General features: G+C 32.9%; 4 protein-coding genes and 1 non-coding gene across 5 annotated transcripts; 3 read left to right on the top strand and 2 right to left on the bottom strand.

Moving 5' to 3' along the window:
- Positions 1-16,205: 16,205 nt before the first annotated feature.
- Positions 16,206-17,139, top strand: LOC107936247 (repetitive proline-rich cell wall protein). Its single transcript, XM_016868939.2, has one exon. The coding sequence runs from the start codon at positions 16,238-16,240 to the stop codon at positions 16,913-16,915; it is 678 nt and encodes a 225-aa protein (XP_016724428.2). The 5' UTR covers positions 16,206-16,237; the 3' UTR covers positions 16,916-17,139.
- Positions 17,140-28,157: 11,018 nt separating this feature from the next.
- On the top strand, positions 28,158-29,084 carry LOC107936248 (repetitive proline-rich cell wall protein 1-like). Its single transcript, XM_016868940.2, has one exon. It carries the CDS (start codon positions 28,172-28,174, stop codon positions 28,862-28,864), a length of 693 nt encoding a protein of 230 aa, XP_016724429.1. The 5' UTR covers positions 28,158-28,171; the 3' UTR covers positions 28,865-29,084.
- Positions 29,085-37,466: 8,382 nt separating this feature from the next.
- On the top strand, positions 37,467-38,597 carry LOC121203085 (repetitive proline-rich cell wall protein 1-like). The gene has a single exon (XM_041088158.1). The coding sequence runs from the start codon at positions 37,561-37,563 to the stop codon at positions 38,368-38,370; it is 810 nt and encodes a 269-aa protein (XP_040944092.1). The 5' UTR covers positions 37,467-37,560; the 3' UTR covers positions 38,371-38,597.
- A 16,886-nt stretch (positions 38,598-55,483) lies between these two features.
- LOC107936230 (ethylene-response factor C3) lies at positions 55,484-56,524 on the bottom strand. Its single transcript, XM_016868921.2, has one exon. The coding sequence runs from the start codon at positions 56,410-56,412 to the stop codon at positions 55,753-55,755; it is 660 nt and encodes a 219-aa protein (XP_016724410.1). The 5' UTR covers positions 56,413-56,524; the 3' UTR covers positions 55,484-55,752.
- A 7,413-nt stretch (positions 56,525-63,937) lies between these two features.
- On the bottom strand, positions 63,938-64,044 carry LOC121215220 (small nucleolar RNA R71). Its single transcript, XR_005910949.1, has one exon. It is a non-coding gene; the product is annotated as a small nucleolar RNA R71 (small nucleolar RNA).
- Between the last annotated feature and the right edge of the window lie 7,891 nt (positions 64,045-71,935).

Raw genomic sequence — 71,935 nt, 5'->3', positions numbered from 1 at the left:
GTGCTGTCATTGTGTCAGGCGGCACTCGTATGTATTTAGCAAAATACTTGTGAAAATATGGGTATATAGGGTGGGAAAAGAACAAAAAAAAATCATGGTGCTGCCGGTCTATCAGGCGACATTGGTGATTTTTGTAAAAAAAATATTGTCAAGAAAAAAAGCTGAGACGATTTTTTTAATTGGTGCCACCAGTGTGTTAGGTGACACCCGTGGTATTTCTAAAAAAAAGTACAGTCAGAGAAAAAAGCTGAAAGGGAAATTTCTTTTTGGTGCCGCCAACATGTTAGGCGGCACCGAATTCAAAATCCGATCCCGTAACGTTGACAACTTTTTTTTTCTCTTTCAGTCCAATTTTTTTTAAATCCACCGATGCCACCTGACACATTTACGACACCAATAATTTTTGAAAAATAAAGGTTACATAATAATTAACTGAAAAAGAAAATGATGTCGTCGATATATCAAGCAGCACCAATGAATAGCAAATAGCTCATTCCCATAAATAATATCTACCCAACTCGTTTTTGTAATTAATTAATTAATTAATTTTTTATATTATTTTTATTAAAGAAAAGACTGAAACCATCATTTCACTTTGACTTTCCTGCACTGTGTTTTGTTCCTTTCCATTTTCAATACCTAAAGCAATTTTACCTGCTCAAGATCCATGTTTTAAGCCCACGTTTTCTAGTGTATTCCATCGTTTTAGTAGGTTGTTGAAATCCATTTGTTAAGTTAATTAGGTGGATTAGATTAGAAATTTACCGAATATTGAATCGATTTTTAAACAAAACGTTGTAATTGATAAAAATCCAAAAATAGCAACAAAAATTAACAATTTAATCCATTTATGAGTTATAATTTCAATATTTTATAAATGTGATGCTAATGATTTTTTATGTCTATTTTATTATACATGTTCAAGATTCATAACTGCTCTATTCAATAATGTCTTAAAATTTTGAAAATATGATGTGTTTTACCATTGCATCTAATAAACTGTTGGTAAAAATTAATAAAAATAAATTATATTAATATTTATGTTATTACTTTGAAATTTTAGTTAATTATTAAATAATATATAGATGTAACTATCAATTTCGATGGTGACTTCCCGACGTACTATTTACACAAACAAAATATTAAATTCGAAATTCATAAATTAGTTTATATTTATATTTTTGGCACCGACAGGCATCCATGTCTTGCTTTGAAAAGTTAATTCAGAAGTGACAAAGAATTCTACTTTTGATCTTTTTCAAAGTTTTAACTGTAATGAGAAAAGATGAATTTGGTGAGATTAAAAGCATAGAAATTTAAAGCTTTTTAACAACTTTATCTTTACGTTGTTCTCAAGTGGGGGTGCCTTTCACCATATGTTGCTAATCTTAATTTAACGCTGCTTTTGGATTGAAGTGTTAGGCACTCACTCCTATGATTCGTTTTTTTTCAAAATTCCATTGATAGATCGGATATATTTCGTTGAATTAATTATTTATTTGTGTTAAATTATGAAATAAAAATTTGAAGATTAAATTATATTAAATCTTTATATATTTCGTGCAATTGAAATTTAATCTTTTATTTTTGTTTTCATAAATTTGATCGCTCTATTTTTAGTAAAAATTTAGATTCAATTATAACCATTGCTAAGTTTTTGTTATTAAATTTATTGGTGTGACATTTTGAAATTTAAAAAAAATCTTTGTGGTTATGTAACAATAAAAACAACATTGAAAATATTGGTGGACTTTTTTTTATTAAAAACATTTGTTTGAACTTATCATGATAAAATATATTTTTTGTTGTTGGAATAGTATTTCTTAAGAAAAATTGATGTCGGCATTTTAATTGAAATAGTTAACAATATTATGTAGTTTGAAAAACTAATGACATTATAAAAGTAAAATGAACAAATTATGTAACGCCCCGAATTTTGGGCCTAGAAGAAATAGGTTTTGAACAAGGGGACAGTTAGAAAACTGCACATAAATATTTAGTTGTGCAAGAAAGTGACATAAATGAATGTTTGCTTCAGTGGTTAAGTGATTTAGGAGTATTTGGAAGTGTCTAAGAAGTTAGGGGTTCAAGTTTTGGCTTCTGTAAAATTTTTGGTTTTGCTCTTAATTGAATCTGGACAGTGGCGTTTAGGCCTTATAAATATTAGTGTCTATTTTATAACATAAAAAAAACTTGTGGTTTAGTGGTAAGGTGGCATGTTATGTAATTGTAAGATTTGAGGTTTAAGTCTTGGGTTGTGCAATGGGGTGTTTATTTTGTTGCTTAAGCCGTGTAAGTGGCAGAGTTAAAGTGAAATACTGTCGAAGGAAGTTTGAACTGGTCATAGAGGGAGTAGGGGTGTGCATTCAGTTAACCGGTCTCCGAAATAGCTATAACTGAATTAACAGACCTTCCAAAATTTATAACCTTTTTCAGCTAATTAGGTCGGTTAACCGAATTAACTGAAAATTGTATGGTTTTTATTTTTGGTTAAAAATTAACCAAATTAACCAAATTAACCAAATTACTCGAATTACCCGAATTGAATCACTACATAATTAAAATTATTACATAAGTCTTTGAATCACTACATAATTAAAAGCATTACATAATTCTTGAAATTAACACATAGTTGAAATGTAAGTCTTTAATATTCTCCATTTATATCCATTTCTTCTCTCCAAAAAATCTCCATTTGCATTAAACCTAAAAAAAAAACATGTGTAATTGGGTAGATACTTAAGAGTTAGACTTTAGTTTTATTTTTATTATGTTGGTAATTGGGTAGACTTTAGTGGCTAATTTACCAAAAAAAGCCAATTTTTTATAAAATTACCGAAATGGGCCGGTTTTTTAATTATTTACCGGAATGGGCCATTTTTCCCGAAATCGCGTCCACGTCAGCGCGATGTCAGGGGACGCGACAGGAGGTCGCGTCCAGGATGCGATTTCCTTCCATGTCAGCAAGTCGCGCTGACGTGGACGCGACCTCCTGTCACGTAGCGCGGTACGGGGGACGCGATTTTGATGCTGATTTTACGTTTACGTTTTATGGCTTTTAGGGTTTAGGGTGCATGCTTTTTAAGAGTTAGGGGTCTCGGAAAATTTTTTTTCGAGTTGACGTATCTGGTTAAATAGTGGGAAATTGCTTCTACCAGGATGCTATTTAAGAAGAAATTGTGAAATAGTGGCCTCGTGGACGCGATTTCGCTACAGTGGTCATGTAAGAAATAGTTTTTTTTGACGTTTCCTGAGCAAATAGTATAAAATCGCTGATACCAGGATGCTATATGAGAAGAAATTGTGAAATCGCGCCCTCGTGGACGCGATTTCGCTACAATTGGTCATGTAGGAAATAATTTTTTTTGACGTTTCTGAGTAAATAGTGTCAAATCGTGCCCTCGTGGACGCGATTTTTCTACAGTAGCAAGTTTGGGCTGAGGCTATAAATTAGGCAGAAAATGTTCTTAGAATGCATAACTCACAGCAGAAACATTTTAGAGAGGCTAAGAAAGTTAGAGTTTCAAAATGAGTGAACGTATTAGTGCTGTTATTTACTACGATGGTGAGGTTTGCCACACCGAGAATGGTGTTGTTTTTTTGTCAGAGAATACGGTGCGACTGTCATTTAGCCAAAACATAGATTTGACAGAACTCCATAAAAGAATTAGGCGTAAAATCTTCGGAACCACGCCAATGAAAGTTCTGTCAACGACGTATTGATTTTGTTCTTCTGTTGATCCCGTGACATATGACTCGTTCGACATAAAATGTGCTTGTAGCTTGGAGGCAATGGTGCAGAGTCATCTTGCTAGCGGAGCAACTTATATTGAGTTATATGTACAATTTACGTCGCCAACTGATGTACTTCCGTTTGGTGTTCGAGATGTATACACGACCCCTGGCTGACACTCGGTTAGCGTGTTACAAAATACAGAACAGCCCATGTTCGGTAGCGGTGTCGAATGCACATCCCCCAAGACACTCTGTCGGTGGATGGGACATGTACGTCGGTGGCTCGACGTTTGACGCTGGAAATACGAGCTGGGGAACTGCATCAAGTTCTACTGGATGGCAATCTACATCCAATTGGGGACGTTATCAAATGCCCAGAAGAAGGGATGACGTACTACCTACGACATCAACCGGTGAGGGGACGTCGTACGCTGTAGATGATTTTGGGTTAGAAGGTGACTCCGATGTGGATCCATCTCGAGAGCCTGAGCTGGATGGTGCAGAGGTGTGATTATTTTCTGAATCGGAGCCTATTCCAATAGAAGGTGAAGATGGTGATATGAGTGCAGATGATGAAGAAAATTTACGATTCAGAGCATATTCACCTCCAGCCCACATGCATAATGTCGATCTGTCAGCAGATGATGCGTTAGAGTTTCCAGATCTACCACACCGGGTGCGCGATCGTACAAGTTCGGGGGTAGATCTTGGTGAACTTGAAGTTGGTAATCAGTTTACCAATAAGGATAGTTTTATTGGTGCTTTGAAACAGCATAGCATCAAAAACGACGTTAATTACCACGTCGTTAAATCAAAATCTAATAAGTTTGAGGCGAAGTGTGCGGTGCAAGACGGCACATGTTCATGGAAAATCGTCGCCTCGTTAAGGAAGAGGACAGGGTTGTGGGAGATCAAAAAGTACAAAGGTCCACATACATGTGCTGCAGGTACAGTATTGAATGTGTTTTTAATTATATTTTTATTTTCCAATGTTGTATTACTTAATGTACTCCCTCCCTATGTATGTGTTTCAGAAGATCATCCGAAAATGGATTCAGCTATGTTGGTTAGCTTGATACTACCCACGATAAAAGCAGATCCTCGGACTTCAGTGCCGGTGATAATTGCCAATATCCGTAGCCAAATGGGGCACACGCCCTCTTACCGCAAGACTTGGATAGCTAAGCAAAAGGCATTGGAGAAGATGCATAGTGGGTGGGACGCCTCATATAATGAAATATGGCAATTGTGTCAGGTGCTAGAGAGATACGTCCCAGGTGCCATCACAGACCTTGAAACGGAACATGCGTACTACAACGACCAATTGCTACGTGGATGCCAAGTGTTCAAATGCCTATTTTGGACCTTTAAGCAATGCCAAGACGCATTTCCGTACTGCAAGCCGTTGGTACAAATTGACGGTACCTTCATGTTCGATAGGTACACTCATCGGCTATTGGTTGCAGTGGCACAGGACGACGGTGGGAGAATTCTTCCAATTGCATATGCAATAACACCGGGGGAGTTGTCTGATGACTGGGATTTCTTTCTCTCTAGGTTAAGGAGGCATGTGTGCCCCCAACCTGATATCTGTGTTATTTCAGATCGGGGCGCCGGTATACTAGCTGCATTTGATCGAGAGGGAAGCTTGTGGCAGCGTACACACCATAGATATTGCCTGAGACACGTTACTTTGGGTTAGGGTTTTTAATTAAGTAGGGTTAGGGTTTTTAATTAAGTTATGTTAGGGTTTTTAATTTAATTAAGTTAGGTTAGGTTTTTTTATTAAGTTATGTTAGGGTTTTTAATTAAATTAGGTTAGGGTTTTTAATTAAATTAGGTTAGGGTTAAGGTTTTTAATTAAGTAGGGTTATGGTTTTAATTAAATAGGTTAGGGGTAGGGTTTTTAATCAAATAATGTCAAAATAACTTGAAAAAAATTCTATGTGTATTACATCGTCATAAACTTCTATTTCATTACATCAAATGATAAATTTTAATACGGTAATCAATGTCTATGACCGGGGGATTCGGTTCCACATGGCAGGGGTCGACGGTTACGCGCTGGATTCTTCCTTCCTCTAGCTTTCAGCGGCGGTTGTTCTTCCTCGGGTGGTGATTGTTGTTCTTCCGGTTCGGCATCTGCTTGTCGGACTTGGGACGATGATCCACCTTCAAAGAATAGTGTATGTGGAGGTGTTTGCATCATGAACGGCGACGGAGTTTGAAAGCCATGCGTTGCTGGCGATTGGTAAAAAGGAGAGCTCCCCGACGGCCCCCCTTGCGACCCCTCCTGCGCCGATGGCCTAGTTATCGGTGGTCTGCTCGGCATTACAGGAAATGGAGCTGATCCGGGCATTTGGCTCCAACCTGCCATAGGATTCGAAAAAGGATACATGTACGGGTTAGGGTACATATAAGGGCTAGGAAACATACCTGGCATCATAGGGAAAGGTGAATGCGTGGGTATCATCTGTTGAATTGCTGCGCCAGGTGACTGTGTCGGTGCTCTCGTTTGGGACGGTGATTGCATGGTCGCTGATGATGAACCGGGTAAATGTCTGGGCCTCGTTGAGGGGCTGCCCTCGTAGTCTTGTCCCCTTGGATTTTGAGGCCCGCGCCTTTCCCTTCCGACACGTATTTGCCGCCGCCTCTCCTCCGGCGTAAGTAAATACGGCTTCTCATGGGCCCTAAACCATGGCATGTATTCTGGAACGCATGCTAACTCTGGAACAATGATTGGTTCCCGAGTAGGTAGATATTCATTCCGATTTTCCCACATTCCTATGTACACTGACCAGTATAACGGCCAATCCGTACCTAATAGCCGAAGGTCGATTTTATGGTGCTCGTCAAACTCCTCAGGGTCCGCAGGGATCGGTTGTCTACATCCAAACTGTCGTAGGACTCTGTTTGTCTGGTGGGGCTCCACAGTTGCATAGTTGATCAACACCACTTTCACGTGCCAAGCGTTCGGATTTTGTAAAAACTCTTCCGGGATTACTGCCCGAACTGTCGGATCCTCGTATGGTGTTCATTGAAACTACATGAACATGATAGAAATATTACATATATACATAATACTAAATACTAAATATCAATCCACTAGGGAATGTATGAAAATATCTATTTGCAATAATACTTACTTCTCCTTCCGACCGTTGCTCCAATAGAAGCCGTATATCTTCAAGTTCAGTTGGTAATCCACGATAACTTGCCGGATGGTTCCACCTAATTAAATAAATTTTTAGGATTCTTTTATTCTTACAAAATCTACATAACAATTTCAAAATGTAATATAAAATTTACCTCGTTACGAGTGGAAATGTATATGGGTGGTTCACTCGAGGACGTAGAAATGGAAAGTGAAACCGTGCCCATGATTGCAGTAGTGATAGGCAACCTCCGATTTTTGCTCTCCTCGGTTTGGTCGCCCCGCACATCTCCCGATATAATGTTGCCAAGACTGCAGACCCCCAACTAAATTCACCGGCTGCTCTAAAATCAACGAGTTTTAGCAGCCACCTTAGATGTACACGGCTCCATGATGTGTCGGCCATGAGATAGCCTCCAATTATTTGAAGAATGTATGATCGAGCATATCGGATTCTTTCAATCTCGGTTGAATTTTTATTCAGACCGGGGAAGGTGGCACGTAACCAGCCCATCTCCACCTTACCTCCATCCATTTTATCTGGAATGGCGTCCAAAAGCTCGTAGCACACCGCCTCCCAATTGCTAGATTGGGCAGACCCGGTCACTGGGTGCCCATCCACCGGCAATCCCAAATGCAGATGGACATCTTCTAGAGTGATAGTGCACTCTCCACATGGAAGATGAAATGTGTGCGTCTCAGGTCTCCACCTCTCGATCAACGCAGTGATCAGTTTCGACTCCAACTTGCATCCCCGGCCTACCGTCGCCATGTACCAAAATCCTGCTTCCCACAGGTAGTTCTCTACTAACGGTGATGGAGGAGCATGCATATTCCGAATATTGATTCCAATACCCGATCTTCAGCCTTTTATAACAAAAAATAAATTAATAAATATCTAAAAATACATAAATAAAAATATCTTAAATAAGATTTAAAATTTAAATTTAATACTTACCATGTTCATTTGCTCCACCGATATGTGATTCCTATCAAGACGAATCAATGATCCGGCCATTGTTGAAAATATTAAAAATTTTAAAATTATTTAAAAAAATAAAAATTTTAAAATTTTCTTAAAAAAAATGAAATTTAATGGAAAAAGAAATTTAATATGGATTTGGAGATTTTTTGAAGGAAATTGAGAGGATTTTGGAAGGAATTTGAGAGTTTGAGAGAATTTTGGAAGGAAATTGAGAGAAATTTTAAAGGGAATTGAGAGAATATTTGAAAGGAATTGAGAGAATTTTTGAAAGAAATTGATATTGAATTTGTTTGTGAAAATAAAAGGGGTGGGGGGTTTATATAGTAAAAAACAATTTGATTGTTGGGGGGCAACGCTCAATTTTTTGACCGTTGGGCACCTCCTGTCACGTCCCCTGACATCGCGCTGACGTGGACGCTATTTCGGGGAAAATGGCCCATTCTGGTAAATAATTAAAAAACCAACCCATTTCGGTTATTTTATAAAAAATTGGCTTTTTTTTGGTAAATTAGCCGACTTTAGTTTTAGTTTTATTGGGTTGGGTAATTAAGTTGGGTTGGGTTGGTAATTGGGTTGGGTAATTGGGTTGAGTTGGATAATTTTATTTATTAATTTTTTTGGTTAACCGAAAAAATTTGGTTAACTGACCGGTTTCGAATCAAATTAACCGTTAACCAAAAAATCATAAAAAAATTAACCGACCCCCGACCAAAAAATTCGTTTCACCGACCGATTAACTAAATTCGATCGGTTAATCGAATTTTTTCGGTTTTACCCAAATCATGCACACCCCTAAGAGGGAGTTGAGGAGAAATCGATGGAGTGATAAGGGGAGAGATTTGAGAAGAGAATATTGAGATTTGAGGAGGTTGTTGTTGTGGAGAGTTATATATATCCAGCTCATTTGTTTCTTATTATGGGAGATCGGCAAAGTTTTCAAGGTTTTCGTCTTTTTCTCCAACCTGCATTGCTTCCATTCCTAACTGGTGGTGGTCGAGGTTGACTGGCACTTTGCCTGGGAACCAAGGGTGCGATGATCATTGATTTTTGGAATAAGAGTGTTCAGAACGAAGGGAATCTGTAAATCGCATCAGGTGTGTAATCACATTGTCTTTTCTGTGAATCGACAAAAGCCAAAAAGGCGAAAATACGGTGATTAAGGCCACATGGCCGTGTGAATGTTCATGTGGTGAATCGAGCCCACGAATATGAGAGCTAGACTGTTGAGGCCACCACGAGCGTTCTCATGCTCTTGGGCCGTTATAGGCTTCGTTGGGCTGAAATGGGTCGTGTTGGCCCAATGGGCTCGTGGCCTCTACACGGATAAAATCCACGTTAAGTGGAAAATACTGGACTGGGTTATGTAGTTTGCATAGCTGTGATTGGATTTGAGCTAAATGGGTCACACGTGCGTGTGGGCCCACGTGGGTCGAATATGGGCCTTGGGCCCATTTACACTGTTATGACCATTTAGGTTATCTGTGTCATTTGAGGTGACTGTAGACCTTCGGAAATATTGTTAAATGACTGAAATACCCCCATAGGGTAGAATGACGGAAATACCCCATAGGGTAAAATGACCGAAATACCCCAATAGGATAAAATGACCAAAATACCCCCATAGGGTAAAATGACCGTAATACCTCCATAGGGTTAAATGACCGAAATACCCCTGTAAGGTAAAATGACCATAATGCCCCTGGAGGGTAAATGATTATTTTGCCCCTCGAGTGTAAATGATTGATTTGTATGTGATGTAAATGACTGATGTGCCTGTGATTTAAATGATTGATTTGTCTGTGAATGGTATGACTGATTTGTCTTTGATTTGTATGACTGATTCTGAGTATGACATTCTACATACACGACATACTGCATGGGGTTGGGATGCAGTTATGGAAGAAGTACTGTATTGGTGGCTCTGCCACAATCACTGTTACTGGTAGCTTGGCCACATATACTATTACTGGCAGCTTTGCTGCGATACTATTGCTGGCAGCTTTGTTGCAATGCTATTGATGGCTTTGTACCGATTATATGACTGTTACTGATGGCTTTGTGACGATTATATTATCGTTACTGATAGTTGTGTGCCGGTCATATCACTGCTACTGATGGCTTTGTGTCAATCATATTACTGTACTTATGGCTTGTAGCCATTCTGTTTATAGCTTATAGCTATCCTGTTTACGGCTCTTAGCCATTCTGGTGTGTTGGCTGGGTGGGTCGATTTTATCCCCACATGGTGTGTTGGTTGGTACGGGTAGTGTGTTGGCTGGATTGGGATGGGTTGCATGATTGCATTGTTGTATTTCTATTATTGATTCTGTCATTGTATTGGGCTTAGGCCCACATGTATTCTATTTCTAATTCTGATACTGTAATGGGCTAAGGCCCACACTACACTTTTACTATTTTGGGGTAAAGCCACATTGTTTTGTTACTAAAAAGGGCTTAGGCCTAGACTATTACTGCTTATATTACTGATTGAATGATAGGGGATTACACACTGAGTTTTTGTAAACTCACCCTATTTTTAACCTTTTAGGTAGGGGTGAGCATTCGATCGAATCGAATAAAAAATTTTCGAGTTAATCGAGTTTTCGAATCTCATTTTATCATCCTAACTTTATTTGAAGTTTTCTCGAATCGAGTCGAGTGAGATAGAATTCGAATCGAATCGAATCGAATATATTTGTTCGAGTTAAATTTTAAAAAATAATTTTGGGTCTTTGTAACCATTGTCACCCATCGTAATAAAATTTGTCCACCTTAATCAAAATTTTTATTAACTTTCATCACTTCATAATTTATTTATTAATTTTTTATATATTGATTAGCTTCTTTTCTTGCTTAGTTGTTTCAATTATCTTCAGATTCTTGTCACTATGTATTTTAGAATTAAAAAATATATTAAATGTAAAAAATATGATTTTTAATAAAAGTTATTTTAAAAATAAAATGTGAAATTGATACCAATATAAAATTTTAACACGAATATTTTATGACATAATTAATAATTCAATTTTAATATAAATATTCAACATGACTAAACAATTTAATAATGTAAATAATATAAAATGTGAAATTTAATTTAATAATATAAATATTAGATATAAATAAAATTATTACTATTTATGTTTAGTGATTTTTTTGGATAATTTTGATTTTTTATTTGAGAGTAAAGGGTGAGAAGTAAAAGTTTAGGGGAAAAATAAAAAGTTTTGGAGAATAAAAGTTTGAGGGAAAGTAAATAGTTTGGAGGGAAAATATTAAAAAAAATTGGAGGGGGAGGGTTTGGGATAGATGGGAGGTGGGATGGGAAGGGAATAAAAGTTTTAGGGGAAAAGTGGGAGGAAGTAAAAATTTTTGGGGGAAAATAAAATGTTTTGAGGGTTTTTGGGAGTAAAATTTTGAGAAAAAATAAATGGGAGAGTAAAATTTTGGTGGGAAATGGATTTTGGGTAGATTGGGGGGTTGGGAGGGGAGGGGAATAAAAGTTTTGGGGGGAAAGTAGGAAGGAGTAAAAGTTTTGAGGGAAAAGTAAAAAGGTTTGGGAGTTTGGGGAAAAAATGTAAAATATTATAGTTTGATATTCGAATTATTCGAGTTATTCGAATTCGAAAACTCAACTCGATTCGAACTCAAAATTCGAAAAAAAAATCGAGTTGATTCGAATAACTCGATTAACTCGAATAACTCGATTCGTTTAACTCGAAATTTAAATTTTTTTTCAATTTTTTCGAGTCGAATCAAGTTTTGCTCACCCCTACTTTCAGGTAATCCTCAGCATTAGACGGTTCGGAGCTGCGAGGGACTCGGAGAGGGCCACACAACTGCACAAGTTTTATTCTGTTTTGCTCATTTACTAAAGCACTTTGATTTTGATTCGGGTTGTAACAAGGCCTTTAAAATTCTGGATTTTAAATTCGAGATTTTATTGATTGTGATTCTTATCTGCTAGAAGGAGAGCCCGATTTTCCGAAACAATAACTATTTTCAAACGCTACGTTTCCGCAACTCAAATTTTAAATAACACGTTTTCGCAAATCATTTGTTTTAAATTAAGCTTCCGCAACAATAAGGTTTTGAAGGTAACAACGTTTCTTTAATAAATCTCGATTGAAAATAAGCAAACGCAAACTAAGGTTTTGTACAAGTTTGAAATGGCAAGAAGTTTGAAATTTCAAGAAGGGTTTTCAATGAAAACATGGTTTTCGAAAAACACTTCAATGTGACACACCAGATACAGCCATAACTCCTAGGCCGGGTGTACAGGCCAATTTTGGGCTACCCCCAAAACCCAATAACTAACCTACCCTAATCCAAAAACCCCTAACCCAATAAGCCCATTAAACAAAACAAGCCCAAACCAATACCAAATCCCTAGCCCAAGACTAGAATCGGGAAACCCTAGCCCCACTTGGCCTCTGACTCAGCAGCTGCCACTGATCAAGTCTCCCACTTGCCCACTAACCTTCTGACACCAGCTCTCCATGCTACCATGTCGGCCACCTGCTCCTCTGTACCATCATGCCTCTGCCACCGCCGTTTGCCCATTCCCTGCAAGACCAGAAAGAAGATGGACAACAATATTAAATAAATTTTATAAAGGCTATAAAAGCCCGAAGAAAAACAGATGTAAGGGGGGGGATTTTTTTTTTCAAAGTAAAAAACGAGACATTCAACGATATTGAGCAATAGATCTCAGTTATCAAAAACACCAAAAGTATTGACTATCAGAATACAAGAATCAGAATCGAAAATAGAAGGTGACGCTCCATATTTTGAGTTCTAGGTTTTTTATTTTTCTTTTTTCTCTCATTTTCTTATACGTACGAATATATATATACGCATATACATATAAACATAAAAAAATAGAAAAAAATAAAAAAAAATATTTTTTACGCGGTGGCCGGCGCCGGCGAGCCTCCGGTGGCCGTCCGGTGACCAGCCCCTGGTCGGATTCCCCTCTCTTCTCTCTTCCCTCTCTCTTCTTTTTTTTCTTTCCCTCTCCCCAAATGATTTTTTTGGTTATTTTAGGCCTTATATAGCCCTCCAAAACGACGTCGTTTTGGGGGCTACACTTAAGCCCCAAAACGACGTCGTTTTGGCCATGCCCGACCCATCCGACCCGACCCGTTAGAGGATCCGCGTGTTGTCGTTTGAATGGGATATTTATGCGCGCAGTCCTTCCGCTTTTCTGATGCTTCACAATTAAGTTTTTTTATGGTTTTCAATTCGGCCCCATGATTTTTTGAGGTTATCAAATTAGTCCTGTTAATGCGCTGCGTTTAGAGGGAGTGGAAATATTGCTGTTTCGATCCTCCCAACGTTTCACGCGCGTACAATTAAGTCCCTTTTTTGTTTTCATTTCAAATTGGCCCCACAACTTTGTTTTTAATTCAATTTTAGTCCTTTTTTTTCGTTGATTTTTATATCTTTATTAAATATCCTTGTTATTTTTATATTATTAGTATTATTAGTATTACCATTATTATTATTATGTATTAGTATATATTTTTATTATGTACGTGTATACATATATATATTTTCATATTTAATATTTTTATTTCACTTTATTTTAATATTTTATTAATGTTATGTTTGTTTCTTTTATATTCCAATGTTATCATTATTATTATTATTATTATTATTTTTATTAGTTTATGCTTTGTTATATATTTATATATTTATAATACGTATATATACTTGATATATTTGTATATACCTCGGTAATATTATTACTAGTTTTTAATATACGCATATATTACCTAAATATTTTAGTATTATGTATATTCTTCATGTATTATATATATGTGTTCTTAATACTATACTTTATTTGTGTCATGTTTTTTATGTTGTATTATTATATTTTAATATTATATTATATAATTATATATACATATATCTTTTATATATATTGTCATTGTATATATTTTAATATTATTAGTTATATTTTTCTTTTACACTATTATACACATATTTCTAATATTATATTGTATATACTATTGTTTATATATATATATGTGTATGTATTTATGTAGTGTACAAAATAGTTTTATTATTATTCTTATCATTTCTAAGGTATGCATATACTGTATATGTTCTATGCGTGTTGTATGGATTTTTAATATTGCTATATATACATATATCATCGTACGCACGCATTCTTAATATTATTATTACGTGTATACATTCATTATTTTCATTTCGTGTTCAATTCCATTATTACATTATACCTTCATCTTTTCTAATATTATTGTCACCTCAATTATCTGTTTCAATATATTCCTAGCTCTTTCATTTATTGATTTTTATTTCATATTATTTTACTTTGCATTATTTCGAAAATATTCTTATTCATGATTTAAATCAATTTCAATAATCAAGGCAATATACCGATTTAACATTAAGTCATCGAGTTTATCGCTATGTTGGGTGAACGTCAATTGACTCATGTTAAAGCGATATACCCTTCTAAAAAAAACGAAATAAACCAAAATTTCTCGTTCTTTTAATCGGATTATGATTAAATTTTACATTGAACTCGTATTTTGTGAAAATCAAGACAACACATGTTTATGAGATACCAATTTTGGGCGTCGCGAGGGTGCTAATACCTTCCTCGCGCGTAACCGACTCCCGAACCCTAATTTTTCTCTGGCTTTTAACGTAGACCTAAATTCAGCCTTCCTTTTGTTTTAAAGAATGAATCTAATAGGTGTCCGATCACACCTAGGAAAAAGGATCGGTGGCGACTCCCTCTTTATTTTAAAATTGAACTTCAGTTTCCAAACTTTTTCACTAGATCACCACAATTAGCGACCCCGGAACCAATTTTTACGTCGCGACACCGGGTTTGGGGCGTTACAAATTATGTCATTAATTAATATATATACATATTGAATCTCAAGTTTCAACACCGTATATGATTAATTAATATCATTAATGCCAAAAAAAAAGCAAGACAAACTCGAAAAAAAAATGGAAAGCCACATATTCATCTCTAAGCCACATTTTAATTGAAAAGTTAACGATATTAACTATTTGTACTAATTAATATCATTATAAAAAAGATAAAGATAAATTTATATTAGAAATTAAAGTATAGAGGCTAAATCCTAATTTAGACATAATAGAGAGGTCAAAATTAAAATTTAACATCTTTTAAAATGCAAAAAAAAAAGAAAAAAAAAAAAAAGGAAAGCACCATGGTGGTGCATGTGTAAACAAAGGACTTACTTTTATATAGACTTATATGGATTAAATAGAATTAAATCCAAATTTAAGTATGGAGTGTGAATTCATTCGTATTGAAATGATAAGAAGTAATAAGAAAAGAATATAATTGATGTAAATCCTTGATAATATGGTTCTTCATATAAATTTCAAAACCTCCAAGTTTTTGTTGTATCTAAAGGACATATAAAGTATTTTAATTTTCTTTTTTATTTATTTGTAATCTATGATGATTGAAGGTCAATAAATAAAATATATGAATTAACAAGTGGTTGGGTGCAATGGTAAGGTAAATTGTTTTTCTAAGGGAAGGACTCAAGTTCGAATCTTGGAAACAACATTATTGGAAGGGGCAATCACAAACCTTGAACTTGGACCATAAAACGAACATGAAGAATATTAATAAATAAATAAAAGATGCGAAGATACCTATAAAAAGGTTGAGGGACTAAAATGACAAGGGATGAAGTTAGAAGATTTTATATTGAATTAGCCCAAGGATCAATTAGCCAATCACCCTATGCTATTTTGAAGAGTAAGTTCACGTCCCTTCACTCCAATCTTTCCGTCGTTCATATTTTTCAAGAGAAAAACCTTATCTTCACATCTAAAAATTCAAAACTCTGACTCTTTTTAAAGAGATTTTTTTTATTCCAAATTGATACTTAGATTATTATTTTCGCTTCAATTTATCTTAAGATAAAATATTGATAATAAAAATGTAACATATTGCTAAAATAGATAAAAATATGCCTAAATACTAAATTGAAAAAATATAATTCCAAAATAAAATAATTAATTAAGTATTTTATGATAACTAGATTGATTTTATGCATTTGATATTTTGTTATTTCACTACGATCTGTACGGCAACACTCGTATAATTTTATTCAATCATGACAGAGACTTGTGTATCCATAGTCCAAAATTTCAACTAAGTGGGGACCTAAGTGGACCCTATTTCATTTATGAACCATTTAAAAGATTAATCACCATCTAGCTGACTATTCCAAAGGTATGAAAACAATAAAATTGTTTGTCAATTAGGCTAACAGTAAGGCTCCTTTGCCACTATAAAAAGGGCTCATCTTATAGCACCATGGAAAGCAAACACTTCAATAATGTCTACCACACACTTGCTAATATTGCTACTTGGAGTGGTGGCTCTCGCCACTCCCTCTTTTGGTACCTATGAGTCTCCCAACTATGGGAAGCCCCCTACTCCTGTTTATAAACCTCCTAAGGTGAAACCCCCACCTTATGAACATCCTGTTTATAAACCTCCTAAGGTGAAACCCCCACCTTATGAACATAAGCCCCCTGTCTATGAACCACCAAAGAAGGAAAAGCCTGAGCCTAAGCCACCAGTTTATACACCTCCAAAGAAAGAGAAGCCTGAACCCAAACCACCAGTATATGAACCTCCAAAGAAGGAAAAGCCTGAGCCTAAGCCACCAGTTTATACACCACCAAAGAAAGAGAAGCCTGAGCCCAAACCACCAGTATATGAACCCCCAAAGAAGGAAAAGCCTGAACCTAAGCCACCAGTTTATACACCACCAAAGAAAGAGAAGCCTGAGCCCAAACCACCAGTGTATGGACCACCAAAGAAGGAGAAGCCACCGGCTTATAAGCCTCCAAAGAAGCCACCAGTGTATGAGCCTAAGCCACCAAAGCCACCGGTTTACACGCCACCAAAGAAAGAGAAGCCCGAACCTAAACCACCAGTACATGAGTCTCCCAAGAAACCACCGTATGGTCACTATCCAGGACACCCTCCATTGGGGAAGCCTCAATAGAGAGATCCCATCGGCTAGCAATCCCAAGAACCGAGCTATTATGACTAGCTAAATAGATAAATTAGTATCCATGCAATAAGAGCTGCTTAATACTCATGTTCTGTTTTCTTGTATGTTATGTATTAATGTTTTCTTTTACTAGCGAGAGTGCTTATGGCAGTACTCATTGGAATGCCTATTTTATGTCTTCTTATTTCTCAATGAGCAATATCCTGATTTCAACACAAATATTCCAACTGACAACTGCGGGATTACTTATCATAGACATTCTTGTATTCTCATGCATGTGCATGCCTTTTGTTCATCCAAAATAGGCCCAGATCAACACAACATTACTTAAGTTCCACTACATGCATGGAGGAACGGTGGCAATTATGTTGGCCTAACATTACACAAATAAATCTAAGGTAATGATGAATATTATTCCGTGATGAATATTATTCCGACCCTTCATGTTTTATGCATGTTTAACACTTCATGTGACATATATTTAGATATGGTTACGAGAAATGATGCTTCAACGATTCTCAAACTTAAAAAAAGAAAAAATAATATACCTATATTTGAAGCATACTCTTATCAAACAATAACAATAAGATCCGAATAACATTGATGATGCCAAATTCAATATAGTCCCCAAAAATGCTAATTACAATGTCCTTCATATGAACAAAAAAGGAGGGAAAAAAATACATCACCTTAAAGAAAATTTGCTAGAAAACTATGCAATTTTATCTCTGTGAATGTTTTTCAAATTTATTGTTATCTGACTAATTTTATTCTCCTTTAGTTTTGCCAAACAAGTAAAGACAAAGTTAAGCAATAAAAAAATGATTTTTTTTTTCAAAAATAAATATTGCATTATTCTTAAAATATATGTCATAATGTCTCAAATATGAATTTATTATTATATAAAATTTGACCTCTTAACATATTTTTTTGAAACCTTTTATATGCATGATATTATACTTTATGTAACATTTTAATTAATTTTATGTAGTACAACTTCGTAAACTTTCAATTGCTATTATGTGGTTACCTAACCTTATCAATGCAAGGCCCCCAAGTGGAAAATTTGCAGCTTATTACATAGTTAGAGGTTTAAATTATGATTGGTGACGATGTCAGCTGCAGGAGTTATGTAGCTTAAAATGTCAAATCTTCGAAACCAGCATTCAAAGTTGACTTCCCTTCACTGTGTTTTGTTCCCTTCCCTATTTTTCAATACCTAAAGATAATTTTACCTGCTCAACACCCTTGTTTTTAGCTCACGTTTTCTATTGTATTCAATGGGTTAATATAACTTTTAGTCCCCAAACTAAGTAATTAAGTCTACTTTGATATTTGAACATGTTAATTAGGTCATTTTAGTCATTAAATTAGATCCCATCCAGATTTCATGATGTGAAATTGTATCATTTATCACTTTTTTTTTCATTTTCAAGTAACGACTTAGTGTAACATGTCACATCATCAAAACATTTACATTTACTCTGTTTAGGGACCAAAATGAACCAAATTGTTAAATTTAAATATCAAAGTAAATTAGAAAAAAATTACAAATACTAAAACCTACCTAATTACTAAGTTTAAAAACTTAAAAGATGTTGTAGAACTTTAAAGTTTCAAATTCTAGGCTCATTATAAGTAAATTTAGTATTTATATTGGGATGTCTTTTAGTTTGTTACTTTAAAATTTTAATTAATTATTCAATAATATATACACGTAATTATGAATTATGATTGTAACTTCTCCACGTATTATTTACCCAAACAAAAATAAATACACGAATTATTAAATTTGAGATTCAAATTCATAAATTACTTTATATATATTAGCACCGACATACACACCTAGGCATCCATTTCTTGCTTTCATAAGTTCAAAAGCGATGAAGAACCTTTTGTTTTTTTTTCGTTTTTCAAAGTTCTAACTTTAATTAGAAAAGAAAGATTAAAATCATTCACAAGTGGGTAGCTTTGACCATATGTTGCTAGTCTTTTTTTTCTTACGGCTGCTTTTGGAATGAAGTGGTGAGCACTCACTCATATGATTCCACTTGTAGGCTAAGTTATTTTTAAAATATTATAAAATATTTGCACCTATTTTAATCTTTTAAACCTTTAAATGAGAAAAGAAATATGTTTAAACACGTTTAAATTTTAAATTTAGAATATATATTTTTAAAATTTTTGTATGAATTAAAGAGAATTGAATCATAATTTAAGTATGTAGGGTGAATTCATTTCACCCATATGGAAATGATAAGAAAAAGCACGAGAAGAAAATAACCGATTTCTTTTTTTCTTTTATTTACTTAAAGAAAACCGACATGTTGAAAGAGATCTTGTTGTCGTTTCGTGCATGGAGATTTTGTTGGTGGAAATAGCCATTACCTAAGTGTTTGAAATCAAGAAACCATGAATGTTGACCATTTGTTCCTTGAGGGCCAAATCCACGTTACGTTCATTTTATCCATATATTATATTAACCGAATTCTAACTTTTTTAATTGATTAATTAGTGTTGGAACATTTTTAAATATTTAGTGTTTCAATAACTATAAATGAATGGGTGTAATTAATCAAAAGATTATATTATTTGATTTTCTAAAAAAAGAATTATAACTATTTAAATAATATTATTTGAATAGTTATAATATTAAATGAATAATTATGAGTTTATTTTAAAGACATTATTATTCAGAAAGACACCTATTGATGAAAGATGTCTCTATGAAGAGACAAGAAAATTCCTATAAATAAGAATGAAATTTCATTTGGAAAACATACCAACAAATTCTAATATTATTTCTTTCCTTCCTTCATTTTCTAATATTATTAGATTATTCTATAAAGTATTATTGCAGAAATTCTTTGTAGAAATTGAGTTTTTGTTATACATTGCTCAATGCGTAATGGACTATTCTCGTCAGTGCAAAACGCAAATAGTCATTGGCTTCATTGTATCCTCAAGGTTAATTTGCTTGGAACTCATTTGCACACCGAAGATAGGTGGGGGTGAATATAACCTTAAAGATAGTGGTTTGATACACGCCTTGGAACCTTGTCCTATTTCTTCTTTTACTGTTCAAGTTTCGTTTGTGTGTTCGAGATTTTCCTCACCGAAGTTTTGTACTAACAATTTAAGGTTATATTTCATTATAACTACCACAACACAAGATAGTGGAACACTAAGGGAGTTGGCTTCCAACTTTGTCAAACTTAATCGGTTTGATGGTGGCAATTTTCGGCGTTGGCGGAAAAAGATGTACTTCTTATTATCAAATTTGAAGATTGCTTATGTTTTGGATACTCCAAGACCTAAAGAGAATGAAAACAAATCTGTTGCTGCAACCCGAGAAAGATAAAAATAGGACAATGCTGACTACATGTGCATGAGCCACATATTGAATGGTTTATCTGATGGTTTGTTTGACACCTACCAAAATAAGGTCACCGATAAAGAATTATGTGACAAATTGGAGACAAGATATATGATCAAAGATGTTACAAGTAAGAATTTTCTTGCCAGTCGTTTTAATAATTATCAAATGGTTGATGGTCGTTTCGTTATGGAACAATTCCGTGATATAGAAAAGATGCTGAATCAATTTAAGCAATATGATATGAAAATGGATGAAATAATTATTGTATCCTCCATAATAGAAAAATTTCTTCCATCTTGGAAAGACTTTAAAAGAAGTCTAAAACATAAGAAAGAGAAAATATCTCTTGAGGCATTGGCAAATCATCTTCGTATTAAAGAAGAATATCGAAAACAAGATCAAAACCTAAATTCTAAAAATGCCAAAGTGCAAGTTACGGAGGAAGTACAGACTACTAAACCATTCAAGAGAAAGTTCAAACAGACTAATAGAGCACCTAAGTTCAAAAAGAAACAAAAGGGCTCATGCTATCATTGTGGAAAGTCGGGACATTTCAAGAATGAATGTTGATTTTTAAAGAAGAAATCATCTTCTAAGGCTGATAATAACGAAAAGTTCATTGCAATGATATCTAAAATTAATATGGCACAAGATGATAGTACATGGTGGATTGATACCGAAGCAACCAAACATGTGTGCAAAGACAAAAGCATGAAAATGACAATATCTTATACATGGGAAATTCTTCCACCGCAGCAATCAAAGGCAAAGGGTCTGTTGAACTACAATTCACTTCTGAAAAGGTTTTAACCTTAAATAATGTATATTATGTACCAGAAGGTAGGAAGAATTTAGTGTCTGGAAGTTTGTTGAATAAGTTTGGTTTCAAACTTGCTTTTGACGCAGATAAGTTTATTTTGTCTAAGGGAGGAATTTTTGCGGGGAAAGGGTATATGTATGAGAGTATGTTCAAACTCAATATTATTAATAAGAATAAAAATACTAATTCTGCTTATATGGTTGAATCTTTTTGTTTGTGGCATTATAGATTAGGTCATTTGAATTATAGAAAATTGAATGAAATGTATAAGTTAGATTTAATTCATGTTTTTTAATAATAATATTGGAAAATGCAATATATGTATGTTGACTAAAATTATAAAAAAAACCCTTTCCTAAGGTTAGAAGGAAAACAAAATTGCTTAATTTGATACATAGTGATTTATGTGACATGCATAATACTCCTACATTAGGTGGAAAGAAAAATTTTGTTACTTTTATTGATGATTGTTCTAGATATTATTATGTATATTTATTAAATTCAAAAGATGGAGCGCTTGATAAATTTAAAGTTCATAAATCTAAAGTTGAACTTCATTGTGAATCATTTATTAAGTGCTTAAGATCAGATAGAGGTGGAGAATATTATAATCCAAGTTATTTTGAATCCACTGGAATTGTCCATCAAGTTTCAGCCCCTTACACACCACAAAAAAATGGTGTAGCTGAAAGGAAAAATAGAGTCTTGACTGAAATGGTAAATTCAATGTTATCATATTTAGGTCTTGGACAAGGTTTTTGGGGAGAAGTTGTTCTAACAGCTTGTCATATATTGAATAGAGTTCCTAATAAGGAAACTAAAATAACCCCTATGAAAAATGGAAGAAAAGGAAGCCAAACCTTAATTATTTGAAGGTTTGAGGTTGAAGGTTTGGGGTTGTAGAGCTATTGTCAAAGTTCTAACACCTAAACGTAAAAAGTTAGGTGAAAGAGGAATTGAATGCATATTTATAGGAATGCACATAATAGCAAGGCATATAGGTTCATGGTAATTGAACCAAATGATTCAATTTCAATTAATACTGTTATTGAATCAAGAGATGCTATTTTGATGAAAATATATTTAATTCTATATCAAGATAATTACAGCCACAACAATTGATTCATTCTTCAAATGAGAATGAAATTCCACTGGAACAAACTGATAATAATGATGAATCTTGTCAAGAATTAAGGAGAAGTAAGAGGATTAAAAAGGTCAAAGATTTTGGACCAGATTTCATTATGTTTCTTGTAGAAGGAAAGGGTGAAAGTATATGTAATAATATACCTTATTGTTATAATACTGAATCTTATCCTTTTACATTTGAAGAGGCAATGAAATCTCAAGACTCTGCTTTTTGGAAAGAAGCAATAAATGATGAAATGAATTCAATAATGGGAAATCAAACTTGGATCTTAGTTGACCTTCCACCGGGTTCCAAACCAATAGGTTGTAAATGGATCTTCAAAAAGAAAATGAAGGTTGATGGAACCATTGATAAATTTAAAGTAAGGTTGGTAGCCAAAGGTTTTACACAAAAACAAGGTATTAATTACTTTGATACATATGCTCCAGTAGCAAGAATTGCTACAATTAGACTCTTAGTATCACTTACCTCTATATATAATTTAGTTGTTCACCAAATGGATGTTAAAACTGCATTTTTAAATGGTGAATTAGAAGAGGAAGTGTACATGGAGCAACCAGAAGGATTTGTTGTTCCAGGACAAGAGCATAAGGTATGTAAGCTTGTTAAATCTTATAAGGGCTTAAACAAGCACCAAAACAATAGCACTAAAAGTTTGACAAGGTTGTTTTAGCTAATGGCTATAAAATAAATGAATCCGATAAGTGCATATATAGCACTTTTGAAAATGAAAACGGTGTCATAATTTGCTTATATGTAGATGACATGCTCATTTTTGGCACGAATTTGGAACAAATAGAAAACACAAAGAAATTCTTGTCAAACAACTTTGCTATGAAGGATATGGGTGCAACAGATGTTATTTTTGGGATTAAAAATAACCCGAGATGAAAGCACTATAGCTTTATCACAATCACATTACATTGAAAATGTGCTTAAAAAGTTTGATCTTTTTCAACTGTATACTAACATCTACACCCATGGATCCTCAAATAAAATTAGTATCTAATGCTGGTAGGAAAATTGATCAATTGAAATATGCAAGTCTAATTGGTTGTCTTATGTACATAATGATTTGTAAAAGTCTAGATATTACATATGCTGTTAGAAAATTGAGTAGGTACACAAGTAATCCAAGTAGTTTGCATTGGCAAGCTTTGAATAGAGTACTTAGGTACTTAAAGAAAAATATTAACTATGGATTGTGTTATAATGGATATCCTCCAGTTTTAAAAGGGTATTTGGATGTTAGTTGGATTACAAGTTTGGAAGATCATGCATCTACTAGTGGATGGATCTTCATTCTTGGTGGAGGAGCCATTTCTTGGGGTTCCAAGAAACAAACATGTATTACTGATTCCACCATGGCTGCAGAATTTATTGTATTAGCCGCTGCATCTAAAGAAGTATAATGGTTAAGAAATTTGCTTTATGATGTACCTTTATGGCCTAAGCCAATTTCATCTATTTCTATCTGTTGTGATAGTGAGGCTACTTTAGCAAATGCATGTAGCCAAGTATATAATGGAAAGTCTAGACACATTGGATTAAAACATAGTTATGTTCGACAATTAATCTCTGATGGAGTGATCACTATTAATTATGTGAGGTCAAGTGAAAATTTGGCGGATCCTTTGACAAAAAGTCTTACTAGAGATGCAGTAAAAAGGACCTCAAAAGGGATGAGACTCAAGCCCATTAATTAGAGTCACCCATGATAGAAACTCGACTCAATGCTTGGTATAACATCAAGTCTTGAGTTCAATGAGAAAAAGTACATCATTAGTTTGTGACTGTTAGCACTATAAATAAATCCATCCTAAGATTAAATTGCTAGGTACTCGTAATGATAAGGGAATGATGAGTAATGTACTCTTAATGGACCTATAACATAAATATGTTAGAGTGTTATAATTATGGGAACACACTTGATGGGATCTACCTATGTGAGTGGAAGTGTGGTTGTTTCTAGGAGCTCAAGGGCTTGGCTCTGACAACACTCATAAAAAGAGGACACAGACACATGGCCATAATAGTGTCCCTAGATACTATGCATTGACTGATGTTGAAATCATTGTGTGAGATGTGTTCGGTTAATCAAATGGAATAGTTGGTTTAAAGCTTAGTCTACCATGCAATTTCGATTAACTTTAACATATATTCACTAAGTGAAGGTTCAATCGTAAGATACCTTCATTTATGCAAATTGATTTCCAAATAATATCAAAATCTAAAAACTTTGAAAATGGGGGTAGATTGTTGGAACATTTTCAAATATTTATAGTGTTCCAATAACTATAAATGAAAGGGTGTAATTAATCAAAAGATTATATTATTTGATTTTTTGAAAAAGAACTATAATTATTTAAATAATACTATTTGAATAGTTATAATATTAAATGAATAATTATGTATTTATTTTAAAGACATTATTATTCAGAAAAACACCTATTGATGAAAGATGTCTTTATGAAGAGACATGAAAATTCCTATAAATAGGAATGAGATTTCATTTGGAAAACATACCAACAAATTCTAAATATTCTTTATTTTCTTCCTTAATTTTCTAATATTATTAGATTATTCTATAAAGTATTACTGCAGAAATCCTTTGTAGAAATTGAGTTTTTGTTATACATTGCCCAGTGCATAGTGGACTATTCTCGTCAGTGCAAAACGCAAATAGTCATTGGCTTCATTGTATCCTCGAGGTTAATTTGCTTGGAACTCATTTGCACACCGAAGATAGGTGGGGGTGAATATAACCTTAAAGATAGTGGCTTGATACATGCCTTGGAGCCTCGTCCTATTTCTTCTTTTTCTGTTCAAGTTCCGTTCGTGTGTTCGAGATTTTCCTCACCGAAGTTTTGTACTTTTGTACTAACACTTAAGCTGGAAATTATCATGTATGTAAATTTCAAATTTTAATTATATGTTGGTATTATAGGTGGATTTTAGTTCAAGTCAGTCAGTTTTTGTTTGGATTTTTTTTAGTTACTAATCTATTTGTATTATAATAATTTGATTATAGTTGTTCGAATATCTTTGTATCTGACTATGTTGTGATAGTTCAATTCTATTGGTTCTGGATTTGTATTTGTACTTCGATTGTAATATTATGTAAACTTTAAAAAAATAAAGATTTTTAAATAACATAAATTTTTTAATGTTTAGTAACAAGATATTATTAATATTATGTTTGGGTAGATAAATTATAAAGTGTTGATCTCAACCAATTGTTATCATGCCAAGAAACAGAGTACAAAATAGAAGCGGGCACTTTTGATGACATTACAAAAAAAGAAGAATAATAGGGAACAAGAAATTGTTTACGCATTAGTTTCCTTATGTTTGCAGAGCTTAGTTCAATAAGATTAATCCACTATCTTTGAACTCAATAAAACAAGTGATCCTAGTTCTATCTCTCCCAATATAGAGTCCTTGCTTTTGTACTCAAAGACTAAATCTCTCACTACTAAATTTCCTCCTTGAGAATTTAATTTGTAAAACTAATAACAATAGGTTTTACTATCTCAAATGCATTCTCACAATAACGTTACTCTTGGAACTGATAAATGCTCTTAATACTTAGTAAATAAATTTATACAAGTTTCTCAAATATATAGAAGTTTTCAAAACTTGCTAATATATTAAGGATCAATTACAATCCCTTCTAAACAACAACTAATATAGCTGAATACAATATAATAATGACCAAAGTAAGGTGGACTGTTGGAAGATAAACCTTCAAGTTTTGTCCCAATCCAATCCTTAATACATGTTCCTCCAAACGGACTGATCTTCTTGGATAAGCTTGAATAATTCCACAAAATCAACATAGTCCAAAGATTTTATTTCAATAATTTGCCAACATCAAATACGACAAATAAGATTTTATCACAGTGGTGTTGGAAGTGGGCACTTCCATTGACACATAATAGCCACTTCAAATACTTGCTCAACAATCTCCCCTTTTAAAATTTTTAGAACAAAACCAAACAAGACATGAAGCTAATCAACCAAACCAACTACAACTCCCCCTTAGCATAATTCCCTCAATCCAACTTACTCAAATTAGAACATAATTAAGCATATTAACCATTAATGCTTTGTGTAAAATTCTCATTAATAATCAAAAGCTACTTTTTCCTTCATTGCTTCTTTTGTAGCTTCAACAAGCATTGTGGGCACACCTGCTCGCTTCATCTTTTTATTTCTTTACTAAGTGGAGAGTGGAACATTGGGACGCTTGATCCTAGCTTTACCAAAAAAAGCTTTCTTTAAGAGAGCATCTTCATCAAAGCTCGAATCATATTTAGTCTTTGATTCATAAGATGATTCAAAAGGGCTTTCTTCAACAATCTTTATTTTATTGCAAATCAACTGTCAAATGTATTTGCTAACCTAATAAGAGGAATCAAGTCTTACAAATTAGCTGGAAATGCTTTAATTTAAATCAAAGTCTCGGTAGATCAATCTGTTAAATTTTTTTTAAAGAAACGCAAGCTTGAAATATAGTGGATCAATTAGTTCCAAAAATGAAAATTTTCGTAAAAGAAAATAAATAATCAAGATTGACATATAGCGGAGGTGAGTGCTCCTAAAAAAGACCCAAGACATAAATAATTATAAAATTATAATGTCTCGAAATTTTGAGTGTCGAATTTCACGAAATTCTGATAAAATTATCGTAATGTTTATTGAGAATTAATAGTACTATAACTACCTAGAAAACTTCTATTAATGCGAAATTTATATTGGAGATTCAAATTCTAAATTATTAAGTTAGTGGTAATTTGGTAATTTTGAGTTTTTTTCTTTTGTTTGAGCTAAAGATTAAATTGAAAGAAAAGAAAAAAAATCGAGTGGTTAAAGGTTGAGAGACTAAAATGGACAAGGATCAATTAGCCAATTACCCTAAGCTAATTTGAAAAAAAAAATTCTTAATCACTTTCATTCATTCTTGTCGCCATTCATATTTTTTTAAAAGAGAAACCTTGAATCTTCCTTTCAGCGAAATATACCGATTTCAAAGGGAAAATTCGAAACTCTACATCTTTCTAGCGATTCTAATCAAACACAATAGGCGAGGAGTGAAGCGATGAGGATAAAGCCCTCCATGAAACACCTTTAATCACAGTCTAATCTTTGGTTCCCCGATAAATACAACGTCGCTATAAAACACTACAATGCTAAATTTATCAATGTTTTAGTTTTATGTACCAATTTAATCTATTGTTCATGTCTCAAGCTTCTTAGCTTTTTAAAGAAAGTAATACCTCATTGAAATAGAAGTAAATATAAATTTGGATACATAATGCAAAAGTTTAATTCACCATTTAATCCTTAAATTATATCTGTTTTTTGGTATTTAATTTTTTATCTTTTTTTTGTCACTTAAATTATCATTATTGTCTCAATTTAATAAAAAAATTTAAAAATTGTCAATAAAAACATAACAGGTGACACATTCTTATCGAATAATTTTTGGATAAAATGATAACAAAATGATAGTTTAGGTATGAGAAAAAAATACTTAAATATATTTCAAAAATTAAGTATTTTACCATAACTAGATTTATTTATGTATTTGATTTTTTTTTTGTTTTTGTTTCACTACGATACCTACGACAACATTTCTATACTTTTCCTTAATCATGACTAAGCCTTGTGTATCCGTAGTAAGCCTTGTGTATCCGTAGTCCAAAATTTCTACTAAGTGGGACCTCAATGGACCCTATTTCATTTATGAATTATTTAAAAGATTTACTAACATCTAGCTGACTATTCCGAAGGTATGAAAACAAGAAAATTGTTCAACACTTGGGCTGTCAATAAGGCTCCTTTACCATTATAAAAAGGGCTCTTCTCATAGCATCATGGAAAGCAAACAGCTCAATGATGTCTACCACACACTTGCTAATATTTCTACTTGGAGTGGCCGCTCTAGCCACTCCCTCTTTTGGTACCTATGAGTCTCCCAACTATGGGAAGCCCCCTACTCCTGTTTATAAGCCTCCTAAGGTGAAACCCCCACCTTATGAACATAAGCCACCTGTCTATGAACCTCCAAAGAAGGAAAAACCTGAACCTAAACCACCAGTTTATACACCACCAAAGAAAGAGAAGCCAGAACCCAAGCCACCAGTATATGAATCACCAAAAAAGGAAAAGCCCGAACCAAAGCCACCAGTTTATACACCTCCAAAGAAAGAGAAGCTTGAACACAAACCACCAGTATATGAACCACCAAAGAAGGAAAAGCCTGAGCCTAAGCCACCAGTTTATACCCCACCAAAGAAAGAGAAGCCTGAACCCAAGCCACCAGTGTATGAACCACCAAAGAAGGAAAAGCCTAAGCCTAAGCCACCGGTTTATACACCACCAAAGAAAGAAAAACCAGAACCCAAACCACCAGTTTATCAGCCTCCGAAGAAGCCACCAGTTTATGAGCCTAAACCACCAAAACCACCAGTTTATGTACCACCAAAGAAAGAGAAACCAGGACCCAAGCCACCAGTTTATGAACATCCAAAGAAACCACCGTATGGTCACTATCCAGGACACCCTCCATTGGGGAAGCCTCAATAGAGAGATCCCATCGGCTAGCCATCCCAAGAACTGAGCTACTATGGCTATATAGATAAATTAGTATCTATACAATAAGAGTTTCTTCCTACTCATGTTCTATTCTCTTGTATGTCATGTAGTAATGTTTTCTTTTACCTGCGAGAATGCCGATGGCAGTACCTATTGGAATGCTTATTTTATGTCTTCTTGTTTCTCAATGAGCAATATCCTGATTTCAACACATATATTCCAAATGCCAACTGCAGGATTACTTATAATAGACATTCTTGCATTCTCAAGCATATGCCTGCCTTTTGTTCATCCAAAATAGGTCCAGACCAACACAACATTACTTAAGTTCCACTACATGCACGGAGAAACGGTGGCAATTATATTGGCCTAACATAAAAAAAATAAATGTAAGGCAATGCTGTATGTTACTCTGACCCTCCATGTTTCATGCATGTTTGACACTCTATATGACACATTTTTAGATATGGATATGAGATATGATCCTTCAACAATTCTCTAACTTTAAAAAGAAAAATTAACGTATTAATATTTAAATCATACTCCTGTCAAGCAATAACAACCAAATTCAAATTCAAATACCATAGATGATGCCAAATGCAATATCCCTCCAAAATGCTAATTACAATGTCATTCAGATGAACAAAAAAGGAGGGAAAAAATGCATCGCCTTAAAGAAAATTCGCTTTTATTGTTATCTGACTAATTTTATTCTCCTTTAGTTTTGCCAAACAAGTAAAGACAAAGTTAAGCAATTAATACATAAAAAAATATTATGACTTTTTTCAAAAATAAATATTGCATTATTTTTAGAATATATGTCATAATGTCTCAAATATTAGTTTATTATATACATTTTGACTTCTTAGCATATTTTTTTTAATATCTTTTATCTGCATGATATTATATTTTATGTAACATTTTAATTAATTTCATATAGTACTACGTCGGGAACTTTCAATTGCTATCATGTGTTTACCTAACCTTACCAATGAAAGGTCCCCACTGCCCCGCCATATGTTTGAGAAGCGGAAAATTTGCAGCTTATTACATAATTGGAGGTTGAAACTAGGATTTGGTGTCGATGTCAGCTGCAGGAGTTATGTAGCTAAAAATGTCAAATCTTTGAAACCAGCATTCCACTTTGACTTGCTTTCCACTATTTTCAATACCTAAAGCAAATTTTACCTGCTCATGATCCTTGTTTTAAGCTCACGTTTTCTAGTGCATTCCATTGTACAAGATTAAATTGGTAAATAAAAAATTAGCCGTTGAATCGGTTTATTAATTTTTAATATTTTTATTAATTTTATGAATTTTTAATATTGTTAAAAACCAATGAAATCAAAAACTAGTGTTGAAATATAATATTTATAATTTTTTTATATTATTTTTAATTTACTATTTGTTTTGTAAAAAAAACTATACTCGAAATCAAGTAAATATTAATCACGATAGGATGCCAATCAAATTTTGGTGGTACCAATGAAAGCTTAGTTTAATAATAAAGAGGAGACTTTAAAATTTTGAGATCCCAATTTCTAATATATAAATGTAACTATCAATTACGATTGTGACTTCTCAACAAGTACATTTACAGAAAAACAAATACAAATACACATATTATTAAATTTGAGATTCAAAATCGTAAGTTAGTTTATGTATTTTTTACACCGACAGACACAATTAGGTCCATAGAAAACTACCAATTCTGATAATTTTTCAAAGTTTAAATTAAATAAAAATTATGATGATAATAATAATAACAAATTGATGATTACAGTAATGAGAAAAGATGACTTTGGTGAGATTGAAAGCATAAAAATTTAAAGGTTTTTAACAACTTGTTTTTATCTTATTCACAAGTTGGGGTACCTTTGACCATATGTTGCTAATCTTATTTTAAGGCTGTTTTGTTGTAGTGCTAGGAACTACACATACGCGGAAATGAAATTCATATTTTATTTTACTTTTATTTTTTTGTAAAAACACCATCCTCAACATAATTTTAACTGATATAACATTAATTTTAACTTTCAATGTTTACATGTTTTATTAATTTGATCTAAATTTTAAAAGATTCAATAAATTTAGCCTCAACATTTATGTATATGTTGCTAGCTAAATTTGTTAAATCGTTATTAAATTGACAAAATGTGTAAACTTTGAAGGTTAAATTTGTTATTATATCAATCAGAATTATTTACAATTGAAAAAAAAATTAGCGCGGTAATTAATTGTCCTTAATTGTTCTCTTTCAAAATTGACAAGAATTAAATTACTTCGATTTAAAAAAACTTAATTTACTCAATTTCAAAATTAAAAGAGACTACATTACCTTCTTTTAATACAATATCCTTCCGAACCTTTAAAAATCGATCATATCCCAAATTTTGTGTGTGGTTAAACTATGGAAAATAATAAAACAAATTATCATATTGATTTATTTCAAATCAAATCCGATTTCTAAAACAATTTATAGAAAGATAGAAATGATATTTCGCATCTTAAAAAAATAATTACTTTTTTTCCTAATTTTTTCTTAAATTGAAATAAATAAAAACTAAGTAATTTAAAGAAAAATAAGAGCATTCAACTCTCTTTACTTTCTTTTAAATAAATTTGATTTCTTGTCTTAAAAAAATTTATGAGTAGTTAAAGTTTACCAATTGAGATTAAATAAAATGGCCGGATGAAACACTAAATTTACCGACAATGTTTTCTACAGTCAATTTAGTGACATTTTAGTTTTTATGCGTCAATTTATCTGGTGTTCATGTCCCAATCTTCTTATAAAGAAAGTAAATATAAATACCTCATGGAAAGAGAAGTAAATATAAATATGTATACATAAGGTAAAGATTTAAGTCATGATTTAATCCTACCGATTGAGTCTTTATTCAATTGGTATGGACATTATTGCCAATACAGGAGGATGTGGGTTTGAATGTGTTAAAGCGCATTATCCTCCTATTTATGGGTTGGAAGAAACTATGGATAGTTCTAAGCATTGTATAAAAAAGAACACAAATATGACCATAAGTTTTTCTTCAAAGTTAGAATATGTCATAAGTTTTTGTACTCTTTATAAATTTAGAATTTAATTTTTGTATTTTTACTTTAGTCTCTCTACTTTTTAGATTTCAAAATTCAGGTTCAACTGTTAACATTGTTAATATTATTTTGTTAAATTCGGGTTCATTACAACATCATCTTTTAGTAACATTTTGAGCCGTCTATGGGCCAAGCCAAGGCCCGATTCCAAAAAAATTCAAGCCCAAACCCATTTTCGAGCTGGCCCATCCAAAAAATTCGTTTCACTATTCAAAAATTAATAAAATATTTAAAAATATTTTTAATTGATATTTATATAGTTTTATAATTAAATTTAAATAATATAAATATTTTTTTCTTATTTAAATTGAATTATGACCAGGTTGAGCCGGTCTGAGGTGCAAAAATATTTGTCCAAGCCCGACTCAAGTCGGACTAAGCCTATTGGGCTACCCAACCCTTGATCATGTTTAGTTACTGTCAAAACCTTTTTTAAAATCGACTTTTTATTTTAAAACAAAAGAAAATGGGGTCGCCACCAATCATTTTTATGAGGTGTGATCGGATCACCTCGTAATTTTAATAAAATGTTTGATTTATTAAAATGATTTTCAGTCTACAAAAATCCAAGAGATAGGTTTGGGAGTCAGTTACGCACGAGGAAGGATTAACACCCTCGTGACGCCCAAAATTGGTACCCAGTTGATTACTTGATGTCTTAGTGTCGAAAATTGAAAATTTGAAGAGAATTTAAAACGCGATCCCTTTTTGTATTAAGACATTACCTAACTATATTTAATAGAAAAGGCTTTATTCCGAATTAATCGAGAAAAAGGATCATGCCCCTTGAGTTAGGACACGACACCTTTAGCTTTCGAAAACCAGAATAATCGTCGTTTTGATCGTTACTTAATTTTTTTTGTTATTTTAAATAGGATATTCGATTATTTCAGTTCTAAGAAAATGCCATATTCCGTAAATTAGGAGCACGACTTCTTCGAATCTCAAAAATAATGAACATTACCTCGGTTTTGAATATTTTATACGAAGATAACTCTTTTCTGAAAACGATATATATATTTTTAACAAAAACTAATGAATATGTTGTGATATAATACATGAAATGATGATAATGAAATAAATAGAAATAGCCATGTAGGTAAAAATGGAAGGATGATATTGGGGTAATAAACAAAATATAGAATAAAAATAAAATAAATAAAAAAACGTCTTGATAAATGATGATAGTATTGCAACTACAATAACTATGAGAATATCAATTTTGTAATAATAATAGTAATAGCACAACATAGTTATTATTATATTAATAATATAAATAAATAAATAAAATAATGATAATAATAATGATGAAGGAAAAATAAAAATAAAAGTGTATAAACGAAAAGGAAACGTAAATAATATAAATCTAAATGCTAAAATAAATGGCATAGTAAATAAAACGGCAAAATTAACAAAACTATGGATTAAATTGAAATTTAAGTAAAAATTAAATTATAAATCGCAAAATAAATAAAGAAAAAGGGAAAATAAGGACTAATTGAAACGTAAATGACTAAATTAAAACGCGATGCAAAGTTTCAAGGGCTTCGAAGAAATTAATCCAAAAAAATACACGCGTTCTTCCCCGTAGGGTCAGCGGTCTGAGGACCAAATTGAAAATGAACCCAAATAAAATGGCCTAATTTCTAAAAAGAAAGAACAGTGAAATTAGGACCAAATTAAGGTAACTCAAAAGGCGGAAGGACTAAAGCCGCAAAAATCCCCCTAAAACACAAATGGATCCTAAGGGTGATTCAGGTCGGGTTGGCGATTCGGCCCCAAAACGGCGTCGTTTTTTGGCATTCTAGACTCCTTCGAAACGACATCGTTTATCTCAATCTATATAAGTTAAAAAATATTAAAAAAAAACTCATTCCCATTCATTTAAAAAAAAGGTTTCCTATTCCTTTTTTTTCCCTCCAATCTCTCCCATATCCAACCAAGGGCCGCCCTGTAACCTCCGGTGGCTGAAAACTCCCAAAAGAAAGCCTTTTAGATCCCCCCTCTTCGAATAGAACACAGATCTGGGATTTAAATTCCCAGAAACCTAACCGACGCTCAGCAAAAGGAAAAGAAACCGAAAGGTTTCACCCTTTTTTGACGAGGCCTTCGACGGAACCCTAAAGGGTTCCTAGGCTCCTTAAGTCAGAGGAAAAGGACCTATGACGGCGGTGACGATGACAATTTTCAAGTAAGTATTTTCCCTTTTTTGGGCTTTGAAAAAAAAATCCTACCTTTTTGAAACTTGATGCTTTTTTTTTGTATTTCTCTGTCCAAAAAATACATGGTGGTTGTTGTGACTTTTATAGTTGATTTACAACATCGTTTATGCTTCTTCATTTTTTACTGTCTGCTTTTGTTGTTTTTGCATTTGATGTCCTTGTTTTTCTTTTGCAGGCGACGGTGGAGGGTCAACAATGATGACGGGACTTGAGCCTTGCCATTTTGGTGCAAGGGCGGCAAGGGCGCATCAGGCCTCGGCCGGCGAGCACGCTAACGTGGGGTGCGACGCAGAGGCTAGGGTTTCTATTTAGTTTTTTGAAAAATTAATGTTGTGGGCTTTAGGTTTTTTTCTTTTGGGCCATTTGGGCTTGTAAGGCCCAATTTATGCCCGGACCTGCACCAAAGGAACCAAATAATTTACAAAAAAATTTAACCCAGCTACAGCAGCCCAAACAAGCCCAAGGTCCCCAGCCCAAAATTGAGGCCCAAATACCCAAACCTCCATCGGACGCAACAGTTAGTCAAACTAAGGTTTCAGCTTTTCTGAAACCCTAGCGCTGCCACCGTCACGTCAATGCAAGTGGCACAGCTGCCACCGTCCCATCTGCACCTGCTCTCTGCCTCTGCCACCGCCACACCTGCTTCACCCACTTGCCTGTAGAGAAATGACAAGCAAAAATAGATTAAAAATATTGTAAAAATGGCTATAAAGCCATAGCAACCATTGTAAAATGGGTTTTTTTTTCTTTCTTACGAACATTGAGAGAAAAAAGAGAACATTTTGAGAAATAAAAAAAATAGAAATCGTTTTTTAAGGTGATTGCTTTTATTTTTTGCTTTTGTTTTTCACTTATTATTATTATTATTTATTTTCGAAATAAAAGAAAAAAGGGAGGAGTTTTTACCTCTGTTCATCGGTGCCGGAGTGCTCGAGAAGCCGAGGGAGCGCGTCGGAAGAAAAAGGAATTTTTTTTGACTCCTCGCTGCCGCGTACGGCGGCGTAGGCGACGGCGACCGGTGGCCGATGGTCGGAGCCTTCGTTGGAGGCTGGCCGGTTTCTGGGGAAGAGAGAAAAGGGGGAGAGCATTTTCAGAAATTTTTTTGAAAGAAAGGGGAAAATTGATTTTTTTTAGAAAATTTTTAACTTATATAGGGGTGATAAAACGACGTTGTTTTGGCCTAGATCCAAAATGCCCAAAACGACGTCGTTTCGGAGCAAACTCGAGAACCGACCCGACCCACTCTAGTATCCACGTGTTTTATTGGAAGGGTTAATTGCAACTTTAGCCCTTCTGCTTTTTTAATGTTTTTTAATTAAGTATTTTCTATTTTTTTAATTCGGCCCTATAATTTATTGCGCTTTCAATTTGGTCCCCATCGAAGCTGCCCGTTTTCGAGGCCTGGATAAATTTCCTTTTTGGTCCCCTTCATTTCGCCCGTGTCACAAATTTAATCCTTTGCCTTATTTTATTTCCGATTTCTCCCCTCGAATTTTGTTTTATTTTCAATTTAGTCCCATTATTGTTATTTTTATTATTATTAAACTAATTAATTTATTATTATTACTTACCTTAGTATTATTATAATTATTTACTCATTCATACCTCTTTTAATTTCAAATTTAGTTATATATATACATACATACATTTTCATAATATATATCAATGTACACGTATATATTTTTTACAACTTATTTATATATACATACATACCCGTATATATATTTTTTAATTTATATACATATCTATATATATATCTATATACATTTATTTATTTATTTATTTTCATGAATATATATATACATACTTATATATATTTTTTACATTTTATAATTTTTATATACATATATATACATACATATATATCTTTTTACATTTTTATAATTTTATTCATTTTCTTTATTTATTTACGTTTCCATTATTATTTTGAAAGAATGTTTTAATTTTATTTACTTATGTACTTGTTATTTTGTATGTTATTGATTTGTCTTTCTATTTATCTTATTTTGTTGCTATTGCTCGTATTATTTTTACACCATTGCATTCAATATCGTTTTGTTACGCATATTAACACCTAGTTTCATTTCTACCATTTCGTGTTAGATTAATTTTATTCAATGCATAAATTATGATTTTTGAATAAGCAAAATCTCGTGTTTAGATTCGAGAAGGTCATACCCTAACTTAAGGGGTTTCGATTTTCACAATAAATCTAAATATATGGATATTTTCAAACTCAAGTTATAAACGATCTCGGGAATTAAGAAGAAATCGTGTCCTAACTTATTGGGCATGATCCCTTTTTTTTCTCAAGTTTTAAACGGTCTCGGGAATGAAGAAAAGATCGCATCCTAACTTACTGAGCATGATCCCTTTTTAAAATCTGAAATAGCTAAATATCTTTTAAATAAGTAAATTTTTGGCATTCATTCGCGCATTGGGAATTCAAGACATTGTGTCCTAACTTACTGGATATAATTCTCTTTCTCGATTAACGTGAAATATGCCCTTTTCTCGAAAATTTTCAACATTTCAATAAAGGATTGTATTTTAAATCTCTTTAAAGTTTTCAATCTTCGACACTAAGACATTAAATAATCAATTAGGTACCAATTTTGGGCGTTACGAGGGTGCTAATCCTTCCTCGTACGTAACCGACTTCCAAACCCGTTTTCCTGAATTTCGTGAACCAAAATCGTTGTTTTAATAAAATTAAATTGTTTATTAAAAACAACCACTTTTCAAGGTGGCCCGATCACACCTTATCAAAAAGGACTGGTGGCGACTCCCATTTTCGTTTTCATTTTCAAAATCCAAGTCGATCCCGTTTTCACAAAAAAATGGTGTCAACAGGGCTTGTAATATATCGGGCCCAATTTGTAAATGGACTTTTATTCATTTGGTTTTATTTATTTTATTATTTTTAGTTTATAGTGGGCCGGACAAAATTGGCTTGTTACAGTTACGTTACTACCAAGTGAACTTTTTTTTATTTTAAAAGATCACATCAACAAATTTAATAAAAAAAATGAAAACAGGACTTAAAATTTGAAAATAAAAATATAAGCATCAAATTCTAAATTTTGAAAAATATAGGGACCTATGATATATTTTTTAATTTTCTTCAATCATGACTCAGTCTTGCGTATCCATAGTCCGAAATTTCAACTAACTTGTACCTACATGGACCCTATTACATTCATGAATAATTTAAAAGATTTGATAACATCTAGCTGACTATTTACAAAGGTACATAAACAATAAAAATTTTTGACACATGCGCTAACAACAGCGCTCCAAAACTACTATAAGAAGAACTCTTCTCATGGCACCATAGAAAGCCAAGACTCAATGATGTCTACAACACACTTGCTAGTATTGCTACTTGGAATGGTGACTCTCACCGCTCCCACTTTTGGTACCTGCGAGTCACCAAATTATGGGAAACCCCCTACTCCAGTATACAAGCCTCCCAAGGTGAAACCACCACCATATGAACCTAAGCCACCGGTTTATACACCTCCAAAAAAAGAGAAGCCTGAACCCAAACCACCAGTGTATGAACCTCCTAAGAAGGAGAAGCCTGAACCTAAACCACCAGTATATGAACCTCCAAAGAAGGAGAAACTTGAGCCAAAATCACCGGTTTATGCACCTCCAAAGAAAGAGAAACCTGAACCCAAACCACCCATATATGAACCTCCAAAGAAGGAGAAGCCCGAGCCAAAGCCACCGGTTTATACACCTCCAAAGAAAGAGAAACCTGAACCCAAACCACCAATGTATGAACCTCCAAAAAAGCCTCCAATGTACGAACCTAAGCCACCAAAACCATCGGTTTATACACCTCCAAAGAAAAAGAAACCTGAACCCAAACCACCAATGTATGAACCTCCAAAAAAGCCTCCAATGTACGAACCTAAGCCACCAAAACCACCGGTTTATACACCTCCAAAGAAAGAAAAACCAGAACCCAAGCCACCAATGTATCAACCTCCCAACAACCCACCAATATATGAGCCCAAACCACCTAAGCCACCAGTTTATGCACCACCAAAGGAAGAAAAGCCAAAACCTAAACCACCAGTTTATGAGCCTCCAGCATATGAGCCACCATACGGTCACTATCCAGGACACCCACCGTTGGGGAAGCCTCAATAGAATGCTCCCATCGGCTAGCCATTCCCAACAATTGAGCTACTAGAAAAATTAGTATTTATAATAAGAGGAACTGCCGGCTGATGTTCTGTTTTATTCTTGTATGGAATGTAGTAATGTTTTCTTTCATGTTTGATGAGAGACCAGTTGCTCATGGCTGTACTCATTCGAATGCTTATTCTATATCTTCTTGTTTCTCAATGAGCAATATCCTGATGATTTCAAATAAATTTCAAATACCAATTGCACGATTATTTGTCATAGATTTTGTCTTGCTTTCTCATTCATGTGCAAGCCTTTTTGTTCATCCAAAATAGCTCTGGATCAACATAGCGTTTACTTATGTTCCACTACATGCATGGAGAAATGGTGGCAAATATATTGGCCTAACATAACAAAAATAAATCTAAGGCAATGATCTACATTACTCTGTCCTTTCATTTTTCATGCATACTTGATATTTTAATGCATATTCAGGGGCAAAGTCAAATTTGCTGATTAAAGAGGGGCGGGTATTTAAATAAAATAAACATATTCATAGTAGGCCCGACCCATTTTTAATAAGGTATTTTTAAATTTAGGAAAGATAAAATAAGTTAATTGCTCAATTCGTAGTAGATATTGTAATTATTTTAGCTTAATTATTTTACTAAATTAATATTTAGCTACTACTTTGTATTAATTTGTCAATTTGAACTAAAAATGTTACTAAATTTATCATAAAATTATCAATTCTATAAAAGAAATCAAATTTAAAAAAGGAATTTTGGAAAACTTAGGGGCCCAAATACAAATTTATCCTAATTTTAATCACTAATTATAAGATCAAAATAAAAATTTTAAAAACTTAGGAGAACTTAAATGAATTTAACAAAATTTAGGTGTCGACGGCCCTACCACCCCGAAATCCACCCTTGTGCATTTGAGTATGAAATATAATCTTTTAAAAATCCCTTTAAATAAATGAAAGAAATTTTAAAAAAAAATTACATATCCATGTTTGAATCATACTCGTATTAGAAATTTTGAAAATTTATTCTTTTTATAAAATAACAAACATTTTTATTAGGATATTTTTATCATTTAATGAATTTAAAAATATATCTTAATAAAATTTGTACTTGGAAACACACCATAATTTTCAATATTTTAATTTTACCCTTTCAATTAAAATTTCACTTTTTTATATAAATATATTCTCTACATAATTTTTTATTTAAAATATAAATTTATGATAATTTAATATAAATTTTAAATATCTTTTATATGCATGATATATTCTTTTATGATGATATCATATTTATTTAATATCTTTTTTTATATAATATTATGTCAGAAATTTTCAATTCTAATGAAGTATATACCTAACTTTGGGCACCTTATTTATGCAAAGGTCCCCCACATCATCTTTGTGTTTGAGAACATGTGGAAGTTTCCAGTTTATTAAATAATTAGTGGAAAAAATAATCGATGTTTCGTATTAACAATAATATTGATGTTAATCAAATTACAATTTAATAATCTTCTATATTTTTATCATTTAATAATTTATATTATATAAATTTTGATGTATAAATAGTTTTATATATCTATTATATGCATGATTTTATACTTTATGTTTCTTTTTAAATGTGAATTCGTTAATTCATTCAATGAAAATAACACATTGACAATTGGTTTTATCACAACTCAAGTATGACATATCTAGAGTGATTGCAAGCACTTAACACAATAAGGAAATTAATTAGCCCCGAATGGTCCAAAGCGGCAAGCAAAAATCAACAAAAGAATCGAGCATTCACCAAACTATAGAGGACGGCAACAAAACTATTCCTAAAATCACTTATAAAACTAAGATTACATGCATAAGTAAGACTAAAAATTGTGCTACAAGAGCAGACAAAAACTTTTAAAACTAAAGACTTATTAAACAGTGGTAAAACAAACAAAAAACATATAAACACAACAGGGGTCCAAATTGACTCGTGAAACCATTTATTATTCTGAAATAGTCTCAAAACATAAACAGATTGAGAACCTGACTAAAAGCCACCCACTTTCCAAGAAAAACTACTGGTGGCCAGTGGATTTTTAGCGAACGACATGCATTGTCATCTATCCATCACAACTTGTGAAGACAACAAAGATACTCACAAAATAAATCTGAAAACTGAAAAAAAGAGAAGACTTGTGGAGTGAATAAGAAGAAAAAAAAGAAAGGGTTGGCGAGAGAGAAAAAAAGCGGGTGATAGCCAACTTTGAAAGCTGGTACCACCACTGAGCAAAACACAAAATAAGAAACAAACTACTTAAAATTTTTTTTACTTTAAGTAATTTTTTTTATTGTTTTTATATATAGTATTATGTCGGAAATTTTCAATTCGTACCAAACCTTATGCGGATATGAGGAAAAGATTCCAGCTGATTAAATAGTTAGAGATTGAAATTGGTCAAAGGATTGGTGTCAATGTCACCTGCACGATTTATGTTATCTACAAAATGTGTAATTTTTGAAATCAGTCTTTCACTTTGACTTTTCCTCCACCGTGTTTTGTTCCCTTCCTTTTTTTTCAATACCTAAAGCAAATTTTACCTGCTCAGCATTTGTCTGAGTCAGTGATGACGCGTTTTCTCGAGTCGGTGATGGCTCTTCTTCTTCTTCTTTTCGGTAATGGTTGAAGGTTAAGGCCATTGTTATTAGAATCAACACACCAGCTCTCTGAATTTGATTTGGTGTGTGACGTTTAATAATGTGATTTGTTTTCGTGATTAATTTACTTTAGTTTCGGAGGATACCATTTAAATGTTAGATAAAAGTTTTAACTAATAATTTGTTGTGATTTGTAATAGTTAATTATGATTATAATTATTTATTTGTATTGTAATTATAATGGTACTTATTGCTTTAAAAAAACTTCCAATAATCTACTAAGATATATATATTTTATAGCAACATATAAAGTTATCCATCAATTACATTATTCTATTTATTTGTTTTGTGCATGTATCGTTTTTTATGTTATAAGATATTATGTATTTATATTAATTTTGATAGGGTTAAAATTAAATTGTAATTTTTGTAATAGTAAAAATATAATTTTTAAAAGATTAAATTAAAATTTTATCATTTTTAGGAGTAGTCAAAGTACAATTTTATATTTATTAATTTAAAATTTTAAATGACCAATTTAGGGGGCCAAGGCCCATGACAACCCTCTAGATTCGCCCATGTTTGTACTTTGTTTTAATAGACTTTAATGGGGTTTTATATTTGTGTCATTTTCTTTTCTCTTTTGTGCAACTTAGAGTTGACTATAGGTCGAGCTGTAACCTACAATTTTTTTTTTTAAAATTAAGCTTGACTCATTTCTAGGCCAAGTCGGCCCAAAAGCTTGCTTCACTTTTCAAAACATTAATAAAAAAATAGAAATAATATTTTGATTACTTTATTTTGCAGCGGAAGTTTCTAAGTTATTTGTAGTGACCTAAAAAAATTTTGGGCACGGACGCTAGTCGAAGTGATTATTGAAAATTTGAAAATGGAGTTTTGATTTTATTTGAAAAGGGAGTCGCCACCGATCCTTTTTTCTAGATGTGATTGGACACCTTTAAAATTCCCTTTTTAGAAAAAAAAATTATTTTTAAACTTTTCTAAAAAAAAGAGGTAATTTTAGGTCTACGTTAAAATCCAGAGAAAATTAGAGTTCGGTAGTCAGTTACGCGCGAGGAATGTATTAGCACCCTCGCGCCGCCCAAAATTGGTATCTCGTTAAACGCACGTTGTCTTAATTTTCAAAAATACGAGTTCAATTTAATATTTAATCGTGATCCGGTTAAAACACAGAAAAAATTTTTTCTTCTTTTTTTTTTAAAAAAAGAAAGAAAACACGAAGATTTTGAAACACGAGAATTTTTTTGAAAACACAAAATTTTTGAAACACGGAAATTTTTGGAAACACGAAAATTTTGAAACACGAGAATTTTTTTGAAAACACAAAATTTTTTGAAAAGAAATATCGTATTTAACACAAACCGATGATATTCTCCCAACGTAGCGATGAAATCAACAAATTAGTGTCAAATTGATTCAATTTAATATTTAATCGTAATTCTATTAAAACACAAGAAATTCTTATTTTTATTTAATTAATTAAATTTTTTTAAAAACACGAGAATTTTTGAATATTTTCAATTTTTTTTAAAAGGGCGTCCCGTATTTAACACGAGCCATCGATATTCACCCAACATAGCTATGAAATCAACGGCTTGATATTAAATCGGTTCGTTGCCCTATCCATTAAAATGATTTTTTTATATTTTAAAAAATGCAAATAAAATTACACATAATAATGTTTCTAAAAAAACTATTTTAAAAAATGCGAATTTAATTACAATAAGACAATATTTAAATAAATGAGCTAAATTAAATTGGGTTAAAAAATTACCAAAAGCCCAAGTTATGGGCTTGAAAATGGGCCTTTTCTCTTTTTTTCTTTTTTTCTGCAGATCGGGCCACTGGGCGTTGGGCTGGATGCTGGCCTGCTGCTGGAACGGGCCTGGGTCTGCTGGCGCTGTTGGGCCTACTGTTCTGGGCTTGCTGTACTGGATCAGGCTTGCTGGGCTTGGACAGGCCTGCTGCCTTTTTTCTGCTGCTGTTTTTTTTTTGCTGGTTGCTGTTTTGGGCCACTGGGAATGGGCCTACTGCTGGTGGGTTGCTGGTGGGTCGGGTCAGCTTCCGGGTCGGCTCGGTTTGACCCAACTATGATATTTTTTTTTCTTTTTTTTTCTTTTTCTTCTTTTTCTTCTTTTTCTTCTTCTTTTCTTCTTCTTCTTCTTTGGGCCGAACCCTAGCTGCCTTGCGCAGTCGACGGCGCTTCCTCCGCCTGGTGCAATGGCCGACGGTGGCGTGGTGGTCCTCTCCTCCTCTTCTTGTCCTCTTTTCTCCCTTCTTTTTTCTTTTCGGATGCTATTTTTTTCCTTCTTTTACTTGCTGTTTTTTCTTTTCTTTTTGTTGTTTGGTTTGCTTGAGTTGCAGGTAGTAGTGGTGGAGGTGTCACGGTGGCGGTGCGGCTGCGATGGTTGCGGGAGGAGGTTTTGGGCTGCTATTTTTTTGAATATTTTGCTGCTATTTTTTTAATTTTTTCTTTGCTGCCAAAAACTCCCCCTCTCTTTCTCTCATTTTCTTCTTTTAAATCCTTCAATTTTGTCTTCTTCTTTGTTTTCAGGTGGCAGTGGAGCAATCATGGCCTAGGGAGGCTGCTGGAGCTGGCCTGCTGGTTGCGGCGATTTGACAAGTCCAGAAGGACCAAACTGCAGAAGATGCGAAAGTTCTGGGGTAAAAGTGCAATTTTAGGAAAATATAGGGCCAAAATCTACTTTTTAGAAAGCTTAGGGGCCCAAATGTAATTTACAAATTATTAGGGGTTAAGATGTAAATTTAGAAAAAAATAGGGGTTAAAATGTAATTTTTAAAAAGTTCAAGGGCTAAAATGTAATTTGTATTTTTTGTTTGTTTTTTTTTCAAAATTTTATTATTACTATTTTATTAATATTTAAAACAAAGATTAAAAATAGGCTAAAATAAGTCCAAAATTAAAACCTAATGGGCCCATACGAGATCAAACCGACCCAAAACCCTAACCAGGCAAAATTCAGTGATGACATTATTGATTTGGAAAAAATATAGTTTTGTATGTAAATTGCACAAATATCAGTTTAACGATGATAATTATCAAAAAGTCCCAACGAAATAAGCCAAACCATAAAACAAATCTAAAAATACCAACAGTCTAAAAAGTTCATGTTAACATAAAGCCTTTTAAAATTTGTTTAGTTTTTTAGAATCCAACCCTAGTTTCTGTAAGTCGTCTGATCCTAAGTGTGTTGATCACCTAAAAGGATAAAATAAAGGGTGAGCTAACAAGCTCAGTATGTAACTCGGCCTAAATAAATAGAACAAAACAAATACAATCATAGTAATAGATACAAATGCATATACAAATCCTACCACCATTCGTTACATACCATTTACGTTCATCCCTACACACCAATTAGGGTAATTAAATACTTATCCAATTCCACACACCTATAAGTGAGGGTATGTCACTTTTCAAAATAGTGCAGTTAAGCTGCCAGAAATAATGCGGTAAACTGCTAGAATCACAAAACTGTGGTCAAGCCACCAGATTAGATATGTGGTTAAAACCACTAGATAAGGTAGATCATTAAACTATCACACTTCCTCCATCACATCATTATCCCACCCCAATGCACATGCAAACACTAATCAGATAACAAATGCATATATATATCATACATGTTGTACATATCAGAACATACTATCATGCTTTCAGAAGTTGCACTAACAAAAGCAGAATATCAGATTTCATATTTAAAAGTCATGCAAAACACATTACGGAACCTACGAAGTGGCTAACCTCGAATTGCACTTCGAATACAACCCTAACTAAATTTACAGAAAATGGGCCCACACGATCTAATTATCCTAGCCCATGTGGCCCACATGGCCTAGCACACGGTCGTGTAATGTCGACAATAAATTTTTTGGCTTCGCGTTGTTCGCTATTTTTCGAGATTTTTGTTACACACCTAGTCATTTTTCGATGCTAACACCACAGCGAAGATTCTAGAACCTAAAAACGACATTCAAAACGAACAATTAGCAATGATACATTAAAACTATGCCACTAATTCAACCACAACCGCTAACCTTTGGCCTTAACAAAACAAGTCAGTCCCTAATTGAAAGCTTTGATCACTTACCCTTGAAAAAATTGCAGCTTTACGAATCCTTAGTTCGTCGAAGGGTTAAGCGTTACCAAATCTTCACCTAAATAGAATCAAATAAAAACAATCAACAACATAATAACTCAATTTCCAAACTCATAAAACACAACCTTTTCCACCTATTAAAAGACCTTACCGAACCTCTAACGCACACCAGACCATACCATACCATACCACAATGAGATGTTACCAATCAGCACCACCAAACAAGATGGCAACGAGAATCAAGAAGGCAATGAGAGAATAATTAAAAATAATTTTTAAGAAAAACAAGGAAAACGACACACCATTGCTTCATTGTAACAAAAGAAAATATGGAAGGATAAGGGAAAAGAAACAAACGTGAAAGGGGAAAGGAACAAATTGGGACAACAAAAGATGAGGGAGAGTGGAATAGTTGAGTGATTTTTGGGAAAATAATTTTCAAAATAATTTTTTTTTAGAAAACTACCTATATCCCTAGCTAACTCCCACTAAAATTGTACACCATCCTTATCAAATTTCCCTTAGAATTCAAACTCAACAAAAATTCTATCATATGAGCGGCCTAGACTGAGAAATAACAAAAATATTCTTGCCTTACACACACAAGATTTGAACACAAGACCCTTGGATAAGCTAAAGCCTTACCACTAAACCAACAAGCTCATTTTTGTTAACAATTGGGGGGGGAATAAACTAGATAGCCAAATTCAGGGGTTGGGACAAAAATAATGAAAAATTAAGGGAAGAGGTTTCAACATATGACTTCTAACACACAATCACAATACTTAACCATTGAACCAGATTAACTCACTTGACATTTTTTAATAATTCAAAAACAATAAATTGGGGTGTTACAACCCCTTTCACAAAATTGATAAACATCAATGTAACACCCCAAACCCGGTCTAGACGTTTTGGCCAAATCTGGAGGAGTTATATCGAGTCGTTTGAAAATAAAAATCCAGCTTAGAAATTTTGTGATTTGAAATATTAATTTAGCTAAGCTCATACAAGTTTTAGGAAATCTCAAATTAGAAAACACTTATTTCATAGCATGATCTATTAAACATTTATTTATAAAAATAGCGAAAACTTTTAGAAATTGCAACCTAACTTTAGCAATCACATGATTTGAAACTATTAATTTTTGGCAAAACTCTTACATTGTTTTTAGAAAAACTCATGTATAGAACTTATTCATTTTACAGAAAAACATTTAGTTTGATACTTACTTTTGTAGCGGATATTTTCAAATTTCTTAATTTTTGAAAACTGAATTCCAACTTGTCAAATTCGTATGATTTTGCAGTTTTATGTTTAAGATCACACAAAAACCGACAAACAAATCAAAAAACCAAAAACAAAACCAAATTTGAAAACTTAGTCCAAAAATCAAAAGTCCAGAAATCTTAATTAACAATAATTCAAACTATCTTATGTGTGAAACCAATCCGAGCTCCCGCACGCCGTCTGATCCTAAACTTGTTGATCACTTGAATGAAAAACAAATAAAGAGTGAGCTTTACAAGTTCAGTGTGGAATACATCCTAAGCAACAAATCAGGTACACATAATATAAGTAGATACGTTTTCAGATATAGATTCAAACATATTCTCATATACAGAATCAAATGTATTTTCATAACCAAATACAGATGCATATCTAGATCCATATACAAATACAGACACAGATTCAGATACAGATGCAATCACAGATCCTACCCCATCCGCTACACACCAACTCCGTCCAACCAATCACGCCAATTAGGACTACAAGAGTCCATCCATCCAATCACAACGGATCATGGTGGTATGTCACTCATAAAGGTGTAGCTGAGTTGCCAAATAGATATTGCGATTTAACAACCAAAATTGTAGTAATACAGCCAAAATACATTTTCTCCATCACATATTAAACCCACCCCGATGCACATGCATAAAAAACTAACACATATTAAACCCACCCCGATGCACATGCATAAAAAACTAACACATATATTCCATAAATAGATGTTATGCATGCTTTTCATATGTAATCATGCTTTCAAAATTAATAGAACACAAATCGTACATGTACTTTTCACATACCTTACCTATTTCACGTATAGGCACATATCAACAGATGTCACATTTCAAGCCTTATTTAAGTCAAACAGACCCCATAGAAGGTCTAATTACAAATTTTAGAGTTAAACGGGCCTAAGTAGAAGTTTTCAAAAAATGAGCCCAGACGCCCACGTGGCCCAATTGGCCTAGCCTGTGTGGCCCACACAACCTAACACAGACCCGTGTGGCATACACGGTCTTGTGGTGTCGATAAAATATTTTTCAGCTCTACGTCATTCACTATTTTTCGAGTTTTTTGTTACACACCTGGTTAGTTTTCGAAACTTAGACCACAGCGAAGATTCAAGCACCTAAAACGTCATCATTCAAACTGAATTTAGTTAGCAACGAGTCACTAAAATCCCTATCACAAATTCGGCCACAACCATTAAGTTTTAGGCCTTAACCCAAAACATACCAACTATTAATCAAAGGTTTAAGCACTCACCTAACAAAACAACGATCCTAAAATTCCCTAGCACGCTAGAGAATTACACGTCTCCTACCTCACGTTCTTCTCCTAAACAGATCCGAAAATAGTTAAACTAAAAATCCACAATCAATCCACCAACTACACTTAACAACAATTATGAAAAATAACCAAAGAGTACTTACCAACCAAACGCTTAAACCACATGAAGGGAAAACTGACTAGGTCGACGTCAACAATGAATCAAAACCAAAATAACAGAAACATAGATGAGCAAGAATAAGGAAACTTTTTTGCAACAATTGAATAGAAGATTTTCCAAAAGAACCACGGGGAAAATTCCAATAGAAACAAAGGGACTAACGTGAAAGAAAGTGAAGGAGAGGGAGAGTGGGGAGAAGTGGACGTACTTTTAGGGAGAGATTTTAGGGAAACCATTTTTTTACAAAAATAATAATAAAATAACACAAATTTAATCCTATCCTATCAGATTTTACCTTAAAGTTCAAAATAGAAAATAATTTCCATTAAGCACACATGAGGTCATTAGTTAAGCGAAAATATTATTTATTCTAGATGATCAAAGATAGGGATTAAGACAAAAATAACAAAAATTCAAGGGAAAGATTCAAACCCAAAACCTCACATACACAAGCACAACACCTATCCATTGAACCAATGATTAAGACAAAAATAACAAAAATTCAAGGGAAAAATTCAAACCCAAAACCTCATAGACACAAGCACAACACCTATCCATTGAACCAAATTAACTTACTTGACATAATTTCACAATCGCAACTCAAGAATCAAAACATGACCACTCTAGGTTCCACTAACCCAATTTCTTCTAACCTGATTTTTGAGATGTGACAAAATTTTTTTATATTAATATTAATATTTATAATTAATTTTTAAAATATTTTATTATTTAAATTAAATTTTAATTAGTCTTGCTCGAGACAAAATTTTTTATCCAAACTTGACCTAAATCGAATCTAATCTACCAGATCAGATAGACTGCCTAACCCTCTGACAACTCTACTCTATAGCACCATGTGTTTTAATTATTTTCTAACATAAGTCATATAATTATGCTAGACCAAAAAACTGTAAAAATAAATCTTTAAACTTTTCATGTGTTATTTTGTTTTGTTTCTTCTTCTTGTCATAATAATTGTTTACAAAGTAATATATAATCATGTGAACTTTTTAATAATTTGTTTTATATAAAATTTAGCACGTTTGATATCATTTTTAACATTTTTAATTTAAATATAGAATAAATTTCATAATTATTTTTTTAATTCGTGACGAGAAAATTAATCACTATCGTCAATAATAAATACTTTAATTATGACAAAAACATTACAAATAAATATTAAATAAAAGCTTTATGAAACAAGCCCAAATCATAATCTTGAATCTAAAATTTTTTATTCTTCCCAACATCACAAAGAACTTTGAATTCATAAAATGGAATATCATAAATTTAAATCTAAATTTAAAGTTTGAAGCATAACCTTAAAGAATTCATTTCAAACTCAAACATTTGTTTCCGCTGAAATTAAATTATATAATTTTATACGAATTAAAATATAATTTAATTAATATATTAACTTAAATTTTTATAGTTTTTAGAATGATTAAATTAAAATTGTCGTTTTTAGAGAAATAAACTATAATTTTATCTCATATTATTTATAATTTTATAAATTGTAAAAAAAAAGCCTAAAGAGGTCTTTTCCATTTTCCAACTCATTCAAATATGATCACGAATTACAATCCTTCAAATATCAAATATTTATTCGTATCTAACATCGACCTTGAATCCGACTAACATGGATAGTAATTTGTGTTTGCAATGACAAAGTAATGAGCCTCAAAGGCAAGTATTAAGAAGGTGATGATATGTGTAAATACATATTGAAAACCCAGTGGCTCACCTGAGCTAGATGATGGGGTGGTCCAACTAAAGCTAAAACCCATATACCATAACCTTCAATGACCCAAAAATGCAATTGTGTCTTTTGTGGTTTTCTGAGGTGGGCAAGAAAAGCTTTTGGTCTATGGTATACAACCAAATACATTATTTGTAATGAGAGTTGAAATTTTAATATTTTCATATTACAAATTAATATATATATGAACAAAAAATACATATTTGTTCATTATATTTGATGTTTAGTTAACACTAAATTCACTGTTTAAATATAAAAAATATTTACCCAACCGAATGATCGAGAGCTAATAATCTAGCCAATTAAACCTCTGATCCAATTTTTAAATTCTAAAAAAAAGGGAAAAATTGAGAGTTTAAATATTTTGATGGATGGTGAAATTAATGCTAATCAGATAAAAAATAAAAGTGGCTAGGGATGTAATTGGGCTGAGTCGAGCCCGAATACTATCAAGCTTGTGCTCGACTCGAAATTCAAAGTTTGATACTCGGATCGAGCTCAATCGAATATCTATTTTAAAGCTTGAGCTCTGCTCAAGATATATTCGAGCTACTTGAGTTTGAACTCGTTTTTTGTACTTAGGGTTAATAATATATATTAAGAAAAATAACATAATTTGATAATATAAAAATATGAAAAGCTCGATAAGGCTTGCGAAGTATTACAAAGTTTGAATTCGGCTCAATTGATAGCTCGAGCTCAAGCTCGGCTCGATAATTACTAAATGGGGTTCGAATTTTCTTCGAATTGAACTCGAATAGGTTGCGAGCACCAGTATCTCATTTACACCGACAATAAATTTATTATAGCATCGAGAATTTGAATTCAAATGTAACAAATAAAATATTGAACTTATTTGAATATGAATTGAAATGGTTAATTGTTTTAATAAATGTTAAGTAAAATTTTCAACACAAATTAATTGTTTTGCAGATAATATGAATAGAAAATGTATATAATTAATTACAATCTTAAATGAAATATAAAATTCCCTTTGACAATAAGACTTGGAAAGGCTAATCTCAGTTGTATTTAAGAATTAGAGAATACATTTGGTCTTAAATAATTGGAGCTTATCTTATTTCACTTCAACAAAGTACTTTGTATTTGGCTCAATATTGAAAAGTAATTTTTTTTTTCAAGGATCTTCATGATAAATGTGCATGAATATATGCATGCAATCATCAAATTCTTGTTGCACAACAATAAAGGACTTTGGTAAAATTAATTATTTATCTTTCTTTCAGTCCCTAATATTCTTCCATTTGTCTACGTACTTTGGATATTAAAATAAAAAATATTAAATTTGAAGTTTAATACTCAGTTTAAATTATAATAAGATATTTTTTAAAAAAAAGTAGACATTTATTACATAAATGCCACATTATATATTTTTAAAAGATTCTTAATTAATATCATACATCTATCATTTCTATACTGATTCTCACAACTTTTAACCTTAGTTTTTTTATATTTTTTAGAGTTAAATATTTAAAGTTCAATTTTAAGATTTTAGAGATTAATATTCATGTTTAGGATTTATGTTTTAGGATCTAAGGCTTAAGCTGAAATTGAGCTAAGCCGAGTTTGGTAAATTTGAGCGTCACTTGAAATGAGTATCAAGCTCGATCGAGTATTTATTTTAAATTTGAGTTCAATTCAAGAAACAATTGAACTCGAGGAGCTCAATTAAGCTTATGTTATCTATTTTTGTACTCAAGCTAGAATTTGAGCTTGATTAAGCTTGTTGGTATTCAACCTCAGGCTTGAACTCGACTCAATATTCAAGCTTAGAGTTAATAATATATATTAAGATCAATAATCTAATTTAATAGTAATGTTTGTGATATATATTGAAAACGAAAAGCTCAATAAGGCTTGTAGGCCGTACAAGTCAAGTATTATTAAACTCGAATTCAACTCAATCGATAGTTCAAACTTGGTTCGATAATTACATAATTAAATTTGATTTTTTTTTAATTAAACTTGAATAATTTAAGAATACCATTATCTCAAATAGGATTGAGGTTAAAATTTTAGATTTACCAATTTTTTTTTCAAATTATTTTATTACTTCTATTCTTAAACAAACAAACTAGAGTTAAAATTGAAGTAGAGACTAAATTGGAGATGGATAAATGTAAAATATCAACTAAATACCTTTACAACTTTAAAATGTGACATTATTTTATTGATACTTAAAAATAGCGATTTTTAAAATTATCCTAATATAAATTAATTAAATTAAAAATAATACAAATTATTCCCTTAAATTAATTTATTTTTTATTATTGTTTTTAAAGAATTAGAGTTTAAATTTTGATATCTACTATATAAAGTAAAGTAAAAAGAGAAAAGATGATAAACAGTTTCTTCTCTTAAATTTAATAAATCCAAGCTGTTCCATCGTCGATTTAAAAAGTAATATTTAAGTGGCCAAATTCATTTAACCATCCTACAATAAAATTGAAAACATCAAATTATATTATTAAATCACGAGCTTTAAACACTTTATTATGAATTTCATGAGATCAAATATCCTTTTTTTGAATTGACTACATTTTGATTTTGACCAATGTACTCTTAACCTTGGACTTTAATTGTCTCAATCAAGAACCACGTGACCAAAATATATATACATATATAAAGTGATTGCAAATTGCCTCTCTTTGATATGCCATTTAATTTGCTTAAAGCAATACGTATATTCATTGATATATATATATATAGGGTTAATATAAATTTTAGTCCATAACTTGGTAATTAAGTCCATTTTGGTACATGAGCTTAGAGGTGTTCAAATGGTTAACCGAACCGAACTAGTATTAACCGAATTAACTGAACTTTTTAATCCTTTAGCCGTTAACCGAACTGAAATTTTTTCAAAAAAAATTAACCGTGCCGAAATATTTCGGTTAACTGAATTAACCGAAATTTACATGTTTTGTCTGTAATATTCATTTTACCGAATTAACCAAACTAGTAATGGCCTAATACTATAATATATAATATTATTTATTAGTTTGATTAATTACCCGATTTCGAATCTAATTAACTGTTAACCGAAATTTTAAAAAAATTTAACCGACCGATTAACCGAATTAAATCGGTTCGGTCGGTTAATTTGGTTTTAACCGAAGTTTGAACACCACTACATGAGCTTAATAACTAGATCTATTTTTACCTCCAAACTTAGATTTTGTCAAGATTTGATAAGGTGATATTCGGAGAATGTGCCACATCATCACTTGAAAATTTTTTTTAAATATTCAAGCAATGACATGATATAATTTCAAAGTGTCATGTCATTAAACTTTTATATTTGTCAAGTTTATGGACCAAAATGGACATAATTGACAATTTCAGACACCAAAATAGACAAAAAAAATTACAAGTATCAAAGTGAACATAATTTCCAAGTTTAGGAACTAAAAGTTATATTAACCCTAACCTATATATATATTATATTCATTCATTATGATATAGTTTATGAAAATAAATAAGTAGTCTAATGGTAATTGAATTGTCCTACTTAGCTAACACCATTGACCAAACTCTACCACCCTAATGGGGAATTTTCAATTTATATCTTTACATTAATAAAAAGGCATATGCTTTATTTATTTTAATAGAAGGAAAAAGAAGTTTCTACTTAGACTAGTTTAAAGATTGAATAATGTCAATTAAGTTCGGTCTAACTAAATTCCTTTTCAATAAATAATTATTAGTCTTGTTTAAATTCGATTATGAAATTTTGTAAACTTTAAGATGGAATTAATTTTTAATAATTTGATTTTTCTTAAACATGATGAAAGAGCTTAACCAACGCAAATTTTTCTTAGTTAAATCTAATCCAGTACAAGTATAAGATAGTTCTAACAATTAGTGACGAGTGTTGAAACTTTAAATTCTTTTACTCATTCAATGAATGGAATCATATACTTTAGGAAAAAGAATAAATACTCATCATAGATGGTGAAGGACAAGCTCCATCAACACAGCAAAGGTTTTAGCCTCAACATCAATAGAACATCATGACACGTTGACAATTGGTTTTGTCACAACTCAAGCACAACGTATCTGGAGTGATTACAAACACTTAATACGATAAGGAAATCAACCCCGAATGGTCTAAAACAACGAGCAACAATTGACAAAAGAATCGAGCATTCACCAAACTAGAGAGGACGACAACAAAACCATCCCTAAAATCACTTGTAAAACTAAGGTTACATGCATAAGCAAGACTAAAAAACGTGCTACAAGAGCAGACAAAAACTTTTAAAAATAAAAATTTATTAAAAAATAGAAAAACAAACAAAAAAAATATAAAACTTAAGACAACACGGATCTAAATAAACTCGTAAAATCATTTATTATTTTGGAAAATTACTGGTGGCCAATGGAGTTTTAGCGAAAGACAAGCGTCGTTATCTGTCCATCACAACTTGTGAAGACAGCAATGATACCCACAAAATAGATTTACAATTTGAAAAGAAATGTGGAGTGAATGAGAAGAAAAAGAAAGAAATAAAAGGTCAATGAAGGGAGAAAAAGGCAGGTAATAGCCAGCAGGTTGACACCATCACTGGACAAAACAAAATATAATAAACAAACAACTTGGAGAAATTTTTTTTAACTCAATTGAAACTTAATTTTATTTTAATTTTTATGTAAATAATTTTAAAATCACACTATGATAAATCTAATATAAAAATTTTAACAAAAAATATGATATAAGAAAATTAAAATATGTTTTTAGTACTCACCGAGATGAATTGACACATTACACAAACATGATATAAGAATTATTGAAAAATAAAATCAACGAAAAAATTAATAAATATGTGAAATTATACATAAAACAAATTATTAATTCATAAAAATTCACATAAAATTATAATAATTCTTTTTTTCTCTTGGATAAATTATACCCAAGGTTATTAAATTATTAGTAAGTTTACGTTTTGTTCACTCAACATAAAACAGTTACAAAATGGTCATTGAATTGTTTGAAAGTCCAATGAATTTTTAACATTGAGTGACCAGAATGTAAACTTACTAATAATTTAATGACCTTGAATACTGTTTACCATTTTTTTCCTTTTCTTTTTCTTTACTCCCTTCACTCACGTCTCTATCTTCAAACCCTAAACCCAAAAGAAAAATCAAATGACATTGTCATGGTCAAAATCTACCATGCCCCTCAACGTATATATCCAATTAACTTTTCATATTATTTAAGCAAACAATTAGATTAGGCCATTGTTTCTATCCTCAGAAAAAAAAAGGAAAACTGGTCATAATTGGCAAAGAAAAAGTAATGATGAAGTGACCATAGTTTTATTTTATTCTTTTTTTTATACATTTGAACCTAATTAGAGACAAAGTCAATTAAGGATATGTTACTAAATTCACTAAACAAAGATTAGTCTAATTATGCAATTGATAGCAATCCATGAATTTTATTATAACCTCAAAGCACCATTCAGCAGGAAGCTTCCTTTCCGTTTGATCTTAGACTGAAATAGTAATTATGAAAAAAATCATTGGACCATAGATTATAAACAAATTAATTCATCATTTACTTTTTATAAAATACTCGAAACTTCCTTAAGAAATTAAAAATTCTCGTACACATTTTTTTTATCTCTTATCAATAAGAAGTACGGATTATCGAGAGTTAAATAAATAGCGTGCGTTTGTTTTATCTCTCTTTAACTTTTAAATAGAAAGATAAACGCGGTTCAGTGTACTTGAAACTACATCCTTCTATATTCGTAATAAAATACTATTATATTTGCATAATATAAAATTTTACGTATAAATTCAAAAAGTCTAGGATTTAAATATTAATATATCATCTTTAGAAATTTCTACTATTTACAAATAACTATCTATTTAGAGAAAAGAAAATCAAAATGCTAAACCATTTTTACACTTTAAATTTACAAATGAAGATTCTAAAAAACAAACCAAAATTCATGGCAAAAAGAAAAAGAAAAAGAAATGACTATAACTAGAAATAGATTAATATAAATATATATTGTAAATTTTTTTGGTGAATAATATATATTGTATTTAATGCAATATTCATTCACCAAGGTGTAGCAGCTTGATCACAAGTAGTGAGAAGCTGTTCCAAGAAATCAGGCCCTAAATCCTCAAACACCACCGCATTGTTTATCCTCACACCGCCGTTTTCTCTTTCCTTCTTGTTTCTGCTCACCATTTTCCTCCTCATCGAGTGTTTCCTCTTTAAAGCCACCACTGGCGAACCTCCGTCCTCCTGATTGCACTTCATTTCCCTCAGCGATTCCCGCACTTTTTCCACCGGGAAATTCAGGATAGCGGCGGAGCCTCTCATCGCGAAAGCGGCTTGATCGTAAGCCAGAGCTGCAGCTTCCGCGCTGTCGAATGTTCCGAGCCATACCCTTACCCCATTCCTCGTTGAATCCCTTATCTCCGCCGCGAACTTTCCCCATGGCCGCCGTCTTACTCCTCGGTAAGCCTTTTCTTTCGTCGGGCTTTCGATGTCAATCGAGGTAACCTCTTCTTCTTTCACTTGATTCGGGTATGTTAGCTCTGATGATGTTTCCTGTTTAGCCTCTGCTAATAGACCATACAAAAGCATTTCCTCTGAGTCGTTTTCGTTGAAGGGAAGCGAGTTGTGATCTAAAGGGAAAAATTCCGGAGACCCAAACGAAGATTCCGATGAGCAGTTCGAATTCGGTGAGTGAAAATGGAAAGATTCCATTGGATTTTTTTAAGGATTTATAAGATTTCCCCTGTAAATCCTCTGTTTTTCACTCTGTTTTTTTGGTAATGAAACTATGGAAGTGGAGAGCAAAAAACACTTGAGGCTTAGGCTCCCCTTTTAAAGGGAAGGATAAAGGGGGATTTAAATGTAAATAGGAAATTTTTCGACAAGTGGCAAAAAGATGACATGGCATATATTGTTTGCTGGTTATGTTTTTGGGTCCCACTAGGAAAGTTTAATTGAACACGCGGGTCAATTCGGGAGTGACAGCCAAGTCAGAATAACTGACGTGGACAAATGACGTCACTCAATGTTTGGTTACGAAGCTGGGGTGGGGACTATGTCCACTTGTCATCCCACGTGGATGATAGAGACAAATCAGATTGATAGTTGGAAACATAGACCTTTCCGAGGGACCGTTTATTTATTTCGAAAGTTCCACTTAAATTACGGAAGATTTGAATAAAAATAATAAACTAGAAAATGAGGTTGGATAAAATAAATATAAGTTACGTTTAATACTATTAAGGTGGATTTAGATAAGCGGTGAGGTGTAGCGTGTTTAGCTTAATTTTTGTTTCACGCTACAGTCTCGCTACAATATATAATCTCACTGTCACCTATATTTTTACACTAACTGCAGGTAAACGCATTATCTATCCAAACCCACCCTAAGTTATTAATAGTCTATATTTTCATCATTTAATTTATAAAGTTTAAAAAGTGTCATTAAATTATATTTAAAAAAATCATTTAAATTATTAAACTATTCGAAAATTTTTATTTAAGTCATCAGGTTATTAAACTTTATTTTTTTAAAAAGTTCAGTCGGTGAGCTCCAAGTGACGATTTGATGATTAATACAGTGGATCAACACCCATCTACAAGTAAAAGAATATATCTTAGATCTGACAATCGTCAGTGTTGAAAATTGAAGAAGAAAGCTATTTGGAATTTTATTCGTAGAGTAGAGAAATGAAGTTAAAAGTTGTTTCATGAAAAAATTTATAGAAGAGTAGAGAAATGAGAAATTTTGATTGGTCCAAGTAGTGCAAATAAAGAAGGCCACACAACAACAATTTTAATAGCCTGATGGCTTAATTCAGTGATATTTTGTAACTTTTTAAAGTTGAGTGACTAAACGTAAACTTATTAATAGTTTAATGACTTGAGATGTAATTTACCTATAAAAGATTAGGTCCGTTTAAAATATGATTCAAGCTCGTTACCTAATATTAAAAGTTAAAATCTAGCCTAGCTTGACTTTTTCCAAAGTTACGATTTTTTATTTTAAATTTTATATAATTTATATATCATATGAAAATTAAATATGATATAAAATAATGTAAATATTAAAAAATATTTTAAATATTTTATGTTTAGAAATTTAGTAAATATATACAATAGTAGTAAATGATAAATATTATTTATTAAATAAAAATAATTATATTAAAATTTTAAAAATATGGATGTGCTCAAACCGATTTAAGTTAGCTATTTATAGAATATAGATAAGACTTTGATAAAATTTTAGACTTATATTTTAAGTAAATTAAGAAATTATATAGAATATGGATATATTTGATTGAATTTGATCCATAAACAGTTCTACTTATACAATGTGTATTTATATTACTCTTATCCTTATCTATTGTAATATTTGTATTTAAAATACTTTTTACACATGAATTTTCATTTAATAAATTTAGATTTCATTAGAAAACTCAATTAAGATTGAATCATAAAATAACATTGGAGTATAAAATGGCCGTGATTGAAATTTCAAATGAAACCTTAATCGTTTGCATAAACGAAAAAAAAATAAAAATAAAAAGGGAATATGCGATGTTGAAATTACATAGATAAGCTTTGAGGGTACTTTCTATTTAAAGATTGTTCAATGAATTGGGACAAACATCCAAAGAATAGTGGCTCCATGATTTGACATAACAAATGACAATGAACACCACTCTTAATTTGGAACAAAACTTTCCTCTTTAATTCATGGAAAATGGGAAACCAAAAGTGGGTTTCGGGCAAGCTAGTTAATTTTTTTTTTTTCTGAATCAAACAACATTATAAAAGATTATTTAGAGATACACCTAATCCCCTATGGAGGCGTTTAAAAAAAATTGAGTACCATCATTATTTCTAATAGATATTTTAGTTAGATTACAGCCTCTTTATTATAAATCTAAAAACGTGCAGAATTCAACACTTTTGTACTACTCTCTTGAAAAATTTGTACCACCTCTTGATTGTCTGATAAGGTAAATACTTTATCCAATCCCTTATAGCAATCGCCAAGCCTTCTAAAATGCCTCACAATTCAACATCTAGAACTGAATAAATGCCCACAAACTAGTTATACCCAAGAATCCATCTGTTGTATTGTCATGAAGAATTCCCCCAATCGTAGCAAAATCGGAATCCTCTTTTACAACTCCATCAGAGTTTAATTGAATCCAATCCTCGAACTTGGGCGAAACTGATACTGGAAATTGCCAATTGGAAACATTTACCTTAAGTGTAGAGGTATATTGTTTAGCCCAACTATATGAGACTTTAATAAATTCCTCAGTACTCCACGTTATTCTTTGGAAAATAAATAAGTTCTAGTTTTTCCAAATACACCAAGTTACCATACCAAAGAAATATTGACAATCAATCCCATCGAGTTGCAACCTAAGATAACTATGAAGATTAACTATAATCCAATCACGCAAATCACCTAAAAAAAAGGAATTATGTTTGACCGCTGGTACAATCCGGTTCCATGTATTGAAACACTTTTTGTTCCAATCATGCAAACAAGTTAATTTTGTTTCCTTCTATCGAAACAGTTAGAGATTTTGTGACTTGCATCTTGTCACTTGTTGAAGAAATAAATATAGTGGCAAAGTAAGTGGATTTGTAGGGTTGAAGGGCTAACGTCGTAGCTTGCTACAGATTCCTATTAAGCATAAAATTAGACAGGGGTTGCGATTGGGGGTGCAGGGGCGGAGCCCCTGTGGTACGAACCATACAGCACAAGTTGAATCCGAATAGAATCATTCCTCTTCTATTTGACTTTGATTAGAAAAGGGTTTTTCAACCCTTAAATAGATATAGTCGAAACTTCTCTTGTATCATTCGTTTTTGAATTTCTCCTCCTCTGCCTATGGTTTTTCCCGAAAGGGTTTTCTACGTAAAATCTGTGTGTTCTTATTATTTTTCTTTTTCTTATTACTTTGTGATCATTCTACCGCCATTATTAATATTTATTATAACAGAAACACTTTATTTTGAACAATAAATTTTAGGTTCCATTTTAAAAAATAATGGTAAATTTGAAATAGACAGATACTAGTAGAAAAATGATACATCCATCAATATATTATTGACTACCTTAATTTCACATCCTAAATTCATATATTAAATTGTTATAAAACTTATATTTTATATTATTTATATTTGTTTAATTCAATTATTATATTTGTATTTTATTAATTTAGATTATGCGCATTAAATTTTAAGTAAATTTAAAAATAGATAATTATTTGATGATGTAAATTAATTCAATAGTTAATATGTAAAAGATGAACTGTATTTTCGAACGATAAGACATTTTTAATTTTAAAAACATCGAATTAATCTTTTCGATAATAATAATATATATTATTGTTGATGGAAGTAAAATTAAATATTATGTTGAAAAATATGGATATCGTAATTGAGTGTTGATTCTTTAGCTATTGAACGTGCATGGAGACAATTTTTATATTTGAAATGTTAACAATTTATTGAACGATATTTATGACTTGTGCTGATTATATGGATGATAAGATCATATCAGTTAAGGGAATATGTTTGGAGTGTAACACCCCAAAACCTGACCTAGAAGTTAGACCGAATTCCGGGAGTTACATTGGCCAACCAAAGTGGAAAAGATAAAACTTATTTATAACCATAGAAAATACTTCACTAAACCCTTATGCTTTGCAATTTTAGTAGATTAAATGATACGTAGTTGTTTTAGGAAACCACATATAACAGACGTTTAAGAACTGTTAGGAATAAATAAAATCAGTGTTTTTGAACAATTTCAAAGTAACTTAAAAATCCCCGTACCACAGTACACATAGACTTATATGCAAAAAAAAAAGGGTGCATAATTCGAATAGTTTATCACGACATTATTTGAAATCAAACTGATCAAAAAACTCTGAGACCTCTGCTATGCCGAGTCCAGCTCCAAAACACGAAATGTACCTGAAAGGAAAAACACTACAGAGATGAGCTATGCGAGCTCAATGTGAGTCCGAAACATAAACATATGGCAAAAAAATGGGGTGACACAGTAAATACTTCAGACAATCATATGTATAAAAATATCACTTACAAAAATCTCAATGAGTATGTCAAATATAATATCAAACCACAGAAATGATGTTCTAACATACACAATAATCAGAACATATTACATGACATTAACTATATTTTCAATAACCAAATGTTCACACAAACAGACAAAATGTTCTGACAAACAGACGTATATTCAGATGCAAACGGATGCACAAGTCAAAATCCCAACCCACCAACCAAACATCACTTTATCCATCCAGCACACCACATAAGGGCTATGGTAGGCCCGTCCACCATGTACACTACATAGAACCATAATAGGTTCATCCACCCTACAAACCACAACGTGGAACTATGCCACTTGAGTAACTGTATACAACTGAGCTGATATACGTATAGGATAGTGCGGTAAACCGCTATACAAAAGTATCGCAATTAAAACTGCTAAGTCTGCCTTCCTTTTCTTCATAACTAGATCCCAAAATTTTCATGCTTGCAACAATGTACACATTATTCCGACAACATGCAGAAACGAACATTAACATTTCCAGTTTGAACAGATTCAAATTTGATTACACTTGTATTCTAATATTCAGTTACGACAACAATAATAAACTCATACTTATTCATCACATAAACGAGCAATAAAATTAAAGCCCATAAAAGCACAAATATACACAAACCAAACTAAATCGAGTCCCCGACACACTTACCGAGGCTTGAACGAGGTTCAAATTACACAAAAACATAAAACAGACAGTTTATGACTCAAAATAAAAATTTTACAAAATAGGTCCACGTGGCCATTTGCCCTAGCCGTGTAGAGGCCTACACGCCTATGTGGACGTGGCCCTGGCCGTGTGGAGGCCTACACACCCATGTGGATGAGACACACGCCCGTTTGTCCAAGTTACACGACTGTGTGAGTAGCCCGTGTAACTCACTGTCCAAAAGTGCTAAAAATAAAGAGCAGAGGAGACACGGTCGTGTGGAGATCTCACACACCCGTGTGGGGACACATGCCCTCGTGGTTAGGCTGTGTGGTACCAAAAATCATCGAAAACCCTAAATTCCCAATTACACACGACCGTGTAGACCGCCCGTGTAGCCACCCTTGTGGTTACGAAACCACACCAAAATAGCTTGAAAATCATGCTTTTGATATTGAAACGATCCTCAACCCTTGTGATAAGCCATAAAAGTAACATGTTTTTAATCTCATTCTTGATGCGTTTTTGGATGATTTATCATGTAAATTAGTGAATTTGATGCTCCAAGTCCTTTAAATTCATGTAAATTTGTGAATTCGATATCTCATGATTTATCATGTAAATTAGGGAAATAAAAAGAGTGAAAAACAAGCCAAAAACGGACAAAAAGAGCTATTTTTAGTATCCACACAACCTGGGCATTTCTATACGGGTTGGCCACACGCCTGTGTGAGTCACACGGGTTGGGCATACGCTCATGTGCCAGCCCGTGTTGATTTTGCACCCTGTTTCCCAAACACACAAAAAAAATCCAATTTTTAGGGTTTCTAAGCATTTTAAAGTCAATAAATATCAATTAGACTCAAAGAAAATACTTGAAGAAAGCCACCAGATTCAACTCAGAAGCGGATCTCCTTCAATATTGAAGATCTCCATTCAATTTCCTTAGAAGTTTTATTGGGTTTCTTTATGTCTTGTTGTTATCCTAACTTTGAGATGGTTTTATTCCAAATTATGAACTAAATTCCCTAGATACATAAGGAAGATGAAACCTATGATGAATCTTATTATTTGATTTTTGAGTTACATGATAAATACTTAATTCTTATTCTCGATTATGTATGCTTATTTCATGTTTTAGTATTTTCAGGATATTAATTCATGTTTAATGTGCTTAACCAATGGAGCAAAAGTCCTTGTTTAAGAGTAGATCTAGCATAATTGAGTGGAGTTGCATGCAATCCTAGAAATAGGACGACATAAATCTACCGGATTAGAGTCAAATCTAATAGGGGAATCCATAGATCGAGTTAATGTGACAATAGGGGTTTTAATTAGAAAGATATTTTAATTAATCAACCTATAGTCAGTTGTTCTTACTCTCGAAAGAGATATTAACATAATTTAGGGATTTCTACAGATTAAGGCACAAGTGAATAAATCGTTTAATTTAGATTCGTAAGAATAAATGGAGTCTAGGTGGATTCTTTCCTGGGTATTGTCTCTCTCATTGGTACTTTTGATTATTTTCCTATTTTATTCTCTGTTGCGTTCTTAGTAGATTAGTTTAGAAATTTTAGAATAAAAATAATCACTTCAATTTATAGGCTAAATAATAGAAAAACGGTAATTACTAGTACTTTTAGTCCTCGTGGATATGATATTCCTATTCACCATAACTATACTATTGTTCGATAGGTGCATTGCCTTAGTCGTATTTATAGTTAGTTTAGTGACCTTCAAGTTTTTGGCACTGTTGCCGGGGACTAAAATATTAGGAACACTCAATTTTTATTAATTTAGCCATTTTTATTTTTATTGCCTTTTATTTTTGCTTTTAGCTTACTTTTTGTTTTCTAGTTTTTCTATTATTTGCTTCTGACAGCTTCCTTTAGTTTATGACTAGAAGAAATCCGTCTGGACCATTAGTATTTGATAGTGAAATTGAAAGTACAGCTCGCAGAAGCCGTAGAGAAGCAAGGCAAAGTCGACATAATATAGTGGAAGAGCAAGAGGACGTTATTATTGTTCTTGAGGAGATGGGTGATATTCGGAATAATCAACTACCTCCTGTAGTTGATGCAAATCCAGATCCTGCCCCTCGTACTATGCACGATTATGCCAAGCCCACTCTAACTGGGACTGAATCGAGTATTGTGAGACACACCATTACTGCGAATAACTTCGAACTGAAGCCGAACACTATTCAGATGATCTAATAGTTTGTTCAGTTCGATGGTTTGCAAGACGAAGATCCAAATACTCATTTGGCTAACCTTCTGGAAGTCTGTGATACTTTCAAGATAAATGGCATTTTTGACGATATCATTCGCCTACGGTTGTTTCCCTTCTCGTTGAGGAATAAAGCTAAACAGTGGTTGAATTATTTACCACGAGGTTCTATCACTACATGAGAGCAAATGGCTAAGAAGTTTTTACTAAAATATTTCCCACCGGCTAAGACAGTCAAGTTGAGGAATGATATCTCTTCTTTCGTACAGATCGACTTAGAGACCTTATATGATGCATGGGAGAGGTATAAGGATTTATTGAGAAGATGCCCTCACCATGCATTACCTTTATGGCTATAGGTTCAAACCTTCTACAATGGTTTGAATCCCTCAACTAGGCAATTAATCGATGCAGTAGCCGATGGTACCCTGAAAGATAAGACAGTTGAAGCGGCTTATGAGTTTATAGAAGAAATTTCATTGAATAATTATCAGTGGCAAGTTTTGAGGATGAAGCCTAATAGAGCAGCCGGTGTTTTCAATCTAGATGTAGTCACCATGTTATCAAATCAGGTAGAACAATTAAATAAGAAAATTGACAGTTTATGTGTTTCTATGTAGGTACATCTGGTGATGCAATGCGATGCAAATGGAGGAGGAATGAGCAATCTAGAATATTTTCCCTACGATCATAGCACAGAGAACAAACAAATTAACTATATGGGTAAGAATTCTAGACCTTAGAATAATCATTACAGTAACACTTATGATAAAAGTTGGAGGAACCATCTCAATTTCTCTTGGGGTGGTCAAGGAAATCAAAGACAACAACCCTCTCCAGGCTTTCAACAACCTTACCAACAAGAGAAAGCATCGACTCAAGGGCTCAAGAACCAAATTGGTCAACTTGCGAAGTTGATTTCAGAACGGCCACAAGGTAGCTTGCCTAATAATACCGAAGCTAACCCAATGGAGTAACTTCATGCAATTACTGTGCGAGATGAATAAAGGTTAGTTAAATCTAAACCAGAGCTGAGGCAAGAAAGTTTGGTAAGTAAAGGTAAGGTAGAGGTAAGCCAGAATAAGAAAAAATCGATTGGTAAATAATATAAACCTCGAGTACCATATCCTAACACGACAAAGAAATACCACATGAACGAACAATTTGGTAAATTTCTTAAACTTCTTAAAAAGTTACATATTAACTTACCGTTTATTGAAGCTCTTTCACAAATGCCCAATTCCGTTAAATTCTTAAAAGAGCTTTTGGCAAACAAATGGAAGTTAGATGATTCGTCACACGTAGAGCTAAATGCAGTTTGCTTAGCTATTTTGAAAAATAATTTACCTAACAAATTGAAAGATCCAGGGAGTTTTACTATTTCTTGTTTAATTGGTAGTTTAAATGTGAATAATGCTTTAGCTGATTTAGGGGCTAATATTAATGTCATGCCCTATAAAATGTTTAAACAATTAGGCCTTGGGAAACCCAAACAAACTAGGATGAGTATTCAATTAGCAGATAGAACCATTAGATTTACTAGGGGTATTATTGAAGATGTACTTGTGAAAATTGATAAATTCATACTCCAAGTTGATTTTGTTGTTTTAGACATGGATGAGGATAGTGACATACCTTTAATTCTAGGACGACCCTTTTTAGCAACTGCCAGAACTATTATTGGTATTGGAACAGGTGAACTAATACTTCGTGTAGGTGATAACATGATTACTCTCTAAGCTCGTGATTCTGCTAAGATATCTAGTGATCGAGATGATTATATGAGTTCTATTAATATGAATAACATTGTGGCTCAAACTTCTTTGCAGGAAATCCCTAGGAAAAACATGGTGGAGCCACATTCCAGTCCATACGAAAAAAATAGAACTACTCATGAAGAACAAATGCTACAGATTGATGAACTAGACGAATGACAGACAAATGTCAAGGAGAAATCGAGAATACACGATGCAGAACCAAAGCGACTCCATGAAGAGCATAAGGATGGAATGAACAAATTTAAGGTTGGAGACCAGGTATTGTTGGATAAAATGGACCCTCAAATTGCCACTTCAGAGCTTAATGCAAACGGAACAACTCCTTTTACAGTATTGAATGCCTTCCCATACGGTACATTCGAGGTAACTCATTCTGAATTTGACAATTTTAACGTAAATATTACTCGACTCAAACCTTATTTTGATAATAGAATTGACGGTGAGAAAGAGGAGTTTCGACTCCGCAAACCACCGTAACAGTGCAAATTTGAGGTAAGTTGAGCTTAAACTTTAGATAAGCGCTTCTCAGGAGGCAACCCAAGTATTAACACTACTAATTCATTTATTTTTATTTTTAATTCATGTTAAATAAGGATTTTTTAACCCACACGGCCTGGACACACGGGCGTGTCCCAGGCCGTGTGTACTAAAAAAGGGTTTGACAGTGAGTTACACGGCCAGACGACATGGTCGTGTGACCCACACGGCCTGAACACGTGGGCATGTCCTTGGCCGTGTGACCCACACGGCCTGAACACGTGGGCGTGTCCTTGGCCGTGTGGATCTTAAGACTTAGTTTTTCCAAAAATTGGCAGAGACACGGTCTAAAATAGTCCACGTTTTCCAAAAATCAACAGAGACACGGCCTAAAATAGTTCACATGCGAAACCTGGAGCTAATTTTTTTCATTTTTAAATCAAGTCAGAGAGTTATATGGGCAAGGCCCACGACCGTGTGCAAGATACAGTCGAGGCACACAGGCATGTAGGCTGTCACACGGGCATGGGAAAAACGAAGAAGGTTGCACATGGCTATGTAACACTACCGTGTGTGCCACACGACTTGGACACATGGATGTGTCTGAGGCCGTGTGAAGACTGGGTTGGTATTTTAAATATACACGGGCTGAGAAGAGCCACAAGGGTGTGTGACACGGCCGTGTGGCCCAACACAAGCCTTTATATGACCATGTCACTCTTAAAAATCCCTAAACCCAATTTTATTTTTCTAGGTTTGTCTTCTTCCTCCCCAAATTCCACCCACAATCCCTAGCCGCCACTCCCTCCAACCGCTCCTTTTCAGCAGCCGTTCCTTCCCCCTTCCTCACCCCTTTGAGACACCACCCTCCTTTGGCCTCTCTCATCTCCTCTCCTTTGCCCTTCCCACGACACAACCCCATACTGACCCGTTCCCCTTATTCCCTTTCCCCCATTCGAACCACCCACCAGCAGTGCCCACACCCCACGACCAACCACCCTAACAACCCCCTCGCCGCTTCTCCATTTCTCCGTCGCACAGCACACACCCATCGTTCACACACCTAAAGCCCGAACTGAACTGACCCATCGTCGTGCCACCATCATTTCCCCGTCACTACCACTACCGTTTACTCCGGTCACCACCCATTATTTTTCTTATTTCTTTATTTCTTTATCTTTTTCTTGTTTAATATTATTATTAGCTATTTTATTCTCTTTATTTATTGTTTATTATCTATTATTTTCTATTCTTAGTTCTATTCTTTTATTTTTCTAGTCATATTTGTTTACTACCCTTATTATTATTTTTAATTCACTGTGTTTATCATTCAATTTTTTTATTCTTAATGCTACTATTTTAGTTTATTTTTATAGCCATTATTATGATTCATCTTTAGTTTATTATTTTGACTTCTTTGCTTGCTATTTCTATTACTATTGTTCTTTGTTCTTAGTATTAGAATTATTTATTTATTTATTTATTTATTTATTTCTGCTTTTCCTTATTCTTGCTTTCAAAATGTCATGATTTGTCCTTTAGTTACGAATTCGTTATTTGATTTATTATTCCTTATTGTTTTCACCACTTTGATTCATGATGGTTTCACTTTCTAGCTTTTGCATGCATGGGTATTCATACATACTGCTTTAGGAGTAATTTCTATTTAGGACTACCTGGATTTTACCTTCTTGCCCTTTGATGATGCTTTATTTATTGATGAATTCTCTTACTTTTTTGGGCACACCATGACAAACACTCGTGCAAAGTCTAAGGTTGTCGTTCCCACTTTGAAAAAGTGGAAGACACCTGGCGCAACCTCCTCCTCGAGTGCGTCCGCTAAGGTTCACCACCCTTATCTCCAGTTTTTAGTGGGCCCCCAGGAGGATTTATTTCAGCTCCTTCGAGTGCGACCACTCGACTTAGATCAATGTATTGATTGGGCCGCGTTGGAGCAGGTCTACCTAGCTGATCACGTGCGCGCCTTTATTGCTATAACACTGTGGGACCGTTTCTTCTCGATCATCAAGCCCATATACATGGAGCTGATGTTAGAGTTTTGCTCGACATTTACTCTCCAGCATGCGATGACTACTCATGACAAGCCAGACACCATCACTTTCTGACTCGGTGGTTTAGTGCGCCATATGAGTGTCCCTAAGTTTGGTGTTACTTTGGTCTATATACTGAGGAGTTTATGAGTGTCGAGAACTTCCTCCGTCTACATCGGCACATTCACTACTCGCTAGCTAGTTATTGGACAGATCTTACGGCGAGTATGACCCCCTATGACGCGAGTCGCTCGAAGGCGACTTCTCTCTCGCCAGCCTTACGGTATCTTCATGCCTGTTAGCTCACACTTTGACCAGTGAGAAAGAGAGCACCGAAGTCGCCAGTAGTACTGATGTTTATTTTCTATGGAGCATGGCCACTGGGCATATCTTTGATTTAGCATACTTCTTCTCCTTAGCCTTTCGCCATCAGACTGACCGCCACAAGAAGGGTCCTATCTGTTTAGGCCCTTATGTGACTCAACTCGCTCGACACTTCGATCTCTTCGATACACCGGAGTAGTCCTCTACACTTACACTCATCAATCAAATGTCCCCACAGGGAATCTCGACCATGATCCATATGAGGATGATAAAGCGGCTTCATGGAGTTGATCCTCCTAAGTATCGTTTACTTCATACTGACTCTCAGAATGACCTAAAGGACTTCACTGATGATGTACCACTACATCACGAGGGTCCACCTCATCCTCCACCTTCGAGTTACTGTCTTGTTTTTTCTGCTGCCACTTTGACAGACCTCTCCGAGTGTTTCGCTCTCTTTGAGTAGCGTTGATTTTAGAGGTTCGATAGTATTGATGCGACTTTACAGCAGATCTGTCAGCATCTCCATATCTCCTCCTCGGCGCCTACGACTCATGACACCGACACGTCTGATGATGAGGACCATTGAGTCCATTTGTTTTATTTTTATTTTTATTTTTATGCTTATTGTTATTTTTTTAGTCATATTTCATTTTTATCTTTTGAATTATATTTTTATTTTTATGATTGTTTCTAATCGAGTATAATCCCTTAATCTTCTTCACTATTTGTGTTTATTTTCTTATTAGTTTGCTCGGAATCATGCTCTACATTTAGATTTGCCTACAATTCTGATTTTCACTATTCTAAGGATTTCATCCAATATTCAGGGCAGTTTCAGTTTTCTCCCTCTCTTATGATATTCTGTTTATACTGTGATTATCTATGTTTGTACATTGAGGAAAGTGTACATCTTAAGTGTGGGGAGATTATTTATATAATTATTAGAAAATCCTTAAATTATGTCTTGTGTTTAAGTAATTTTCTCATACTACTATTAGAATGAATTTTTATCGATTTGTGATTTTTATTGATATGTTTTAGATTAAATTCATAGATATTTTGTGCATTGGTTGTTTTAAACTTTAAGCCATGAGAGAATCAAGCATGATAAGTCTATTTTCAAAATTAAAAATTTTTAGGTTGTTTCCCTTAATTGAGGTATTACCTTGAAGTTTGAGATTTGCAAGATTGACATCAAAAACTATAATTTTTTTGTGAGATTTTGAACCTTTAGAGCATACATTTTTCTTGCTCATTTTTATTATTGGTTATGAGTGTGTCAATATTGATTTGTTATTCTAGTACTTGTTTCGATTATGCATGTTAAGACCACACATTTGATTTGATATACTAAGATGATAAAGACACTTAGGTTTTAACCAACTTATCCCATAAAAGCCTACCTACATAATTAACCCTTAGTGAACCTCTTTAAGCCTAACACACCGTTTCTTGATTTACCCATTAATGATAACCCATAACTCATTTTTTTGTTCATTGAGAATTTTTCCCGTTTTATTGACTCTCTTTTTGTCGAGATTTGATTTGGTTAATTGCCTAACTATGCTCTTTTGTTTCATTTGCTGAGTTATTTCTGATTCTTGTTCAAAAAAATGAAAAAAATGATGAGAAAAAAATAGATAAATAAAATACATATATATTGATTATTATTTAGTTCTATGTTAATTGAGCTTGAACAGTTAAATTCATATTTTGAGAAGAAGCTCGTGTTATTCTTGAATAGTTTTCAATTGATGTAATTGTTTTTAATTTAGCATTTATTTATTTTTCTAGTTTGGTAATTTATCAATTCGATCTCGATTTTAACCATCTTTTTCAGCCTTTCTCCACACCTTTAACCTAAGCCCCATTACAACCTCTTAAAGACTTTTTGATTTGTGTATCTCATTTTACAGTGATGGAGATTTGATTTTCATGCAAGTTTATGGTAATGACTTTTCATTTTTGACTATTGAGTGCTTATTTTTGAACCTTAAACACTTTGAGTGATTTGAGTGAATCTTTAGTGAGAATGTTCATTCTTGTCGATTTTGAATTAAAGGTAATTACTTAGATAAGGGGAAATACCTATGTTTTCATGCTTTAAAAATGTTCGACTTGGATTGTTTAAATCTTTAAGTGCTCTTTTATTTGAATTATCAATGTATGATTATTTGTGAATTATGAAAAACATTATTGATAAGAATTATAAGTTGAGAAAGATTAATTTTTAATTATGAGTTGAGGATTTTACTTGAGGACAAGCAAACATTTAAGTGTGAGCATATTTGATAAGCCATAAAAGTAACATGTTTTTAATCCCATTCTTGATGTATTTTTGGATGATTTATCATGTAAATTAGTGAATTTGATGCTCCTAATCCTTTAAATTCATGTTTCTATACTTAGGTGAGCATAGGGGAACGAAAAGAGCGAAAAATAAGCCAAAAGTGGACAAAAAGAGCTATTTTCAGTATCCACACGGCCTGGGCATTTCCACATGGGTTGGCCACATGCCCATGTGAGCCACACGGGCTAGGCACATGTCCATGTGCCAGCCTGTGTCGATTTCGCACCCTATTTCCCCAACACATGAAAAACTGAATATTTAGGGTTTCTGAGCGTTCTAAAGTCTATAAATATCAATTAGAAGAAGACCCAAGAGGACACAGAGAGAAGAACGAATAAAACACTCGAAGAAAGCCACCGGATTCAACTCAGAAGCGGATCTCCTTCAAGATTGAAGATCTCCATTCAATTTCCTTAGAAGTTTTATTGGGTTTCTTTATGTCTTGTTGTTATCCTAACTTTGAGATGATTTTTTTTCCGAATTATGAACTAAATTCCTTAGATACCTAGGGAAGATGAAACCTATGATGAATCTTATTATTTGATTTCTAAGTTACATGATAAATGTTTGATTCTTGTTCTCAATTATGTATGCTTATTTCATGTTTTAGTATTTTTAGGATATTAATTCATGCTTAATGTGCTTAATCAATGGAGCAAAAGTCCCTGTTTAAGAGTAGATCTAGCATAATTGAGTGGAGTTGCATGCAAACCTAGAAATAGGACGACATAAATTTACTGGATTAGAGTCAAATCTAATAGGGGAATCCATGGATCGAGCTAATGCGACAATATATTTCAATTAATCAACCTAGAGTCAGTTGTTCTTACTCTCGAAAGAGATATTAACATAATTTAGGGATTTTTACGAATCAACGCACAAGTGAATAAATCGCTTAATTCAGATTCATAATAATAAGTGGAGTCTATGTGGATTCTTTCCTGGGTATTGTCTCTCTCATTGGTACCTTTGATTATTTTCCTATTTTATTCTCTGTTGTATTCTTAGTTAAATTAGTTTAGTAATTTTACAATAAAAACAATCACTTCAATTTATAGGCTAAATAATAGAAAAATGGCAACTACTAGTACTTTTAGTCCTCGTGGATACGATATTCCCTACTCACCATAACTATACTATTGTTTGATGGATGCGCTTGTCTTAGTCGTATTTATAGTTAGTTTAGTGACCATCACCTTGGTAACCCACAATTATGCCCAAACATATAGATTTTCATGCAATTCAGTAACA

This window comes from Gossypium hirsutum, chromosome D02, assembly GCF_007990345.1.
Source record: "Gossypium hirsutum isolate 1008001.06 chromosome D02, Gossypium_hirsutum_v2.1, whole genome shotgun sequence".
Lineage (NCBI taxonomy): Eukaryota > Viridiplantae > Streptophyta > Magnoliopsida > Malvales > Malvaceae > Gossypium > Gossypium hirsutum.
The sequence above is the reverse complement of the archived record's forward strand: the minus strand, read 5'-3'. Positions and strand labels throughout refer to the sequence as shown.

Bases quoted from the DNA above. Each gene is read 5' to 3' on its own strand.
- LOC107936247 (XM_016868939.2), top strand. From the start codon at position 16,238: ATGTCTACCACACACTTGCTAATATTGCTACTTGGAGTGGTGGCTCTC.
- LOC107936248 (XM_016868940.2), top strand. From the start codon at position 28,172: ATGATGTCTACCACACACTTGCTAATATTTCTACTTGGAGTGGCCGCT.
- LOC121203085 (XM_041088158.1), top strand. From the start codon at position 37,561: ATGATGTCTACAACACACTTGCTAGTATTGCTACTTGGAATGGTGACT.
- LOC107936230 (XM_016868921.2), bottom strand. From the start codon at position 56,412: ATGGAATCTTTCCATTTTCACTCACCGAATTCGAACTGCTCATCGGAA.